The sequence below is a fragment of the Phyllobates terribilis genome, unplaced genomic scaffold (assembly GCF_046119375.1).
Source record: "Phyllobates terribilis strain yellow unplaced genomic scaffold, ASM4611937v1 Scaffold_11__3_contigs__length_659146591, whole genome shotgun sequence".
Classification (NCBI taxonomy): Eukaryota; Metazoa; Chordata; class Amphibia; order Anura; family Dendrobatidae; genus Phyllobates; species Phyllobates terribilis.
In genome coordinates this window covers 176,694,524-176,766,612 of record NW_027362771.1, presented here as the reverse complement: position 1 = coordinate 176,766,612, position 72,089 = coordinate 176,694,524, and the positions used below count along the sequence as shown (strand labels likewise).

Genomic DNA, 72,089 nt, shown 5'->3' with positions numbered 1-72,089 from the left:
AAGAAATAGACTTTTCAGAGCAGAATCGTTCCACCCTGTTTGAGTAGACCAACGACGGAAATGAGTACAATATTTTTCCACATTACCTGATCCTTGTTTTAAACGTCTCAACTCAGTCTCAGCTGATGCGACACGGTCAGGATCATCATATAAGAGTCCCAAAGCAGAAAAAAAACTATCCACTGATCTGAAGCATGTATCACTAGGTTGCAAAGAAAAGGCCCACTCCTGAGGCTCTTTGCGCAAAAGTGACATTATGAACCCTACGCGCTGGGATTCATCCCCAGAGGACTTAGGTCTCAAACGAAAATACAATAAGCAAGCATTTTTGAATGAAAAAAATTCTCGGTGTTCACCAAAAAATAAATCCGGCAAACATACCTTAGGCTCCAAGAAATGTGCTCCAGGACAGTCACTCACGTGCTGACGGAGCTCGGCCACCTCCAGAGAGAGTCCCTGCAGGCGATGAACCAAATCCTGAACCGACACCATGATGGAACAGAAAAATCTTTCCTTAGAGAATTTTCTGGCTGGACTTACTGTTATGTTCTGCTACCAGAGCTAAGGAAAGAGAGGAGATCTGTCCCTACGATAGAACTCAGCTTAATCCCTACGATGTAACAGGGAACCTGATCCTGCGATCAGACCTGCTAAAGTCCTAAGCTAGTCTGTACGGCGACCTATAGATGTGGGGAAGGAATCCCTACAAGTACTAAGGACTGGGAGGAATATGGGACACCTCCTAACAGAAATAGTAGCAGACAGACGAACAAACAAAATATATAGAACATAGAGGTCAGTAGACCAAGCAAACTAACAGAGCAAGACACAGAGCACAGGCTAGCTAGAAAGTAGATATACAATGAAGTCCAGCAAAGCCAGAAGGGCGGAGCAGGATTAAATAGGCCAACAAGGTCATGTGACCAGCAAAGGAAAAAAAAACCTAAGAGCAAAGTTCTAACATGCACATTGTGACAGAAGGAAAGCGTTGTGCATTGCCATCTGTACAATGTGCACGGCCAGCTTCTTGTACCACACTCTGGCCTTTCTCAAAGCACTGTACGGCTGGAGGACTTGATCAGAGAGATCAAGTCCCCCCATGTACTTGTTGTACCCCACTACACAGTCTGGTTTGACGACCTGTGTAGTGGAACCTCGTACAGTGCTGAGTGTGCTGCCATCACCATGTATGGTGGTCAAGAAAAGGACATCCCTTTTGTCCTTGTACTTGACCATCAACAGGTGGTCGCTACATTGGGCTCTGCTCTCACCCCTTCTGAGCAGCAGCCCAATTAGCGTCTTTGGGAGGCCTTTCTGATTTTTGCGGACAGTACCGCAGGCTGCAGTACGTCGTGCAGAGAGGGACTTGAAGAGCGGGATACTTGTATAAAAGTTATCCACGTAGAGGTGATAACCTTTATCAAGCAGTGGGTGCACCAAGTCCCACACAATTTTCCCACTCACTCCCAGAACAGGGGGGCATTCAGGGGGTTCAATCCGGGAGTCCTTCCCTTCATAAACTCTAAACTTGTGAGTGTATCCTGAGGTACTCTCACAAAGTTTATACAGCTTGATCCCATACCTTGCCCTCTTACTGGGCAGGTACTGCCGGAATCCAAGCCGCCCCTTAAAAGAAATTAAGGACTCATCCACACAGATGTCCCTTTGGGGCACGTACACTTCACCAAACTTGTTGTTGAAGTGTTCGATGACCGGCCGAACTTTGAAAAGACAATCAAAGTTCGGGTCATCGCGTGCAGGACACCTTGCATTATCTTGGTAATGCAAGAACTTGTAGATGGCCTGAAAGCGTGTCCGGGGCATGACCATTCGGAACACTGGAGTGTTATACAAAACGTCAACACTCCAGTATTGCCGAAGCTCGGGCTTCTTCAAGATCCCCATAAGAAGGACCAGGCCCCAAAACTTCATCATTTCTACTGCGTCTACAGGAGACCAGTTAGAAAATGATGAAGAGGGGTTTTGTTCTAAAAATTGATGAGCGTATAAATTAGTTTGGCCCACCATGAGGTTTATAAAATCCTCAGAGAAAAAGACTTTGAAAAAGTCTATTTCTGTGAGGCAGGTGGTGTCAAACTTGATTCCTGATTCCGCCACGAAATCAGGAATCAGCGGCTCATAATTTTCGGGGGGCGAAGTCCATATAGGCTCAGTAGTGGGGGGCGCTGGAACATCTCTCCTGCGACGACGGCGGGGCGGGCCAGCAGAACCTGAGGAAGAGGAGGAAGAAGAGAAGGAGGAAGACGACGAGAAGTCGGAAAAACAAAGAAATGTGGGATCCTCACCCTCGCTGTCAGTGTCGGAGGCAAGAATAGCGTATGCCTCCTCCACTGAATACTGAGTTTGGGATGAGCTGGACATTGTTTGTTATGTATGTGGTGCATGTGTGTCAATACTTTATTGAGAGTGTGTGTGTGTGCCAGTGTGTGGAAAAAGGAAATATTGTATGTGGTGCAAACAGCGAGCACGAGTGTGGATTGGTGAACTACGTCACCGATCAATACTCGGCGGCTGCTGGATGTGCGCACAGATGTGTGGGGAGTGGGAAGAGGGGAATTGGGTTGGATGAGGGGAGATCAGAGATTACTTACCAAAGTCCTCTCTGTTCTTCTTTCAGGACCGGGAGCCCGGAGCAGGAGCCCGGCGCTGGTGTCCGGGAGCCTGGCGCTGGTGACCGGGAGCCCGGAGCAGGAGACCGGGAGCCCGGAGCAGGAGACCAGGAGCCCAGAGCAGGTGACCAGGAGCCCGGAGCAGGAGCCTGGAGCAGGAGACCAGGAGCCCGGCGCTGGTGACCGGGAGCCCGGCGCAGGAGCCCGGGAGCCTGGAGCAGGAGACCGGGAGCCCGGAGCAGGAGACCGGGAGCCCGGAGCAGGAGCCCGGAGCAGGAGACCGGGAGCCCGGAGCAGGAGACCAGGAGCCCGGAGAAGAAGACCGGTACTGGAGCTGGAGATCAGAACCAAAAGAATTAACAGGGACACTGGGGTGAGGCAGATTGGGGTGGGAAGGGGGTAAAAAGACAGGGGAGTGGGAAGAGGGGTAAAAAGACAGGGGAGTGGGAAGAGGGGGATTGGGGTGGATGAGGGGAGATCAGAGATGGACTTACCAAAGGGTCAGCAGGACTAGAACAGAAGACCCAGAGCAGGAGACCGGAGCTGGTGACCAGGAGCCCGAAGCTGGTGACCAGGAGCCTGAAGCTGGTGACCGGGAGCGGAGCTGGAGACTCGGACCAGAGCTGGAGACCGCTGCAGGACGCAGAAAAAAAGGTAAGGGGGGGGTAAAAAGAGGGGGGAGGGGGGATTGGGGTGGATGAGGGGAGAACAGACTTACCAAAGTCTTCTCTGCAGGATCAGCAGCAGGCTCTGGAGCAGGAACCACAGCAGGTCAGGAGCAGAAGATCCAGGACGCTGAAGCAGAAGATCCAGGACACTGGAGCAGAAGATCCAGGAGCAGCGGCAGCAGCAGCAGCGACTGGAATGGGTGAGAAGATGGTCTTGTGGTGTCACAGAATATTCTGTGGCACTACAAGGCCCAGCACAGACACATCAGATGTGACCGCTCTGTAGAAATCCTCACCAAGTGTGAGGGTCTGCAGGGCGGTCACAGGGTGATGATGGGGTGGTGACAGGTGGAGGTAATCTGATTGGAGCAATCATTGATGACATTGATTGCTCCAATCAGAGTACCTGAATACAGGTGACCAGGCGGTCACAGGGAGGTGTCACCTCTCTGTGACCCCCTGTGGTGCATGCTGTGCCCCAGCCATCTGATTGGTGACACTGATTGCACCAATCAGACATAGCTGGAGCAGAGCACGCACCACAGGGGGTCACAAACAGGTGACACTTTCCTGTGACCGCCGGTCACCTGTATTCAGGTACTCTGATTGGAGCGATCGATGTCATCATCGATCGCTCCAATCACAGCAGTCTGGGGGCTTGAATCACATTACAGGGGGTCATGGGGCGGTGACAGGCAGGTCACAAGCCGGTCACCGCCCCATGACCGCCCTGTCACCGTGCGGTCTCGCTACGATCGGTGCGATCGATGTGATCGGCGATCGCACCGATCATAGCAGTCTGGGGCCAGGGCTGGGGTGTCCTAGCAACAGCCTAGGATCGGTGCTCTTAGGAGCACCGATCCTAGGCTGCAGATCACTGTTTCCGGCAATCACATTGCCGGAAACAGTGAGAAATGCTGTGATTGGCTGTTCAGATTTGAACAGCCAATCACAGCAATCGCTGGTGCGGGGGGGCGGCGACACCCCCCGGGATGATGACGCCATCTACCCAGAGGTAAGATGGCACCGTAACTTTAATGCTGTCACCGCGACTTAAGTCGCGGTGCCGCATTAAAGATATGACGTACTAATACGGGTCTGGCTCTTAAGTCCCAGGGCACAGACGCGTATTAGTACGTCTAATGTTGTTAAGGGGTTAAAGAGGTTGTCCATAACTATTTAAAATGCCCCCAATGTACACTGCTCAAAAAAATGAAGGGAACACTTAAACAACAGAATATAACTTTATTGGATTTCATGGAATCGCTGAATAATAATAACATAAATATCCATATCACCTATACTTGGCATAAAGATGTTATTAATTTCTTAGATGTGTCCCTGAGTAGAGATAAAAATAATTCTATTCAGACTAGTATATATAGGAAGGATACTTCTACAAATACGTTGCTACATGCAACATCCTCACATCCTTCATACATGATTGAGTCTGTGCCTACTGGTCAGTTCCTACGCCTACGGAGAATTTGCTCCGATGATAAAGATTTTGAGAAACAGGCTGATGACCTTAAATCAAGATTCTACGATAGAGGATACAGTAAACTTATGCTGAAGAGAGCTTACCATCGGGAAAACACTCCATTCGTCATGATCTTGTATATAAAAATAAAAAACCTAAGATAGACAATAAAACTAGGTTTATTACAGGGTATCACGGACAATTCGGACGGATGAGGGAGTGCTTAAGTAGGGCATGGCCAATATTGCTAACGGACCCTACCTTGGCTAAAATTCTTTCTGATCGACCTTGTATCACCATACGTCGGTCAAATAATTTACGGGATCACCTCGTGCGAAGCCACTACCAGGGAGAATCAAAAAACACATTTTTGGATAGGAGCGGTCCTGAGCCTGGCAGTGTACCATGCGGTCGTTGTGTCGCATGCCCAAATATGGAGCGAACAAACACATTTTTAAATGCATCAGGCTCTAAAATATATAAGATCAGAAATCGGATTACATGTACTTCAAGGTATGTGATTTACTATGCCACATGTCCGTGTGGACTAATATATGTTGGCCTAACTACTCGCCAACTGAAAGTTAGGATTAGAGAACATGTGTTGGGCATTCTTGCAGCCATCGACTGTACGGACACCTCCACGCTCAGGACAATACCCCGGCACTTTAAGTTAGTGCACGGTTGTGACACTTCTGGATTTAGAGTGAGGGGTATAGACTCACTGGCAATTGGGATCCCTGGTGGCAAGCTGAGCCAACGTTTGGCTCAGCTTGAGACCCGATGGATTTGGAGGTTGAATACCGTACAACCTAATGGACTAAATGAAAATTTGAGCTTTGCTCCCTTTCTTTGATCGCTCTCTGTCTGGCACATACAGGTGCATTGTTTTTATTTTTTTAATTATGATTTTAACATTCACAGCTCATCGCATATATATTTGTTTTGGTGGATCTTCATGGAAATGTGGAACTTATATGGAATGGACATGGGTGCATTTAGAGACTATCGAGGGATATTGGACTTTCTATCAGCATATGAAGGACCGTGGCATTTGGCGTGACAGAAGTGCATGGAATTCGGATCCTGTGAACTCTGTTGATAACAGTATATGATTGTGACTATTAGTGTCTTTCTTTTTTCTGATGTAATTATGGGTTTACATGATCTGTGATTCTATGTGCTTTCTTTTGATATATTTTTTAATTTGATATGCGGTGGCTATGAGGCACGTTTTGGGTATGCATGTTTTCTTAATATGATGTGCTCTGTGGTCTCCCTGGGCCCTTTCCCGTATCATGGTCTGCCACCCTCAGGGCTCGCCATGGGGGTAGTAGCGTGAGTCGGGTGGTGGGCTATGGAGCTTATGGGGGTTGGCATCGCCCGCCCTCTTGTGGATGTACATTCATGGGATCCTTGATTGTGTACAGTGCATTTTTAGACTATGTTTACATATTTTTGTGTGACATATGGACGATCTGTGCATTCCATACAATCAGTGAGAGATCCCTGATGATACATGCATCCTATGATATAAGATTTACATTTAGTAAGGCCTCTCATGATATATGTGCTCTATGAGATAAGACTCAAATTAAATAGAAAAATTGAGTGTGGCTTTGTGCTATAGCATTATATAATCTGATGCTTCGGGCCAATATGTGATTAATGGCTATTTATATTATCACATGTTGAATAATATAACTGACAATCATTGTCAGTTTATGCATAAGATTGATTTTCTATAGCCATGTGTTGTTAAACATCCAATGTGGGTAACAAATGGTTTTAAGCTCTCTATGCCACCGTATGTATCTATCTGTGTATGTATTTATATATACAGTATGGAATGAAAAATATGTCCAATGATAAAATATATGTGCTAATAATCCGAAATGTACCTTTCTGTGCAGCATATTACAATCACAACTAATAGGACCTGAACGCATGCGCTGTACGACTCCAGCACGCGATCTCTGTCTCTCTGAGTCTTCCTGCAAGGACCTGCGTGGTCACATGGGCCCATGTGACCATCACGTGGGCCCATGTGACCATCACGTGATCCTTGTTTGACGCCGACGTCACTGATCGTCCTGGTAACCGTGACGCGACATGCGTCGATTGGCCCTCCCCTGCACAGTGATTGGCCAGAACCATGTTTAAAGACACACACCTAACAGTTTGGTCCACGCCCCCTGAGGAAGGCAGCGCCGAAACGCGCGTTGGGGTGGGAGCAGGACCCACGTTGGAAGCCTAACATAGCAGCGGTTTGGTGTCTAGGTATTAATTTTGACACATGTTGATATATATACCAAGTGATATTGTCATCATATACGGAACCACTATGTAAAATACCAATGTATTGTAGGTTTACATACTGTTATCACATATATATACTGTTACTATATGCATAGAGATACACACATGGCGGTTTGATATAGGTATAACATGATCCTGTGACGTGTACCAACATTATTTATTTCTCTGGGACCTTATAATGTTTCAGGATATGAGCCTTTTTCTTAATAATGAGATCATCTAGTATATGAACCGTCTTCATTAGTCAGATTATATTGGCTTATGTACAAACACCATGCTATTTGGATGATTATTTAATAACTATTAGGCAGTACAACCTGGGTCCTGCGTGTCCCATATTGCGGTGGAATTTTTTGCACACTGTGTGTTGTTTTGCACCATTTTTTGTACCGACTATCTGTATATGACAAAAAAAAAATTATGAAATGGAATATTTAATAAAATTAATTTTAATGATGTATATTGGCTTTTTTATCGTGGTTGCTTTGGTTGTGTATATCTATCTTACGATTTTGCCACTATATGGTCTATAGTTGCCACTCACCATATTATAATATATCTATGAGTATACCATGAAGTGGCACTGTTTGGAAATTATATTAGAATATAACTCCAAGTAGATCAAACTTCTGTGAAATCAAACTGTCCACTTAGGAAGCAACACTGATTGACAATCAATTTCACATGCTGTTGTGCAAATGGAATAGACAGTAGATGGAAATTATTGGCAATTATCAAGACACACTCAAAGGAGTGATTTTGCAGGTGGGGACCACAGACCACATCTCAGTACCAATGCTTTCTCGTGGTAGCATGAGACGGACTCTACAACCCATAGAGGCGCTACCAGGAGACAGGCCAGTACTCCAGGAGACATGGAGGGGGCCGAAGGAGGGCAACAACCCAGCAGCAGCACCACTACCTCTGCCTTTGTGCAAGGAGGAACAGGAGGAGCACTGCCAGAGCCCTGCAAAATGACCTCCAGCAGGCCACAAATGTGCATGTGCATGTGTCTGCACAAACGGTTAGAAACCGACTCCATGAGGGTGGTATGAGGGCCCGACGTCCACAGATGGGGGTTGTGCTCACAGCCCAACACCATGAAGGACGCTTGGCATTTGCCACAGAACACCAGGATTGGCAAAGTTGCCACTGGCGCCCTGTGCTCTTCACAGATGAAAGCAGGGTCACACTGAGCACATGTGACAGACGTGACAGAGTCTGGAGACGCAATGGAGAGCGATCTGCTGCCTGCAACATCCTTCAGAATGACCGATTTGGCAGTGAGTCAGTAATGGTGTGGGGTGGCATTTCTTTGGAGGGCCGCACAGCCCTCCATGTGCTCGCCAGAGGTAGCCTGACTGCCATTAGGTACCGAGATGAGATCCTCAGACCCCTTGTGAGACCATATGCTGGTGCGGTTGGCGGTTCCTCCTAATGCAGGACAATGCCAGACCTCATGTGGCTGGAGTGTGTCAGCAGTTCCTGCAAGATGAAGGCATTGAAGCTATGGACTGGCCCGCCCGTTCCCCAGACCTGAATCCGATTGAGCACATCTGGGACATCATGTCTCGCTCTATCCACCAACATCACATTGCACCACAGACTGTCCAGGAGTTGGCGGATTTTAGTCCAGGTCTGGGAGGAGAGCCCACAGGAGACCATCCGCAACCTAATCAGGAGCATGCCCAGGCGTTGTAGGGAGGTCATACAGGCACATGGAGGCCACACACAATACTGAGCCTCATTTTGACTTGTTTTAAGGATATTACATCAAAGTTGGATCAGCCTGTAGTGTGTTTTTCCACTTTAATTTTGGGGGTGACTCCAAATCCAGGCCTCCATTGGTTAATAAATTTGATTTCCATTGATGATTTTTGTGTGATTTTGTTGTCAGCACATTCAACTTTGTACAGAACAAAGTATTCAATGAGAATATTTCATTCATTCAGATCTAGGATGTGTTATTTGAGTGTTCCCTTTATTTTTTTGAGCAGTGTATTTAAACTGTGGAGAGAAGTTTTCTTCTAATTACCCTTTGTATTCTTTATTGCCTGTGAGTGGCGCTATCGCTGACCGCTCACAGGCATCACACAACCCCCAGCCGGCTCTGGCATCCGCATACATCACGTCAAGTTGGGCGTGAACCAGTGACGCGCTCCCCGCTGATTGATGGGCTGTGGGAGCACATTACAGCCCAGCATTCACTGCGCGCTTTCCCTCTCCTCCATTCATTGAGAAAGCGCGCGGTGGATGCTGGGCTGCGCCCTGACACGTGGGGAAACCCCACCCACAGCCCATCACTCACCGGGGAACGAGTCACTGGCTCACTCCCGACTTGACGTGACGTATGCAGATGCCAGAGCCGGCTGCAGCCGGGGGTCAAGTGATGCCTGTGAGCGGCCAACGATAGCGCCACTCACAGCCAATAAAGAACACACAAGGTAATTAGAAAAAAAACTTCTCTCCACAGTTTAAATACATTGGGGGCATTTTAACTACACTGTGTGCAGAATTATTAGGCAAATGAGTATTTTGATCACATGATACTTTTTATACATGTTGTCCTACTCCAAGCTGCATAGGCTTGAGAGCCAACTACCAATTAAGTGAATCTGGTGATGTGCATCTCTGTAATGAGGAGGGGTGTTGACTAATGACATCAACACCCTATATAAGGTGTGCTTAATTATTAGGCAACTTCCTTTCCTTTGGCAAAATGGGTCAGAAGAGAGATTTGACGGGCTCTGAAAAGTCCAAAATTATGAGATGTCTTGCTGAGGGATGCAGCAGTCTTGAAATTTCTAAACTTTTGAAGCATGATCACTGAATAATCAAGCGTTTCATGGCAAATAGCCAACAGCGTGTTGGCGCAAAATTACTGCCCATGAATTGAGGAAAATCAAGCGTGAAGCTGCCAAGATGCCATTCGCCACCAGTTTTGCCATATTTCAGAGCTGCAACGTTACTGGAGTATCAAAAAGCACAAGGTGTGCGATACTCAGGGACATGGCCAAGGTAAGGAAGGCTGAAAAACGACCACCTTTGAACAAGAAACATAAGATAAACCGTCAAGAATGGGCCAAGAAATATCTTAAGACTGATTTTTCAAAGGTTTTATGGACTGATGAAATGAGAGTGACTCTTGATGGGCCAGCGGCTGGATCAATAAAGGGCAGAGAGCTCCACTCCGACTCAGGCGCCAGCAAGGTGGAGGTGGGGTACTGGTATGGGCTGGTATCATCAAAGATGAACTTGTGGGACCTTTTCGGGTTGAGGATGGAGTGAAGCTCAACTTCCAGACCTACTGCCAGTTTCTGGAAGACAACTTCTTCAAGCAGTGGTACAGGAAGAAGACGGTATCGTTCAAGAAAAACATGATTTTCATGCAGGACAATGCTCCATCACATGCATCCAACTACTCCACAACGTGGCTGGCCAGTAAAGGTCTAAAAGAAGAAAAAATAATGACATGGCCCCCTTGTTCACCTGATCTGAACCCCATAGAGAACCTGTGGTCCATTATAAAATGTGAGATCTACAGGGAGAGAAAACAGTACACCTCTCGGAACAGTGTCTGGGAGGCTGTGGTGGCTGCTGCATGCAATGTTGATGGAAAACAGATCAAGCAACTGACAGAATCTATGGATGGAAGGCTGTTGAGTGTCATCATAAAGAAAGGTGGCTATATTGATCACTAATTTTTTTTGTTTTTGCATGTCAGAAATGTTTATTTCTAAATTTTGTGCACTGATATTGGTTTACCTGGTGAAAATAAACAAGTGAGGTGGGATTATATTTGGTTTTTATTAAGTTGCCTAATAATTCTGCACAGTAATAGTTACCTGCACAAACAGATATCCTCCTAAGATAGCCAAATCCAAAAATACTAAGCTTGGATATTTACTGTATGTGTCTTTTGGGTTGATTGAGAACATAGTTGTTGATCAATAATAAAAATAATCCTCTAAAATACAACTTGCCTAATAATTCTGCACACAGTGTAGTAGTGGACAACCTCTTGAAGATGAGTACTGCAGGTCAATTTATGCAATGGCAAAAAAAAAGCAACATGTACATGAGACTTTACAAATCTCATTTACTTCACTGGCATTTTATTTTGCTGTTTGTTTTTTTTCTCCTCACAAAAAAAAAACTCAGGAAAAAAAAAAAATAGCACTGTGTGCAATAACCCTAAATTTCAATGGGATCCATCATGGCTCCTGTTCTAGTCACACTAGCATTAAAGCACACACATCAAACTCCGGCTTATGGGCCAAATCTGGCCCACAGTGTGATTATATTTGGCCCACGACACCAGAACCACCACCCCTATGTGGAGCTCATTACTCTGTATGGAGGAATATGTGGGACCCATTACTCTGTATGGAGGACCATGTGGGCCCATTATACTGTATACTGGTTGGCCCGGGACTTTGTCCAAGTTTTTTATTTTGGCCCTTGATGTGTTTGCGTTTAACATACTGTACCTGCACTAGAGGGAACCTGCAGCCCAATGTGTAGCATGTATCAGGTACTGGATGTATGAACTCAGCCAGGTATATCTGATTCTAAAATGCTGTGACATTACAGAGAAATACATACTTTAAAAGGATGGACGAGGGAAACTAGTTTGATACAGACCGTATAGGCAGGGCAGTCTCCAGCACTGCTCGGACCCCAGCCGTTCTTAAGGTATGTTTTTCTCTGAAGCAACGTTTCAGAGTTAAGACTACCTGGCTGACTTCATGCAGCCAGTGCCTAAAACCTGCTACCCGTGGATTGAACAGCATGCATCAACTCTCAGGTTCATTTTATTGCAAGTGTTCATCTGCAATAGACGCTCTATGCCCCCCCCCCCAATTAACAGAACAAGTGAGTCAATGGAGCCCACTGTAAGCTGATGCGTCTGTCTTATCTCACATCTGTCCCCTATACAAGTGCTTGTCCAGATACAGTTGGTCCATGTGCAACCATGTTATCATTTTTTGCATACAGACTGCATATACAAAAAAATAAGAATCACAGCATACACTTCTTTGATCCGTGTTTCGGATCAGACTTACCCCTTATGAGTCAATGGGTGAGCAAAAAAAAATGGATCATATACAGGTTACCACTTATTTGTCACATTTTTCATGGACCAAGTGTATTAACATTATGAAACTATATTCAGCCTTTTATTAAAGAGGTTGTACACTACTTTTACATTAATGTCCTTTCCTTAGGATAAGTCATCAATGTCAGGTTGGCCAGGATCTGACACAAGTCATCCCCTCCGATCAGCTGTTATCTGTGTTGGCGGCCAAGCTGCTTCATCTACTTGTAGTTGCTGCCTCAGGAGTCTTGGAAGAAACCCAAACAAACATGGGGAGAACATACAAACTCCTTGCAGATGTTGTCCTTGGTGGGATTTGAACCCAGGACTCCAGCGCTGCAAGGCTGCAGTGCTAATGTGGCACCCCAGGGGTCTGGTTTCCACAGTAACGGCAATGTTATGTCTGAGAGCAGGTGGGAGGTCTCCTGGTCAGGGATCCTGTGCATGCCACACCTCCTGCCCAGTCCTGGGAGGGGAAGAACTTCCCCTATATAAACCTAGGGCTGAGGCAGGGTTAGTGAGTAGAGAAGAAGTAGAGACAGAGAAGAGAAGCAGATATAGGAAAGAACATCAGGAGCTCTGTGGGAGCAGTGCTACAAGGAGTCAGGGGCTGGCAGCTGCAGAGCTCGCCCTGACTGAGAAGTTATCACCGGACCCGGAGTCCGAGGCTGTGGGGACTAACTCCTATCCAGCAGCAGAAACCGACCGGCAGGGGATTGCAGGTCCTCTGGCCCAGAAACCCGAAGGCACGGTCACACGCGTGGGACCAGCACCGCCGTCGTGGAGCGGAAGCTACTAGAAGGCCCCGAGTCACCGGCCATACGGGTGAGCACCACACGGTACACTCAGGGACGTGGGCTACTTATACCCGCTTCTAGCAAGGTAGCCAGAAGAGTATCGTTAGTTTTGGGAGGCCTACAACTCCGCCTGGCCAGGGGAGATCCCATCTGCTCAAGGACTGACCAGGCCCCAATCGCTAGCCAGTACTCCGGGAGGGTCTATCGTTGTCACCAGTAAAGACCCTGAACTACACCGTACCGTCTCTGAGTGGTTCCTGCTACCCCCATCATCCACGTCGGCTGCCCTGAGGCCATACCCCTCCCGTTGGGGGTTATACTATCACGCTGCACAATCCTACCACCGGCCTCAGCGGTCTGCCCTGCAGCAGCAGCTCCTTAGCTGTACTCAACGGGTGGCGTAGTCGTCCAACATCTACCGCTAATACAGCGCCAATTAGTCTGACTCCCTGGGCACGGACCGGATCACCGCCACGAGACTACAACCCTCAAGAGATCCGGCTCCGGGTAAGCTCCCGCATGCGCAACGCAGCGCGACACAGGCCCAGGGGCGCGTCAACTTTTGGCGTAGTCGGCAGGATTTCGTGCCCGCAACCACCGGGTACTGCGTGCCTGAAAAAGACTGTTCAAACTTACCTGTGGTGAAGATTCCCGCCATCCGGCGCCATCTTCCGCTTCCTTCCAGCCATCGGTGGAGTTTTCCCGCCATCCGGCGCCATCTTCGGCCTTCTTCCCGCCATACGTGGAGTTTTCCCGCCATTGGACGCCATCTTGAGGACGCCGCGCGGGAAGAAGAGGGGCGTGGACTCCGAAAGCGCGCGAGAACTGAAGCCCCGCCTCACGTCAAGACGTTGCGTAAGGTCCTGGAAGGAGCCCAGCAGACGCCGACGTCACAGGAGCGCGACGGAAGGTCCTCAACCCTGACGATCCACTGCGGAGCCGCGGCCTACGGAAGAGGATCATCGCAAGGTAGGCCACGGTCCACTAGGGGGGAGAAGGATGTCGGATACGGAGGAGAGCTTCACCGCTTCAACCCCCGCCAGCGCCACCGCTGTTGCGGTCATGCCTTTCACCATGCCCTATATCCCGGGGGCAGCCTGGCTACCCCAGTACTCAGGGGAGTCACATACCCTGCATGACTTTAGAGAAAAGCTGGATAGCCTCTTCCAGGTGTACCCCCTCACAGAGGAGCAAAAAGTGAGCATCCTGGTGGCCCAATTAACCGGAGCAGCCCAAAGGGAGGTAAAGTCCTGGCCACCTGGGGGGAGGACTGTCGCAGGGATACTAACCCGGCTGAGGGACACCTTTGATACCCGCACCTCAGCCGAGATCAAGCTTAGATTCTACGGGTGCAAACAGCGGGCACATGAGAGTATAAGGGACTATGCCCTGAACCTACAAGAGGCCCTGAGAGCCATTAAGCAGACCGACCCTGACGGCGTGGGAGACGAGGACAGGCTGTTGACTGAACAATTTATAGAGGGTTTATATTGCAATGCCCACCGAACCCAGTTGCGGGCAATGGCCTTACAGGACCCTCATCTGGGATTTGCACAGTTCAAGGACAGAGCCATCCGGGTGCTTCGAGAACCGGCACCAGGTGGCGTTGTGACCCCCAGACGCCCCACTACCACTTACCACCAGGAGGCGGCGCCCTTGTCGGCAGGGCCTGTGGGAGCTGATGCGCAGGCTTTGAACAATGACCCGGCTCCAGACCTGCACCATCAGGTCCAAGAGCTAGCTAAAAGCGTTGCTGCGCTAACCCGAACTGTGCAGTCTTTACAGGTTTCCACTCCAGGGAAGATCCAGCTGGCATCCGGACCGGAGGACATCCCGTGGCGTCGACCAAGGAGGACCCCACCGGCCAGAGGAAGACCCAGCGACCGATACAACGAGGACGGACGACCCATCTGCCGCTGCTGCAATCAACCCGGACATATGGCAAGGTACTGTCCTTTAAACTGGCACAACCTGGGGTAGAGGGCCAACCCCCAGGAAAAAGATCACCAGGCCCATCGAACTGGCGCGACAAATATGTGGGAGGACGTCCAGTCTTACCCGTGGTACTGGATGGCATTCCTATGAGTGCCCTACTGGACACCGGGTCACAGGTCACCACCATCCCGTACGTGCTCTTCAAGCAGTACTGGAATGACTCGGATATCACCCGCTACCCTGACGACGACTTGAGTATCATCGCCAGCAATGGTCAACCCGTGCCACAGATTGGATTTAAAGAGGTGACCATTAAAATCGGTAGAGTCGAACTGGCAGCACAGGGACTGATCATTGTAGACATTGACAAACACGAGAGTCACCCAAAGATAACTCTAGGAACTAATGTAATTGAAAATTGTCTTGCAGAGGTGATTTTCCTTTTACAGCAGGTTGCCAAGAACGCCAGCTCCGGCCAGCAGCGAGTGCTCCAGAAAGAGATCCGGGCACTGATGCGACGGCAACAGCTAGAACTCTCCGGTGGTGAGATTGGTAGCGTGCGAATGTGTGACCCTTTCCCTATTGCCATGCCCCCGAAAAGTGAAATGATGATTTGGTGCCGGGCAGCTATTGGTCTGAGAGGTAGAGATTACCAGGCAATGGTAGAACCAGTTTACTCAGACAGTAGGCCCACCATTTTGACAGCACGGGGGGTGGTCAATGTACGCCATGGGAGGGTGCCCGTTCGCATAATAAATATCGGGAAGAGGGAAGTGTACCTGCCCCGGTATGCCACGCTAGCCAAATTGTATACCATCAATCAAGATTCCATACAGTCCGTAGAACCCTTGCCTCCATCTTCCCCGGAGGAAGGTAACGGCTCTCAGAAAACAATGGAGGACTGGTGTCAGCAACTACATTTGGGTACTGACTCCACTCCCTCACACCAGAAACAGGGAGTCTATCGGGTGGTGCAAGAGTACGAGAGAGTGTTTAGTAAACACCCGTTAGACTTCGGGCGAGTCAAGGGGGTAGAACACCACATCCCCACGGGAGACCATCCTCCCATAAAAGAGAGGTATCGACCCGTACCCCCTGCACACTACCAACACGCCAAGGGGATGCTTAGAGACATGAAGGAGGCTGGGGTGATCAGGGATAGCTGTAGCCCCTGGGCAGCTCCACTAGTCTTAGTCAAAAAGAAAGACAACACCATGAGGATGTGTGTAGATTACCGGAAAATCAACCGTATCACACACAAGGATGCGTACCCCTTACCAAGGATAGAGGAGTCTTTGGCTGCTTTAAGATCTGCTAACTTCTTCTCTACCTTGGATCTCACTAGTGGGTACTGGCAGGTTCCTGTAGCAGAGGCGGACCGGGAGAAGACCGCATTCACCACCCCGATGGGACTTAGCGAGTTTACCTGCATGCCGTTCGGACTCTGCAATGCACCAGGAACCTTCCAACGATTAATGGAGTGTTGTCTGGGCCACAGAAACTTTGAGACGGTCCTGTTGTATCTGGACGATGTCATCGTATATTCCAAGACGTATGAGGACCACCTGAAACACCTGGCGGAAGTGTTCGAAGCTCTAGCAAGCTACGGCCTAAAGGTGAAACCCTCCAAGTGTCACCTCCTGAAACCAAAGGTGCAGTACCTGGGACACGTGGTGAGCGCTGATGGAGTGGCTCCCGACCCTGATAAGATCACCGCAATTAAGGAATGGCCAAGTCCCTCCAGTGTAAAGGAAGTGCGGCAGTTCCTCGGGCTGGTAGGCTATTACCGCAGATTCATCCCCGGTTTCACCAAAAAGGCAGCTCCTATGCAGGACCTCCTGATAGGCCAGTCCCGGAAGGCCAAGAACCAGAAGCCACCCTTCAGATGGGAGAAGTTAGAAGAAGAGTCCTTCCGCCAGCTGAAGATGGCCCTCACGGGGGATGAAATCCTGGCGTACCCTGATTACAGCCAGCCCTTTATCCTCTACACCGACGCAAGTAACATCGGGCTAGGAGCCGTGCTGTCCCAGATCCAGCAGGGGAAAGAACGAGTAATCGCTTACGCCAGCCGAAAACTGCGACCCACCGAAAGAAACCCTGAGAATTATAGCTCATTTAAGCTAGAGTTCCTGGCAGTGGTGTGGGCAGTCACCGAACGCTTTAAGCACTACCTCGCTTCTTCCCGGTTCACCGTGTACATGGATAACAACCCGTTGACACACCTGGACACTGCAAGACTCGGTGCCCTAGAGCAGGGTTCCCCAACTCCAGTCCTCAAGGCCCACCAACAGGTCATGTTTTCAGGATTTCCTTAGTATTACACAGGTGATAATTGCATCACCTGCACAGGCAATAATTCCATCACCTGTGCAATACTAAGGAAATCCTGAAAACATGACCTGTTGGTGGGCCTTGAGGACTGGAGTTGGGGAACCCTGCCCTAGAGCAGAGATGGATGGCCCGTCTGTCCAACTATGAGTTCACAATCAAATACCGGGCAGGACGCTCCAATACCAACGCGGACGCCCTGTCCAGGATGCCAAACCTACCGGACGTAGGAGAAGATCCAGAGGGACTGGAAGAAGTCGAACTCCCCGCGTTCCAACGTCATGGGACTATCCAGTATTCCCATCGGGTAAGGAGTAAGCAAGCCGCTACGTTTAACCCCTTGCCTCACTACAACTGGGAGGAAACGCAAGACAGTGACCCTGCCGTCCGGCTGGTGAAGGAGATGCTGACTCGGCCAGAGGCTCGCCTTGACCCAGACGCTCCGGAGGAAGCCAAGCAACTGTGGGCTGAGAAGAGTCGACTGTTCCTTTACAAGGGGAAGTTGTGCCGCAGAATGGTTAACTCCCGGACGCATGAACTAATCTGGCAAGTAGTGGTGCCACGGAGAGACGCAGCCATGGTGATGGAAGCATACCACGACGGGGCTGGACACTTCGGATGGAAGAAGCTGGAGTTCCTGCTGCGTGGGCGGTTCCACTGGGTAGGCATGAGAGGAACCATCGAGAGGTGGTGCAGAGACTGTGGCCCGTGCAACCTAAGAAGGAAGGACCGTGCCAGCCAGAAGACTCCCCTGCAGTCCATCGTCACCCGGCAGCCGTTGGAACTGGTAGCCTTGGATCATGTAAAACTGACCCCAAGCAGAAGTGGCTACGTCTACGCGTTAACCATTGTGGATCATTACTCCCGGTTCTTGGTTGTCGTCCCCGTTAAGGACTTAACGGCTCAAACAGCAGCTAGAGCCTTCCAGCAGCACTTCTGCCGTCCGCACGGGTACCCGGACCAAGTGCTGACGGACCAGGGACCTGCCTTTGAAGCGGAGGTCTTCCGGGAATTCTGCAATCTGTATGGCTGCCGGAAGATAAGGACGACACCCTATCATCCGCAAACTAATGGACTTTGTGAGAAAATGAACCAGGTGGTAATGGATCTCCTGAAAACGTTGCCCCTGGAAGAACGCAGTCTGTGGCCTGAGAAGCTGCCCGATCTAGTGGACCTATACAACCACATCCCGGTAGGTTCCACCAACTGTACCCCGGCTTACCTAATGAGGGCGAGACCTGGTAAGTTACCTGTTGACCTGGAAATGGGAGTCCTGACACCCGAGGACACTTCACCAGAAGCAGACTGGGACACAGAGAGGCAGCAGCAGTACCGGAAAGTACAGGAGAGCGTGGAGCGAAGTCTCTGTCAGGCTAGGGAAAGACAAGAGAAAACTTACAACCAGTATGCTCCCGCTGTTCCCCTGGTACCCGGAGAGCAGGTCTTGAAGAGGAAAAGACGGCTCCACAAGTTGGACGACCAGTGGGAGAAGGACCCGTACACCGTACTGCCCTCAAGCCACGAGAACCCGAAAGTCTGTACCATCAGTAAAGACGGAGGGGAGACCATAGCCATTGTATCCCGGGATCACCTGAAGAAGTGTCCTGAACAGCTACGGAACCCTGAAGAGGAACAAGAAGACCATCGACCCGTAGAGGAAAGGGAAGATATGGTTAGTACTGTGCTCGGAGACTTCCCTCGGTCCTGGACTCAAGTCAATGGTGCAGTTGTGGTACCCGTCCTCACGTTCCTCCAACCAGCATCCCAAGTGCCTACGGAGCAACAGGAAGAGCTGGAAGAGCAGCCGGTCCAGGAGGCAGAAGACTCCACACAAGCAGAACAGGAGGATCAACCCTCTGCTTATAGTGAGCCTGCCGTACCCCTAGTGAGTCAAAGAGCCGGTAGACAGCTGCCCAGTTTACCCTTGACAGCTCCTACACCCTGTAGTTCAGGGCTAGACAGTCAGCTCCGTAGGTCCACTAGGGCCACTAGAGGCCAGTTACCCGCACGTTGGAGGATTTGAAGTGTATAAATTGTTTTATTTGTGGTTACCTGTTTTTCTTGTTGCTTGTGTATAATTATGTGTTTCTAGTTATTTATAGGAGTCCTTGGTGGATTTACCGGGAATCCTTTGTGTATAGTTGGAGCGTAACCCAGGACGGACTAAAGACTGTTAAGGACTCGGGGCAGGACAGACCCCTACCTGGTTACGTCTCCCTGTTTTGGTGAAATGGACACCTTGCTTTTCTTCAAAGACTGCACCCGGTTGCGGACACGCCGTAACCATCTTTATGTGTTTTTCTTATTGTATTATAAATGTTTATACCTTGTTATGTTTTTCTAAAAATATGTTTAGTCCCGGAGTACTAAATTTCACTAGGGGGGAATGTGGCACCCCAGGGGTCTGGTTTCCACAGTAACGGCAATGTTATGTCTGAGAGCAGGTGGGAGGTCTCCTGGTCAGGGATCCTGTGCATGCCACACCTCCTGCCCAGTCCTGGGAGGGGAAGAACTTCCCCTATATAAACCTAGGGCTGAGGCAGGGTTAGTGAGTAGAGAAGAAGTAGAGACAGAGAAGAGAAGCAGATATAGGAAAGAACATCAGGAGCTCTGTGGGAGCAGTGCTACAAGGAGTCAGGGGCTGGCAGCTGCAGAGCTCGCCCTGACTGAGAAGTTATCACCGGACCCGGAGTCCGAGGCTGTGGGGACTAACTCCTATCCAGCAGCAGAAACCAACCGGCAGGGGATTGCAGGTCCTCTGGCCCAGAAACCCGAAGGCACGGTCACACGCGTGGGACCAGCACCGCCGTCGTGGAGCGGAAGCTACTAGAAGGCCCCGAGTCACCGGCCATACGGGTGAGCACCACACGGTACACTCAGGGACGTGGGCTACTTATACCCGCTTCTAGCAAGGTAGCCAGAAGAGTATCGTTAGTTTTGGGAGGCCTACAACTCCGCCTGGCCAGGGGAGATCCCATCTGCTCAAGGACTGACCAGGCCCCAATCGCTAGCCAGTACTCCGGGAGGGTCTATCGTTGTCTCCAGTAAAGACCCTGAACTACACCGTACCGTCTCTGAGTGGTTCCTGCTACCCCCATCATCCACGTCGGCTGCCCTGAGGCCATACCCCTCCCGTTGGGGGTTATACTATCACGCTGCACAATCCTACCACCGGCCTCAGCGGTCTGCCCTGCAGCAGCAGCTCCTTAGCTGTACTCAACGGGTGGCGTAGTCGTCCAACATCTACCGCTAATACAGCGCCACTTAGTCTGACTCCCTGGGCACGGACCGGATCACCGCCACGAGACTACAACCCTCAAGAGATCCGGCTCCGGGTAAGCTCCCGAATCCGCAACGCAGCGCGACACAGTCCCAGGGGCGCGTCACTAACCACTGAGCCACCGTGCTGCTCGCAGAATAATAGGAGGTGGATGTGCAGTAACAAGCCCCGGTCACGACAAGTAGACAGAGCAGCTTCGCAAGTGAGTACTTCTGGCCCACGGCCACCGATACCAGTAGCAGATGATCGGCAGGGGTGCCGGGTGTCGGATCCCGACCAACCAGATATTGATGACTTATCCTAAGGATAGGTCTCCAATGTAAAAGTAGTGGACAACCTCTAAGTAGTTAATGTAGAAACATGACATATGGATATCATATACATGTGAGAAACAGCCATACGGATGGTACATGGATGAAATAAAAAAGGACTTTTTTTGTTGTTGCATACACTCAGCTAAATCTAGTGTATGGCTGGACTCAAACATGCATGATACACAGCCGGAATATAGACCATGATAACCAGCTGTGGATCACCTGACCAGAACTCACCAGATGTATGGGTATACGGAGGTCGGGTGAGTAGACTTGTGGTTGGTCTGGACATGGTGGTCCGTACTCAGACCATCTGATACAAACAAAATGAGTATATAAATAGCAATAGTGCATGGAAATATAAAATACTTAGTTAACAGAATTTTGATTAAAAAAAAAAAATGTAATAGGTGATCCAACCACGTCACGGCAACCTTATTTGAGAGGTTCCTAACCTCTAGTATTAAAGCCTTACCGTATGTCAATGGACGTAAATGCAAATAAGGGCCAAGCAGGACCAGGGCCCGAATAATGGACACCCAGCCATGGTGCTTGCTTTGAAGAGTTTGTTGTTGTTTTTTTAAAAAAAAAAAAACACACCATGTGAATGAGGTTTTAGGTATTGCATTTATTTTGCTGATACTGTAAACTGCTAAATTATTTTCCACATGAAAAACCAAAGCAAAAAAAGACTACATGTGAAGTGAATCGGCCTTACAGCTTTTATGCCAAACTTTGGCAAGGTCGCGCTTCCTAAGTAGCCAATAACCAGCTCTAGTGGCCCTGGAGGCAAATGCTGGCACATATGCCTAGTTCAGTGCTGCAGTCCTCTCATCCATCCAGGAAACACACCAGAGCGTCTATAGCACGGAGCAGGCATCACTGGCTGCGAGCCCACAGCCATTACCTGACCGCCAGGATTAGCCAGGCATGTAATTAAGTAGCCCACTTTGGCGGGGTCTCTCAGTAAACATCTCCCCCTACAATAATGAATAACAAAGCAGCGGCGCGTCCAGCACTCCCCGCTCCAGCACTGCGCCCGCGTCCAGGTGTAGGAAGGCGGGAGCGGGACAGCACAGCGCGCTAACTGTAAGTGCCGGGGGAGGGGCTGTGGGCGGGGCCACAGCTGGGCGCTACTTGGGCACACATGACTATGGGCGCCGCTGATTGGCTGATTGGAAATGTCACGTCTCGGGGCGCCAGAATAGAAGTTGCAGCGGGATGTGTAAAGAAGTGAGAACGTTCCATTACACAGTCAGTCCTATCAGTGCTGGTGTACGCGAGCAGCGGCCAATGCCACTGCAGTCCGGCCGGCCACGATCGGGTGGGTTATAGCAGATCGCGAGTGCTGAGACCTCCAGCGTCTTCCACCCCTTATCCTGTGTGATATAACGTGGACGAGGTAAGTCACTCCTCAGCCTCCCGTGTACCTGCAGCTGTGCGCCCTGCCTGTGCTAAGTGTATGTTCAGAGTGTGCGCCTTTTTAGCCTAGACATAGGAGCGGGCTCAGAGGATTTTTCGCACTTGTTGCTGAGTCCTGTTAACTGCTTACGTGCTGGCCTCGGTTTTCCCTCCATTCGCGGGGCAGCAGGTTCCTCCCTGTGCGCGGCACGGAGAGGGTTAACGCTGCTTGCAGGACGTGCTGGCTCTCCAGGGTATCAGGTTACACTCACTTAACTCGCCTTCCCGGGATCTGGCCATTTCCTTTGCGCCAAAATTACCAGCCCCAAAGTTCGGGCGCCCACTGTGTCCTGCCCATGTCCTCCACAACTGGATGGCCAGCGCCGTGCTGGGCGGCGAGTCCACGCTCCCTGACGAGTGGGGCTGCCAGCGCCGTGCTGGGCGGCGAGTCCACGCTCCCTGACGAGTGGGGCTGCCAGCGCCGTGCTGGGCGGCGAGTCCACGCTCCCTGACGAGTGGGGCTGCCACCGCTGTGCTGGGTGGCGCGTCCGTGAGCGGCGCTATCTGTGGCCGCTCACAGGCATCACGTGACCCCGCTCTGACATCAGGATGACATCAGGACAAGTGAGGCGTGACTCAGCGCTGGTGTCCCCGCGGTGGCTGCTGGGTTGTGGGCAGGGTTTCCACCTGCGTCACACCCAGCATCCACCGTGCGCTTTCCCAATGAATGGGGAGAGGCAGAGCGCGCGGTGGATGCCGGGTGTGACGTGGGGGGTAACCCCACCCACAGCCTGGCATCTACCGTGGAACACAGAAGACAGACCCCCAGCTGCTGCCAGCACTTGTCGTGACGTCAGCGGGGGTCAATAGGCAGCAGCCGGGGGTCATGTGGTGCCTGTGATCGGCCAGTGATAGCGCCGCTCACAGGCGTTATCTTCAACGGAAGCTAATAACAAAAATCCTTAGGGGCCTTGGGGGGGGGGGGGACAATCTAAAGTACTGGACAACCCCTTTAAACATGAGCCATGTATGAGGGAGTCAGTGTCATGGAAATTGAGGAATCGCAGTCGGAGGTTTGGCTTACCGACTCCACAGCCCTGCTGCCACCAATGTGCCATGTGTGCTTCATTCCTACAGATGGAGACAACAGGCTGCCTGTCACTGAAGGACCTGATCAATGCCAAGAAGAATGAGAAGGATGCCAGGAGCGCCCAGAAGGTAAGAGCTCACTGTGTGCCACCCGTGCACTCCTTGTATTGTCACCATATTGGGGGATATCTGCAGGATTGTGGCGGGACTTGGTGCTAAGTACAGTCAGAGGATAGACATCCCGTGGTGATCTACTATTTACCCTATCTGTTGTAAATATTTATTATTAATGCTACATACATTACCCCACTAGGACTGGGAAAACACTTGCCATCTCCATGAGATCTTCTATTGTTTTTAACAATTTTGCTGTCCTGTCTCTCCCCACCCCCTCCCAAAAAAATAAAAAATCTATAATATAATTTTGGGAGAGAGGGATTTTTATGGATTAGTCATGGTTAGCACTGCAGGTTTGCTGTGCTGGGCGCCAAGCACAACATCTGGAAGGATTTTGTATGTTCTCCCCGTGTTTGCGTGGGCTTCCTCCAGTTTCATCCCACACTCCAAAGACATACTGATAGGGAATGTAGATTGAGAGCTCCAATGGGGACAATGATGATGATGTCTGTAAAGTGCTGTGGAATTAATAGTGCTATACAAGAGTGTAATCTAAATTTATGACTGCCATAAAGTGATAACTTATTTTTGGGTCATGTGGTTATTAAAGGGGTTGTCTGGGATTAACATATTGATGGTGGTTCAACACACAGCACCCTCTCATGCCCGTTCCTGCAGCCGATGGCAGCAGAACACCACAGCTCCGTACGTTGTATATAGAGAGGCTGTCAGCTAATTCATGCTGCTCAATCAACAAGCACCTTAAATCAGAGGTCAGCTCCATTACTGCAGACATGTAGGTATTACTCTGGAAAACTTCAGTATTTCTGAGAGAACCTACTCTAAGGCCTCCTTCTCACGTCCTTATATTTCCAGTACTGGAAAAACCAGTATCGGAGATGTCCGTGTTTTGTACGGCAACCGCGTGCCACATCAGTATCACACGTACCGGCGCCTGAGAAAAGCCAGCACAGTTCGTGCTGTTCCCAGGCGCCACGTGCTGTGTGCAGCTCACATCATTGTCCCCTGCTAGTGCTGAGTTCAACGCGAGCAGGGGACAATGTTGAGCGTTGTATTCAGCCCCCGCTGTCTACATCGAGTGTAAAATGACGAATAAAATAAAAAACACATTATACTCGCCTTTAGAGCGCACTTGTCAGCAGGATTGTGCTTAGTAAACCATGTACACTGTCAGGTGAAATCCATCCAGTGGTTCTTTTATAATCTTTATTTTCAGTTCTACTGTAATGAGATGCTCGTGCTCTGGGGCGGGACTTCAGGGAGTGGCTGTAACAGGTGCTCTCATTATATATGCCCATCTCTGGCCTCTGACAGGTCACTGTGCTCTGTGACCTGCCTACTATTTTAAATATTGCATTGTAATTTCTCTGCCAATTTCAAACTTACATCCCCCAAATGGCCGCCGCAGCATGCGCAGTAGCATCTTTCGGGTGAGGAGACATGCTAGTGCGGGCGCCATTTTGATTTTGGGGGAAACAAAAATTTGGGTGCAGCAATATGTCGCATGCGCACTAGCATCTTGGCATTGGTGAATTGCTACTGCGCAGGCGGGGGCCCTATTGCTGCAGGCAAGTTTCTTTTTCCTGTAGCAAAATGGCGCCCACGCAGTAGCATCTATTGCTTGCCAATGCTACTGCGCACACGCGGGCACCATTTTGCTACAGGAGAAAGAAACTTGCCTGCAGCAATATGGCCACTTGCGCAGTAGCATTTCTCGATTGTCTATAGATGCTACTGCGCATGCGCGGCGCCATATTGCTGCACCCAAATTCTTTTTCCAAAAGCAAAATGGCGTGTGTGCAGTAGGTTCTCGGCAACCTGAAAGATGCTACTGCACAGGCCACGGTGGCCATTTTGGGGGTGTAAATTTCAAATTTAAAATAGCATGCAGATAACTGAAAGCACCGTGACCTGTCAGAGGCCAGAGATAGGCATATATAATGAGGGCACCAGTTACAGTCCCTCCTCAGAGCACGAGCATATCATTATGGCAGAACTGAAAATAAAGATTATAAAAGAACCACTGGATGGATTTCATCAACAAAGGTATCATTTTACTCAGTGTAATGACGCCCATCTGACAGTGTATGTGGTTTACTAAGCACAATCCTGCTGACAGGTGCGCTTTAACACCTAATCCCTTGTAATAACATCAAAAATAAAAAACAACAATATCCCTCACCTGTTCAAAATTGAAAGAATCCATAGTGTCCCACGCTGTAATCCATCTGTGCGACATTTGCTCATCAGCATGAGCCGTGGCTTGAGGTGACCGCTCACGCTGAGGAGAATGACTTGATGCAGCGAGAGCGGGGCCCTGAACTGCGGTGAGTTCACTGTGAGAAATTTCACTTAGTTTAGCGCAGTTCATGGCCCCTCACTCGCTGCATCATTCTCCCCTGCTCTTCAGCGTGAACGGTTGCCTCAAGCCACTGCTCATTCCAATGATCAAATGCCGCACAAATGGATTACCGCGTGGGACACTATGGATTCTTTCAATTTTGAACAGGTGAGGGATACTATTTTTTTATTTTTGTTATTTGCTGGGCACAATGGCTTCAGGGGGTTAGATGTTAGGCCATGGCCCCACTATCAGTATTTTTTTTCTCAGGAGTGGGAGCCAAAACCAGGTGAGAAATAATCAGAAAAATTGTATAATAGAAACAAGTCACCAATTCTGCATTTATCACCCACTCCTGATTTTGGCTCCCACTCCTGAGAAAAAAATACTGATAGTGGGGCCGTGGCCTTAAGGTGAGCATAATGTTTTGTTTTTTTTTTAATTCTTGATTTTACACTCGCTGTAGACAGCCGGGGCTAAATACAACTCTCAACATTGTCCCTTGCTATCGCTGATCTCAGTGCTAGCAAGAAACAATGATGAGAGATGCATCAGGCGGCGTGGATCAGCACGGACTGTACTGCTGATTCCCAGTAGCCGTTAGGTGTCACATGGATGTCATCAGTGTGCACGTGTGTGGGACTTTTTGTGGCCCGTGCTGCTTGCAAAAACCATGTCGGCGTGTTTTGTACATGGTCAGTGGAAACACCCTGACATGTGCACAGATCTACCCGTGTGTTTCCAGTATGTGTGAAAACTGTAACCACACGTACTGGAGACATGGACGTGTGAAGGGGGGCCTTAAACTGCAGCCAGAGATGAGGTAGCTAGTATGATTAGTCCAAGAGGCCGGTTCTTGGAGGCTTCTCCCAGCCTGTCCTGCAATGTGTATGTGAGGGTGGGGAGAACTGGTGGAGACTTGCACCTGTGACTTTCTACCTCGTTCCCGGGTGGGGTTTTCACATATGTCAAGTCTGATGCACTGCAACATTTGAGTTAGGCTGGGTGCCCACTATGCGTTTTTGCCGTGGAATTTCCTCAGCAAAAAAGCTTAAACGCTTGGTAATACGTGCCCCATGGTCCCCAATGATAATCCGCATGTGCTGTGCACATGCTGCGGATTATCATTGCGGAAAAATCCGCAGCATAACCATTAATTTTGCGGACACGTAGTGTAATTGCCACCATTGAATCGCTTAATATCCGCATGACTACATGTGCACATGCGGATGGTACCTGGGTCTGGAGAAGAGGAGACTCTCATCCAGACCTGGGTACCATAGTACCTGTAAAAAAATACACTATACACTCACCTTCCGATGTCCTCCGGTCTCCAGTACGATGCGTCCTGGCTCCCCTACGGCTCGCGATGGCGTAAAAGGACCTTCCATGACGTCATTTAGTCATGTGACAGGTCACTCGACCGCCGACGTCAGCGTTTGCGTGACCTGTCACATGACTTAATGACGTCATGGAAGGCCCTTTTACACCACCGCGAGCCGTACAAGAGACCGGACGCACCAGAGAGGTGACCGGGGGCCATCAGAAGGTGAGTATAATGTTGTTGTTGTGCGTTTTGTTTTGTTTTTTAAACTATTACTTGGCCACACTATATAAATCCATGCCGGTTGCATGGATTTATATAGTGTGACCAAGTTGTCAAGCACTTTTCCAAGTGATGCTAAAATCGCTTGATAACCCGCATGCGGAAATGCCTGTGAAGAATGTTTCACATCCACTTGTCTCTGGCAGGAAAAACGCATGTACAATCCACATGCGTTTTTCCTGCCAGGGAGATGCAGAAAAAATATGCAGCATTTCTGCATTTCTTAGCCTAAAATCTAATTGTCTGCAATAACTGATCTAATTGTCTGCAATAACCGGTCTCTGATTCATACTGCTCGTGGTTGGGCAGCATGAATCCGCTGACAGGTTCACTTTAGTCACTGCTGTTATAGTGTAGTGATCAGCAGCGACTCATAAATAGAGCTGAGCAAAAAGATTCACAGAACGCTGGTCCTGCAGATCATTGTTAGTCCATGACCACCAGAGCACTGCGAACCTCCTACTGCCTGTAGCATCCCTGGCACTTCTTCTGATGGCACCCACAATGACAGGTGATTTGTCCTGGGACTAATAATCAAAAGCAGCACTGGGTATACCGCGGGCATTAGATGGCTCACAGCGCTCTGGCACAGTGACCACAGACTACCATCATAGCCACTGGATTACCGTTCTGTAAAGCTCTATTTGTGGCTGCCATTGAGTACTGTAATACTACAGCAAGCTACCGGACCAGAGTCCTGTGAATCTTTTTGCTCTCCACTAAACAAATGTATAGAGCATGGTATTTTACTCTGTTCATTGCTTCCAGAGTAGATATCGACTGTCTGTCGGGGTACCATGTGTCCGATACCCACCAATCTCCTATTGATGACCTATCTTATGAAAAGGCCATCAATATTTTTCCCAGATAACGCCTTTCCATTGACATATTTCATTGTCTCCTGGAAATATCTGATCTTCATATTAGCACCTGCTATATCTGAGTCATCATTGGCATGTATGAGTCACCAAACTGACTGATCTTAAAGGACTTAGTTTTTAGGCCCATAAAGAAACAAGCACATAGTTGTTACCTGCCTGTTGTGCCCGGTGCCTATCTCTGGTGGCACAGACAACTCCTACTTAACGTTGAGCAGTTGAATTGGCAGCAGGATCGGTTGGTCACCGCTCTGTTCCGGCCCCGGGTAGAATAGGCAGTTAGCAACTACCTGCTTGTTAGTTTTTAGGTCCATAGTAAAAAATAGTCCCGGAAACCCCTTTTTAATAGATGAAACACATTCATATATAAAAAATGTACAACAATTATCTAATCTTTTTTTTTTTCTTTTTTTTTTTTTTTTTAAGGAGAATATGTGTGATCGATTCAGGATAAGCCCCAAGGTGCCATTAAAATGGGAACCTATTGATTTATCAAAACAAAAAGGCCTCACCCCTGAAAGAATTCCAATCACCCCTGTAAAAGTTGATAGACCTCCTTCTGATCCATGGACCCCCACTGCCAATCTGAAGATGCTTAGTAGCGTTGCTAGCCCAGAAATCCGGGACAGAGAGAAGAAGAAAGAGCTATTCCGGCCTATTGAAAACAATGCGCAAGATGAATCCGGACTTGATGCTCAACAGGTATGGGGGAGGAGTGCCTGCATGACGAGACAATTCTGTCCGGCCATAACAGAGAACCTCCATTAGAAATTCCCTACGTTATACTGTTTGTACATCTTCACCTTCATGTACTGTATCATTTAGGGGCAGGGAGAAAAGCTAAAATGTGCTGTTACCAGAGTGTGTCCAATACAGGCGGGATGGCATTTAACTGTATGTGCCAATACTAGAAGAGGAGGCCGTTGATCAATGACTCTTCTTGGTGACGACAGCACTGGAGATGTTGGCAGGTGGATCTGTTGTCTAGCTATAGCACTTGCTGACAAAATGCACCTAGATGCCAGCAACGTTCTGTATATTCAGAATGTGTCTATGGTGACTCGTGCTTATATGCAAACTGACCTCTTATCTGACACCCATGGTGACGGCAAAGTTTGCCTGGTCTTGTTTACCAGTGCCAGATATGCCATCACTCTTACATTAAAGTTTTTACATTTGAATCTGATTTTACATGTCTTCATAGGAGCCTACTACACTAGCATAGGCATTCCTTCTACTATGCGGAAATATTTTACTATATATTCAGCAGCAGTCCTCACCACAATGCAACATAAATGCTTGGTCACATTTCTAATACCCAAAGTAAATTTAAAATTTTCTTCTTTCCTTCCAGTTTGAAAATGTAGATGATATGGATGACTTGGAAAAGAGACCAAGCAGAAAGCAAAAAAGTTTGGGCCTTCTATGTCAAAAGTTTTTAGCCAGATATCCTAGCTATCCTTTATCAGCTGAAAAAACAACCATTTCCTTGGATGAAGCTGCTTCAAGTCTGGGTAAGCATTAAGCCCACCATACACGTTAGATGACTGTCGGACGAATAATTGTACAGCCGATCGTTTGGCTGGCAGCCATCTTAACCGCCTCTCCCATACACAGAAGTGCTTATTTGGTCAAGCGCTCCTGTGTTCTCTACGAGAACTGTTTCCAAACATGTTGCTTTAGGAGAACAATGCCATCAGCAGTCCAAAATCAGACATACCTGATTGACGTCTCTCCCAACAATCCGTTTTCCAGGGCCCCCATTAGACTTCGCCGAACCCATCGATACTGGCGGGTTTGGGCTACATTAATGTGTATGGGGACCTTTACCTGAAGTAGATATTTAGATATCGGCTGTATTTGTAATTTAGAATATTTCACAATAGACTTTTTATATTTTGTCAAACAGGGGTGGAGCGTAGACGTATCTACGACATTGTGAATGTTCTGGAATCACTACATTTAGTGAGCCGTGTGGCAAAGAATCAGTACTGCTGGCATGGCCAGCACAACCTAAATGAAACTTTAAAAAGCCTGCTGCGAGAAGGAGAGAGACAAAACTACAGTGCACAGATAGCTTACTTTCAGCATAAAGACTGTGGAATGGAGCAGAGAAAAGACCATTCCATCATCAACCAGCCTCCCCTATCGATGGAACAGGACTGCCCATCTGGTAAGGGATCAAATGATAGAGGTTCCTAAAGCCCCCGTCTCAGATAGCGAGATCGCTGCTGTGTCACGTTTTTGGTGACGCAACAGCGACCTCACCAGCGATGTCGCTATGTGTGACACTTTGCAGCGATCAGGCCCCTGCTGTGAGATCGCTGCAAAGTGTCCTGGACCATTTTTTTGGTCGTCGCTCTCCCGCTGGTCGGCACACATCGCTGTGTGTGACCAGCGGGAGCAGCGATCAGGCTGGTAACCATGATAAACATCGGGTTACTAGGGGCACACGCGCACCTAGTAACCTGTTGTTTATCATGGTTACAAGCCTGCTAAAGTGAGCGGTAACCTCCCGCTCACTGTAGCAGAGTGGTAACCATGATAAACAACGGGTTACTAGGTGCGCGTGTGCCCCTAGTAACCCGATGTTTACCATAGTTACCAGCCTGCTCCTGCTTCAGCAGGCTGTAACCTGGAGCAGGACATCGTGGAAAGATTCTTTCCACGATGTCGCTGCTCCCCTGATCGTTGGTGAGCCTGCCTGTTTGACAGCTCACCAGCAACCACATAGCGACGCAACAACGATCCCTGACAGGTCGCATCGTTGTCGGGATCGTTGCAGCGTCGCTAAGAGTGACGGGGCCTTAAGACATGTTGTTTTTCTATAGGTTTGTTTTCCTGAAATTAAACACCTTTTTGTGTTGGCAATATATAAATTCAACCTTTTTTGCCTTGTTCTAGCTTCAGCAAGCAGCCGCAAGGACAAATCGCTGAGGATCATGAGCCAGAAATTTGTCATGCTGTTCCTCGTGTCCACAACCAAAATAATCACTCTTGAGATCGCTGCCAAAATCCTGATTGAAGAGAGCCAAGATCTTTCTGATCACAGCAAGTTTAAAAGTAAGCGTGATTGTACCAACATTCTTGTAAGATGTGATTGTATATGTATTCCCAATGTAGACACCAAGCCTCCCATGGTTTTCCTGCATTAAACTAGGATCACCATCAGGGCTGTGGAGTCGGTATAAAATGGACCGACTCCTGAAATTGGTACAGTAATTCAATGCAGTTTGTGGGGAATATTTTTTTTTTCATAAGAATTTGGGAAAGTTATGGAATGCCCTATAAATGTCTGTCCTATTCCTGATCTAAGGGTCTAGACTTTTAGCTGAGATGAATCTGTGCTACAGTAAATTTATCACTTAAACATGAGCCATGTATAAGGGAGTCGGTGTCATGGAAATTGAGGAGTCGGAGGTTTGGCTTGCTGACTCCACAGCCCTGATCACCATAGGGTTATGTGGGGATTTAGTTTTTTGTTTAGTAGAGAAGCTAAAATGCAGCCACATGAACTGGAATTGGTCAGATTTGTGGTAGCCATATTAACTTTAATGGATAAAGTGAAGGTGAACCTGAGACTTCCATACAATTCAGGAACTATAACATTACCATAATATAAATCTGAGGTGGACACCTGGCCATACACCTCAAATAGCTGACAGCCAAAAAAAAACCTTCAGCTGACAGCTATTTAACTAAACTCTGGCCTAAATACACATGATTAGCAGGACATTCATGTTTCGTTGGACGAGGAGACTGGTTCTGTGTATGGCCAGCTTTACCTTTTGTGCAAGAATTCCTCGATGTTTTATGCTCCGTCCCCCACATAACTACATTTCTTCCTCATATAGCCAAGGTACGACGCCTATATGACATCGCTAATGTTCTGACCAGTCTTGGCCTCATCAAAAAGGTCCACGTTACCGAAGAACGTGGACGAAAACCTGCATTCAAATGGATCGGACCTGTTGATTTCAGGAATGAAAGTGGTAAGTTAATTTCCTTTAAAATAATGCATAATAAGGCTAGACTGGCTATGTAAATAACATTTACTATTTAGAATTATGTTGTATGTGCTTGTGTCTTTTAGATTATCACTTTTATTTTTAGCATTGCACTGATCTAGGCCCTTGATATTTATAAGAGGATTGTATTTTCCTTTCCAGACCAACAGATGGAAGTCTCAGCCATCACTTCATCACCAGGTTTGAAAAGAGATGCAACATCTGATAGCAGCAAGCAGCAGAGATGGCTCCGTCACTCGTCATTTAGTCATGTTCAGTCCATTAATACTGTGAAGAGGAAAGTCTGTTCTGAGCCCAGTAGTCCACAAAAAGCACAGGAAGGTAACGTGAATTTATATATTAAAGTTTTGCTCTTCATATGCAAGTGGAAAACATTAGTCTCGCATGAAATAAAGAAATATAAATTATATAAAAATATTTATAATTATACACCCCTCCTTGTATAGGTATTACTGAGGCAAGTAAACCGTGTTCTGCTAGTTAGACAAGGTTGATTTGAGAAGTAGTTCTAGCCGCCTGATCTGACGGGCATACAGCAGCAGTCCGTGAGGGGATGTGAATGCACCTGCTCACACTGACACTGTATGTGTTCATGGCCCCTGCAGTGTCAGTATGTGCAGGGTTGTGGGATTTAGGTCAGGCAGCACTCCAAAGCGAGTGCTGTCAATCACCATAAGGAGAGGGGTAGATGATGGTAATTGAAACGTGTGTGAGTCCTTGGCCATGCCAAGGGTGCACCAAAGCTGCCTCATTTACATATCTAATAAAACTTGTTTTATATAAATTAAATGGTTCCATTTTGGTGATGACTGACATTACCTTTAACTCAGCAGTGCACATTCTTAGGATTAGTAGGTGTTCTGAAGGTGCTGATCATGAAATATCCTGATGTTACTTTGAGAAGTTTTTACTTCTCTGGTAGGGAATAATTGTATTTAAGTAATTAGACCATATAGGTTTGTTGCACCACAATAGTGAAATGATTTACCTTTTGTGAGTGTGTGGTGTTGTGAGTTTGTTTTTATTTATTTTTTGTTAAGTTAACTTTTTTTTTTTTTTCCCTCCCAAAGATCTGTTGGAACATGATGACTACTCATCGAAGATGTCACACTTAGCAGCTATTTGCAGACAGAAGATTGAAGAAGATTCCAAGTGAGTTCAAACACATATGAATTGTTGGCGATACAACAGATTTAGACAAAGTGTGCAAACAATCAGGCCTTAGGGGTATGTGCACGCAACTTATTTTTCAGGTAGAATCCACCTGAAAAAGCGCCCGTAAAATTAACCTAGTGCACAGCAATATCAAAACAACATTGCTGTGCACCTGTTCCATCTTATGTCACTTCTTTTAAGGCTTAAGAAATCCTGAAGCAGTTGAAAAAAGCGACGTGTTCATTCTTCTATGAACACGCCTGCTCTGTATACTTGAAATCATAGAGCAAAAGATGCTGGTGGCGGAGTCACTGCGAAAATGATGGCAAGACTTCCAGTGAAGTTGCTTTAGGGAAGTGCCCACCTTTGTCTTCCTGAAGTGGCTTCGTCTGGGAAAACTCGGCAGCTACAACAGCTTCTAATAGGTGACCTGTTCACATGGTCTTAGCAATTTGGCTAAGACCAAGTCTGTTTTCATGCTTCCGAGATTCACAGTACAAGTGCAGACTGGTGGTTCTCCTGCCCTGAACTCAGCAGCCACGTATATGCCTTTTTAAGGCTGAGCTCTGGTCTGGACGTCGCGGTCCATACTTGGAACATGATTGTCAGAAGTGCGAAGCTGGCTTAAAGGACATGTTTGGGCACTTGACATAATATGTTAAGGCTGCGTGCCCACTATGCATTTTTTTTAAGCTTTTTTGATGCGGAATTTCCGCAGCGTAAACACTTGCAAAACGCTTGGTAATCCGTGCCCCATGATTTCCCCCCCCCCCCAATGAAATTCTGCATGTTCTGTGCCCATGCTGCGGAATTTTCCACAGCGGAAAAATCCGCAGCATGTCCATTATTTGTGCGTTTCTGCATGCGGATTTGAGGTCCCAATGCATTTGAAAAACGCATGTAAAATCCGCAAGCTTTTTTACTGCCAAGAACATGCAGAAATGCTGCGGAAATTTTCTGCATCGTGGGCACATAGCCTAACGGTGTCTTTTTGGTTGTTCTGTTTAGACTGAGCACATCAAGTTTGGATTTAGAGACCCGTTACTCTATTGAATATGCTAATGATTAAAATGTTTTGTTTTTGTTTTTTTTCGAAAAATGTCCATCCTATCCCTTCTAAACCGTATATAACGAAAAAAAATTGATCCCACATAGGCAAAATGGGGGACAAAGATCAGATTAGTGAAAGTTGCGAAGCATAGATCTACAGTATTCCTTCCCTAACTCTGTTTTCTTCCGTTTCAGGTGTTCCAAATCTGCAACAAATAATCCAGCCCCTGGAAATGTAGGCCAGCTACCCTTTTCTTTTGTAGTGCCTGTCCCAGTTGATCCAGATTATTGCAACCGAGATTCTGACCACCAAAATCTATCTGCATCTCCAAATAAGCTAAATGTTATGGTTTCCTCGAACGCAGAATATAATAAACCTGGCTTTCTGCCTAATCAACCTTATATGTATGTGCCATCAACATCTATGTTATCCATCATGCTGTGTGGAAACCCTGGCAAAGAAACATCTGTGGATGTACTACATAGAGCTGGCAGCTCTTCTCCTTCATATCAAAAGACCCTTCAAGATGATGAACGACCAGCTAAGCGACAGAGGCTTGGCAGTAGTGATGACGCTCCACTTCCTTTGGTGGTGCCAAAGGTACGTTTTTAATTAGTCTAAACAATGACCCACTGAACAATGTTGGGAGATTTAATAACTGAAATATAAGTAGTGTTTTTTTTTTGTTTGTTTTTTTTTCTCTCAACTTTAGGCTTGTTCATCTGAGAGAAATTTGTGTTCTGCAAGTGTACCACGAAAGTCACCAGAGCCCTGTAAAGAAGAGAGGCTGCACTTGGACCCCTCACCTGTCTGCCAAGAAGAAACCACAGAGACAATGGTGACCAAACGGCAAGAATTACAAGAGCGCGTTGCATCAGCTACACTTCCCCAATATCTATATGTTCCCTCCTCCACTGGTGAGTAGAGAAATATCCTGATATTCTGCATGGATTTACCCCATCATCTATTTATGAATGAACTCTCTTCATTACTCTTACTAATTTCCCTTTAAACAGGAAAGCTTTTAAGAATTGACCACTTAGGTTCTTAATTTTCGTCAATGCTCAGTGAATTTGATTACCTCGTTTTGAAGCCTTGGTAGTAGTCATTTCTTTTATGGGTATTTTATCTTTTCTCTTTCCCTCTAGGAATAAATGGCTTCAATTTCTTTTTGCCTGCCAGTCAAGCTACGGGAGCTCTGAGCATTTCTCAAAATCCTTTATCACATCTTAATGTACCATATGTGATGGTACCATCTTCAGCCTTGGCTGCTTTTCCATTTATATGCTCCCCTGCAGTTAGCAGCTCAGTTTCTGCTGCCTCCAGTGACCACACCTTGGGTAATGGAAGCATGAATTACAACTTGCCACCTGGCTTGAACACACCACCACCTCATATCATGTTCGGAATGCCTTCAGTAGTATCTTCCTCAATACGTGCATCCTCTCCAGACCTGCAGCCAAACGGTACCCCACAGACTGCTAGTCCTGCGACAGCTGACTCCTCCATTTGTTCCGTTCACCCACTTCCTGCTAAAAATCATAAGGTAAAGATCAAAATATCATATTAAAAAATTATATTTGGTCTCCATTTTGAAAAAAAAAAAAAGGGTTAATTTAAACAAAAAAAAACCTTGCTTAGGCCGCATTCTCTATTACCATACCAAGCAGGAACTTTGAGGGCATCGGTTGGACCTTCCTGCTCCATTCACTAATCGCATTCTCTAGCCACAGGGATGTCAAAGTAAAATACACAGTGGGCCAAAATTAAAAACTTGGACAAAGTCGCGGCCAACCTAGATGTTGCTTTAAAAAATGTGTACCACTGAGGACGTTTTTCCTTTTTGCCATCTAATATGGATACAAACTTAATACAAAATACATTTTAATAAGTCTTAAGAGACAGACAACATGACCAAAGCATTAGGTATTTCCTCGCTGGCAGGGGCGTACTAACTGGGCCCCGCCCCACTCCCAAAAGGAAAAACTTAATATTCGGTGGGGTCACATAAGAGCATATCTCACAACTTGGCAGCCCTTACAAAAATAATTTTCCTCCTATTGAAGCCCCTAGATTGCCCATTCATTGCCCCCATAAAGTATGATGTCAAGCAAAGTGCCCCCCACCCCTTCCTTCAATGAACAGTGAATTCCTCCACAGGCAAGGTATGGTGCCCAAACTGTGATTCCCCACATAGTCCTCCGTACAGAATAATTGCTCCAGATAGTCCTCCATATGGCGTCGGGGGGCCAAATATAATCACCCTGAGGGCCAAATTTGGCCTGCGGGTCATAGTTTGACATGTAATCAGCTGAAAGTAACAATTCTGTATAAGTATAATGATGAGTGTGGGATAATGCATGGATAGATCACTGGATACATCTCTATTTGGATCTGTGATAACCTATTGCAGCTGTATAATCTTTTAATTAGGCAGGTTGTATTACATTCCAGCAGTTTTAAGTTTCTGCAATATTGTAAAACTATTTATTTGGTTTGACATTAACAATCTTTCCTTTTTTTTTTTTTTTTTTTTTCTCCTTTTCTAGTCTCCTACTCCATTAACACCAAAGAGCATTCATCCAGTTCACAAAGACACATTCTTTAAGACACCTGGCAATTTAGCAGTTTCTCCAGCTCTCCGGAAAAACGAAAGATCCCGTGCTAGACATTCCAGCACTGCACAGAGAAGACTGGACATTTGCAGTACCACTGATGACTGACTTCATGAATGACTTTGATATTGTAGGCTCTTTTGGCAAGACTTATTTTTGGCTACATTCCTTAGATCTAAGCAAATTAATAGGATATATATATATATATATATTTTTTTTTTCTTTGGAGGGGTTGTCAAGTCTAAATCTACGTAAAATGTAGATGGCCTATGCTGACGTCTAAACCATAATCCTAATGGCCTAGGATTTTTTGGATCAAATGTAACATACCATTTTGGTGGAATGAAATGTGAACAAATACAACCTAGCACTTAGAGTTTGCCTTGTTCAGCTGTCATCCATACTGCTCCTTACATATTTGAATGGGAGCTTATTCCAAAATCAACTGAAATCCCAAGACACTAAATGACTTCTAGTCTAACCTGTCCCAAGTACTGTTCATGAGCACACGATCTTGTACAACCTTGAATTACTACTTGAAGATTATTTGCATACTAAAGAGAAACCGGAAAATCCTCAGTATCTTAAAGTAAAAGAATGTATTCTGCGTATGACCACACAACTTCACTGTGAATCTTGTTACCAGCACCCCCATGGGTTTGGAAATCTGTATATAAAATGTCTTGTTTTATATGTTTACATGGAGGGTCTTTGTTTTTTTAATTTTTTTTTATTTTAAGATTTTTACTTTGTACAAGTAAGCTTACAATGTTGGTGGTAAATGCTCGTTAAGTAGATGTATGTCATGAGATTAGTACATAGGTACCAGATGGCCTACCCTTTGACTATTTAATACTGTTATCTATTTGTATAGAGCGGTTTTGTCTCTTTAGTGTCAGAAGGATCAGTAAAACTTGAGCAGGATAGTATGAACATAAGTTATATGTTTGATAGGTGCTAACACTACAATGGTAGTTATTGTCATTACCAATTTATTATTGCCTTGAATAGTATTTCTAGGGATATATTCACTTTGAATATTTTAATCTACATTTGATTACCCTTCCTTTTTAAAGGAAACTCTTCACCCTTTAGCATACGCTAAAGCTTGCGTAATGTATGTTAGTTACAGATGCACAAAAAGTGGATATGCTTGCACCCTATATAATAGCGATCACACTGTCCTCTTCAAGGTGATGCTTATTTGCACTGACTAAATTGCTGGATGGTCACCAGACCATCTCCCTTTATAGGTTTAGTGTTACCAGGACTGTCAATACTTGAATATTTTACCAAGTTTACATTAATCACATGGTGCTATTTCCACTTCTTCATGGTTCTTATTTTTTCATATTCAGCGCTGCTTAGTGTGATACTTTTATTGCACTGCTAGTTTTATCAATTTTCTATCCAATATCATCATCTTCTATGCCCCTTTTAGCTATGTTCCTCATAGCTCTAAACTTCTGTACATGGTTTTTATGCATCACTTATTAAATGTAATTATAAATGACCAATAAAATAATGAATGTAAAATGTGTCAGAGCTTCACTATTGCATCACAGAAAGGGTTTCGCTCACATCTGCGTATAAATCTGGCGAGTGCAATGCGAGATAAAAAATCGCATTTCACTTGAACCAATGTTATTCAGTGCGGCAGTGTTCATCTGTGAGTTTCTCCTCACCTGGAATTGGGCTGAAGAAAAAAATGTCAGCATATGGCTGAGAGTCACCAATGCAAGTCAATGAGTGCAAGAGAAAAATTGCGTATGCCGTTATATAGTTTTTGTTTTTACGCAAACCTCTAAAAGGGAACTTGACATTTTATCAGCCAAGTACAGTAAATTTACAGCCCAAACCGTCAGAATAGAATAAATAGATACAAATGTCAGTGAAATATATAATTTAGTGTTTTGCTTGTTTAGTTTTCTGTGCTTGTATTTAGTAAATGGGGGGGGGGGGGGGGGGCATGGGGTGGAGTCCCCCCTATTTTTAATAACCAGCTAAGGGAAGCTGTGAGCTGGTCTTATTAGTCTGGGAAGAGGCCAGTATCCATGGAGCTTCCTAGCCTATTAATATCAGCTGTCTGCTTAGCCTTTACTGGTTATCAAGGGGGGGGGGCAGAAAAAAAAGACATGGGATTTCCCCCGTCCCCCTAATTTTCATAACCAGCAAAGGCTAAGCAGACAGCTGCAGGCTGATATTAATAGGCTGTAACAGTCAATGGATATTGGCCCCTTCCCAGTATGGGCGCAACGGGGGCCACCAGAGTTTGTGTAAGGCCGGAATAAAGGTGGAAAGAACAAGCTCGGAGAATCAATACAGTACACGCACACAAGTGGTCGTCAGCATAAGATTCCACTTTAAGTGCGGGAGGGGTTGATAAACCCCCTTGGTTTGAAAGGACTTTATTCCAACAAGCAAGAACTGGTTTGTGGGATTCAGAAATATTTTATGTCTGGTTCGATCCAGAATCTCAGGGACTTGGAATGTGTATGGGGAAGGTTTCTGTGTAAAAGTTTTGTGTGATAGATTTTAGAGCATAAAATGGGAGCTGAGAAGACCAAATGGATCCTGATTTCCCACTCCAGCCTAATAAGAGCAACCCTTAGCCTTCCCAGAAATGGCGCATCCATTAGATTCATGGGCGTGGAGAAGGGTGAATATGCATTCTCTAGTAGCGGGCACAGAGGATCACTAAGCCGCAGCGGTAGCTGCAGCGCTGCTGACACTGCGCACGCTATTAAAGAAATGAATATTCACTCCTCTCCACTCCCATGGGTGTGGAGAAGGGTGAATATAGCAGGGGGCACATGTGGTGGCTGCAGCTGCCGGCTACTGCGTGTGCCACGCTCCTACGCCGCCGCAACCCCCTCCACTCCCCTCCCACTATCCACCACCGGACTATGTATATACCCGAGTATAAGCCGAGGAGGGGGGGGGGGCTTTTACAGCCTTAAAAATGGGCTGAAAAAGTCAGCTTATACTCGAGTGTATACGGTACCAATACAAACAAAGGAAATAAAAATGAGTATAACAAAACATGTGTAATTGCAATCATTTTCTGGAAGAAATACTTCATTTGCTGAAACAATTTCAAGTGTGCCAATAAATTTGGTCATGACTGTATATATGCCGTATTTTTCGGACTATAAGACGCACCAGACCATAAGACACACCTAGGTTTTAGAGGAGGAAAATAGAAAAAAATTTAAGCAAAAAATGGGGGAGGGGGTCTGCTGCTGACACTGTTATAGGGGTAATGTCCCCCAATTCTGCTAATATCACCCATCCTGGTATATGTGGCCCCATCCTAGTATGCATGGCACCCCTCATTCACATCCTGGTATGCATGGCACCCCAATCCCCCATCCTGGTATGCATGGCACCCCTCATTCACATCCTAGTATGCACGGCACCCCAATCCCCCATCCTGGAATGCATGGCACCCCTCATTCACATCCTGGTATGCATGGCACCCTCTGATCCCCATCCTCGTATGCATGGTCCCCCTCATCCTGGTATGCATGCCACCCCTAAATCATTGTATACATGGCACCCCTCATCCCTCACCCTGGTATGCATGGCACCCCTCAATCCCGGTATGCATGGCATCCCTCATCCCTCTTCCTGGTATGCATGGCCCCCTCATCCCTCTTCCTGGTATGCTTGGCACCCCCCCCCACCCCAATCCTGTTATGCATGGTACCTCTATCCCCATTATTGCACACAAAAAAATAAACAATTATACTCCCCTTTCTTCCCTCTGATCCAGCGCTGCATCCTGCTCTGCTGCTGGCACCCATCTCACAGTGTGAGGAGCGCATGACGTCACTGCCATGCACCCTTACACTGTGAGATGATCTGCCGGAATAGTCACTGCTCTCCATACTGGGACTACGAGCGTGGGGAGTAGTGACTATTCACTCTCCTGCTGTGGCTCGGCAGTCACGTGTGCCCGCTATTAAAGAGCATGAATATTCACTACGCCCCAAGCTCATGCGAGTGCATTTTAGTGAATATTCATGGTCTTTAATAGCACGCACACGTGACCGGGCGTTGGGAGCAATGAATATTCATTTATTTTAGTAGCAGGCTCAGTGTAGGCTGCAGCAGGCTGTGCCCCGCTGCAGCAGACTGTGCCCCGCTCCTCCTCTTCTGCTGCCGCTCCCCCCCACACCCTCCATCATCCACAGTATGTATATATACAGTACAGACCAAAAGTTTGGACACACCTTCTCATTTAAAGATTTTTCTGTATTTTCATAAGTATGAAAATTGTACATTCACACTGAAGGCATCAAAACTATGAATTAACACATGTGGAATTATATACTTAACAAAAAAGTGTGAAACAACTGAAAATGTCATATATTCTAGGTTCTTCAAAGTAGCCACCTTTTGCTTTGATGACTGTGTAGCGCCCCAAGGGTTCGGTTGCTACAGGGGTATTGCACCTCAACCAGAGGTGTGATATTCCACTCCCAGGTAAGGATGGAGTATGGACCAGGGCTCAGTTAACTGCATACACACTCCCCTCATTTCCAGGGGACAGCTCTACGGTGCTCCCATTTATATATATATATATATATATATATATATATATGCAGGCACATCTGACCATGTCCCTGGCTGGAGTGGGGAGGGGGGAGAGAACCCAGTGATGTAGGAGCAGAAGGGGACGGTTTCTGGAGCATAGGAAGGAGCTCATTGGTTGCAGGTCACCTGAGCTCAGACACAGTGAAGCAGATAAGGTGGGGGCCATCTTAGGAGGGAGTTCAGTGTTCTGTGAGAGGAGAAGGCAGGGAGCAGAGCTGCTGCATGGGCTCTGCTCCCTGGGCAGGCCTAGCACAGAGGCCGGAGCCTGAGAGAAGAGGAGAAGGAGAAGGAAGGAAGAAAGGTGGAGAGAAAGAGGAGTAGAAAGACTCCAGAAACAAGAAGGCAGAAGGGACCCGAAGCACCCACGAGATTATCCCTCAGCCAAAGACCGGAGGTCGTGATCATCTATTGGTGCGACCCCCTGCTACACCCACTAGGAAGGCACCACATAGGGTCAGGGAAACCGTTTCACCAAGAGAAGGCCCGAGGCAGCTGGACAGAAGTGTGGTCACTGGTGGGGCACGAGAGGCCAGAGAAAGGACAGAAGGGGGTCCTGTGCCATACTGCTGAATTGCCAGGGGGTTGACCGAGCTCCTCACCTGGTGGACGCAGCACGGCTTGGGCAGTCATTCCCTGCAGAAGTGACTCGGATAACAACTGTGAGTAAAAGACCCTGGACTGCGACACGTTGTCTCTGTGTTTCTTACCGCACCAGCACTAACGGTACTGGGATGCCCTGCACCACAACCCCCACCATCTATGCTCACTGCCCTGAGGCTACACTCCTCCCGTGGGGAGTTATACTATTCCCTGCTGCACCCACAACACCAGCCTCAGTGGTCTGCTCTGCAGCGGCGGTTCACTCTGACCGCAATCCACGGGTGGCGTAGTCGGACATTGCAAACCATATAAATAGACTGCCACAATTTGGTCTGACCACCCTGAGCCACGGGATCGGGTTGCCACTACTAGCCCCATCAGCACCGTACACTAGAAGGCCTGGTTCCGAGTACCCCACGGTCCAGGGGGCGAGTCAACTGCTTTGCACACTCTTGGCATTCTCTTGATGAGCTTCAAGAGGTAGTCACCGGAAATGGTCTTCCAACAATCTTGAAGGAGTTCCCAGAGATGCATAGCACTTGTTGGCCCTTTCGCCTTCACTCTGCGGTCCAGCTCACCCCAAACCATCTCGATTGGGTTCAGGTCTGGTGACTGTGGAGGCCAGGTCATCTGGCGTAGCACCCCATCACTCTCCTTCTTGGTCAAATAGCCCTTATACAGCCTGGAGGTGTGTATGGGGTCATTGTCCTGTTGAAAAATAAATGAGGGTCCAACTAAACGCAAACCGGATGGAATAGCATGCCGCTGCAAGATGCTGTGGTAGCCATGCTGGTTCAGTATGCCTTCAATTTTGAATAAATCCTCAACAGTGTCACCAGCAAAGCACCCCCACACAATCACACCTCCTCCTCCATGCTTCACGGTGGGAACCAGGCATGTAGAGTCCATCCGTTCACCTTTTCTGTGTCCCACAAAGACATGGTGGTTGGAACCAAAGCACATATTTCCACTGGTCTAATGTCCATTCCTTGTGTTCTTTAGCCCAAACAAGTCTCTTCTGCTTGTTGCCTGTCCTTAGCAGTGGTTTCCTAGCAGCTATTTTACCATGAAGGCCTGCTGCATAAAGTCTCCTCTTAACAGTTGTTGAAGAGATGTGTCTGCTGTTAGAACTCTGTGTGGCATTGACCTGGTCTCTAATCTGAGCTGCTGTTAACCTGCGATTTCTGAGGCTGGTGACTCGGATACACTTATCCTCAGAAGCAGAGGTGACTCTTAGTGTTCCTTTCCTGGGGCGGTCCTCATGTGAGCCAGTTTCTTTGTAGCGCTTGATGGTTTTTGCAACTGCACTTGGGGACACTTTCAAAGTTTTCCCAATTTTTCGCACTGACTGACCTTCATTTCTTAAAGTAATGATGGCCACTCATTTTTCTTTTCTTAGCTGCTTTTTTCTTGCCATAATACAAATTCTAACAGTCTATTCAGTAGGACTATCAGCTGTGTATCCACCAGACTTCTGCACAACACAACTGATGGTCCCAACCACATTTATAAGGCAAGAAATCCCACTTATTAAACCTGACAGGGCACACCTATGAAGTGAAAACTATTTCCGGTGACTACCTCTTGAAGCTCATCAAGAGAATGCCAAGAGTGTGCAAAGCAGTCATCAAAGCAAAAGGTGGCTACTTTGAAGAACCTAGAATATAAGACATATTTTCAGTTGTTTAACACTTTCTTGTTAAGTATATAATTCCAAATGTGTTAATTCATAGTTTTGATGCCTTCAGTGTGAATGTGCAATTTTCATAGTCATGAAAATACAGAAAAATCTTTAAATGAGAAGGTGTGTCCAAACTTTTGGTCTGTACTGTATATATGTATCTACATATATATATATATATATATACATATATATATATATATATATATATATATATATCATAGAATCATAGAATGTAGAGTTGGAAGGGACCTCCTGGGTCATCTGGTCCAACCCCCTGCTCAAAGCAGGATTCACTAAATGTAAATATATATATACACTGCTCAAATAAATAAAGGGAACACTAAAACACCACATCCTAGATATCAATGAATGAAATGTTCCAGTTGTAAATCTTTATTCATTACATAGTGGAATGTGTTGAGAACAATAAAACATAACAATTATCAATTAAATCGAAATTAATGTCCCATGTAGGTCTGGATTTGGAATGATACTCAAAATCAAAGTGAAAAATCAAATTACAGGCTGATCCAGCTTCAGTGTAAATGCCTCAAGACAAGGAAATGATGCTCAGTAGTGTGTGACCTAAACGTGCCTGTATAACCTCCCTACAATGCCTGCGCATGCTTCTGGTGAGGCGGCGGATGTTCTCCTGAGGGATCTCCTCCCAGACCTGGACTAAAGCAGCAGTCAACTCCTGGACAACCTGTGGTGCAATATGGCGTTGGTGGATGGAACAAGACATGATGTCCCAGATGTACTCGATTGGATTCAGGTCTGGGGAACAAGCAGGCCAATCCAAAGCATCAATGCCTTCATCATGCAGGAACTGCTGACACACTTCAGCCACATGAGGTCTAGCATTATCATGCATCAGAAGGAACCCACGGCCCACTGCACCTGCATATTGTCTCAGAATGGGTCTGAGGATCACGGTACCTAATGGCAGTGAGGGTACCTCTGGATAGAACATGGAGGGCTGAGCGGCCCTCCAAAGAAAAGCCTTCCCACACTGTTACTGACCCACTGCCAAACCGGTCATGCTGCAGGTAGGAGAACTTTCTCCACAGCGTCTCCAGACTCTGTCACATGTGCTCAGTGTGAACCTGCTCTCATCCGTGAAAAGTACAGGGCGCGAATGTCGAATCTGACAATCTTGGTGTTCTCTGGCAAATGCCTATGGCCCTGCATGGTGTTGGGCTCTAAGCACAACACCCATTTGTAATGTTGGGCCTCATACCGCCTTCATGGAGTCTGTTTCTGACAGTTTGAGAACACACATGGATGTTAGTGGCCTGCTGGAGGTCATTTTGCAGGGCTCTGGCACTGCTCCTCCTGTTCCTCCTTGCACAAGGGAGGTAGCGGTCCTGCTGCTTGGTTGTTGCCCTCCTACAGTCACCTCCACGTCTCCTGGTGTACTAGCCTGTCCAAAGAAGAAGCAGCCGACAGCACTCAACAAAATGGACGCCTGTTGACGCCAAGGAACCAACTTGGAAAAATTGCAGCATATAAATGGAAAAACAGCATCCAATCCAGGGTGTTTAAGATAAATCTTGATAAAGACCGCCAAACGGTCGAAATGTTGTAATCTGGCGGAATAAACTACAATTTTGATATCTTGAACACCCTGGATTGGACGCTGTTTTTCCTTTTATATGCTGGTGTACTGGCTGGTGTACTGGTACAGTATCTGCTCCATGCTCTGGCACTGCTGACAGACACACCTACCCTTCTTGCCACAGCTCGCATTGATGCGCCATCCTGGAGGAGCTGCCATGCCTGAGCAATTTCTGTGTGTTGTAGACACCGCCTCATGCTACTGTACCTCTACGGGTGAGAACAATGACAAAATGCAAAACTGACCAACACAACAGCCAAAAAGGATGAGAACATAGAAATGGTCTGAGGTCACCACCTGCAGAACCAATCCTCCATGCAAACCAAATGGATTGAATGTGGAATTCAATACTACAGTGATAACTTAGAATTCAACCCAACAATTCAGTAGTGTCTGTTTCTTTTAGAGGTTTTTAAATGATGAAATCAGCTAACGTTTTTTTAAATTACATTTTGTTCCCTTTCTTGTAGATCAACACCTCCATGAATAAGGCTATGTGCCCACGTTGCATTTATGAAGCAGAAAATTTCTGCAACATTTCTGCATGTCCCTTGCCAGAAAATCGCGTGCGTTTTTTGGTCGCGTTTTTGACGCGTTTTTGTATGCGGATTTTACATGCGTTTTTGTAAGCTTATTTCATGCGTTTTTGAGCACAAATAAAGTTATTGAAAAAAAAAAAAAAAAGATGGAAATCCTGATGTCATTTCCTAGTTCAACCCCTCTTCACCATTTTGTTTTTTGCAAAAGACAGTATGCCACAGGAATTGCAGCCCCTGCGGGTCAGCAGATCATGCCTAAACCTTCTGCTAATGACTTGCTTAAATCTCCAGCACTACAACGTTGATCAGGTAATATAAACTAAGTTTTTTTGGGGTACATTATTTTTATGTAGTGTGTGTACTAACCTATTATTGTTCTATAGGAGCGTTTAAGGAGGAGAAGACGACCAAAAAAAATTTGGGTGCACCCTATCTTGCAGGAGCGGACGGACAAGGGCCACTTTAATGTTCTCTACCAGGATTTAAGGAGGTAAGATATATGTGAAGAAAGTATAATGTCATCCGTCTATGCTGTTTTTTTAAGGTTTTGTTTGTATACTATGTTCCAAAATTATCTTTTAATATTTTTTTTTTCTCTGTTTACTATAGTTTTCCTGAAAAATTTAAACAGTTCTGCCGTCTGAACATTATTGCATTTGATCGGCTGCTAAGCCTTATGTCTCCTGACCTGGACTTCCAAGACACTGTAATGCGAAGGGCTATCTCTGCTGAGGAAAGGCTGCTCATCACCTTGCGGTAAGTTGAATGTTGATTTATATGTACCTGGTTTTGTTCGCCACCCTGCGGTGATGGCTGGTGTACCTGGTTTTGTTACCCTGTGGTGATGGCTCCACTGTGTCTGTCTTTGTGTACATATTTTTGGCTTGACCATGAGATCACCATGCACAGAGATCAGATTGAAAAGGTCACTGATGTGTAAACTCTAGAGCAAACATCGTAGGCAAACACAGACACAAAGTCAAAACACATTATAAATTGATATGTGTGAACTCAAGAGAAAACAAAAGATGACCAAAAAAGATTGAAAATGTGGAGCCCCCCCCCCCCCCCAAAAAAAAAGAGCCCATTGTTGGAATAGTTTTTTGTAATAAAGACCTTAATTTTTTAAAAGATGAATTAATAATGGATAATTACTGTTGGCTTGTATTTCTTTTTATGGCTTTTCTAATTATCTATTTTTCCTTTTCAGATTTTTGGCCACAGGAGAGAGCTATACATCACTGCACCTCCAATTTAGGGTTGGTAAATCCACCATTTCCAGAATTGTGAGGTGCACATGTACCGTCATCTGGCAGAAGTTGCAGCCCATCGTGAGGCCTTCTCCAACCGAGGAGACTTGGCTGCAGGTCGCAGCAGGCTTTCAAACTGTGGCCAATTTCCCAAACTGCATTGGTGCTGTCGATGGCAAACATGTGAGAGTTCAGCAGCCACCACGATCAGGATCACGCTTCTTTAATTATAAGAAATTTTTTTCTGTGGTCCTGATGGCGGTTGCTGATGCACATTTCAAATTTGTTGCCATTGACGTTGGTGCTTATGGCAGTACTGGGGACTCTCGGGTGTTTAGATCATCACAGATTGGGCTGCAAATTCTTCAAGATGGCGTAACGCTCCCAGCCCCAAGACCTTTGCCGGGTTCCACACATCCAGTTCCTTTTGTGATGGTATCGGATGAGGCATTTCCCTTACAGACCAACCTGCTGCGCCCATACCCACGAAGGGCACTGAATGCCCGGCGGAGGATTTTCAATTATCGGCTGAGTCGTGCACGCAGATATGTGGAATGCACCTTCGGAATCATGTGTAGTCAGTGGAGGATCTTTCACACTGCCATCCAGTTGGATACGGAGACCGTTGACACTGTAATTAAGGCATGCTGTGTACTCCACAACTATGCTCGTGAGTACAGCACCGAGCAAGATGAGGAGTCACAGCTATCTGAATTAATTCCAGTTGTCAACTCCGGTCAGGGAAGGCCATCCAACTCTGGTGCCAGGGTGCGAGAAACCTTCGCTGACTACTTCATGAGTCCTGAAGGTGCCGTGCACTGGCAATACTCCTGTGCTGGTGTTGAGCAGCCTGACCAGCAGAGAAGATCTGATGAACAATAAAAGAAGAACTTCCTCCTTTTTTTTTAAAATAAAAATGTAAAAAAAAATGTTTTTAAAAAAAATAAATTTTGGTTAAACTTAAATTTGTCTAAAATATTTCTTGAATTGCAACCTTCTACATTTTTTTTTTCGACAATACGTCAACGCAAAAGTGAACAACCCACAAAGACCAGAGCCTGTAAATTGGCATTACTACCTAGAGCGCTATTCCCAAGTACTGTCTGCTAAAGTCAACCCTCACCATTGTTATTTGCTTGCGCTAAGAACAGAACTAGCAAATAACAGTGTTGAGAGTAGTACTCATCCAAAAAATAGTTGTGGTCCAAAATATCAAAGTATATTTCTAATTTAAAAACCACTGTATACAGCCGACCACATACGTAGATTAGTTTGAACAAATTTCAAAAATGTAGAGTTCCTCTGACCTGCGCTATGGTGAGCGCAGATCAGGGGAACACTTTTTCATTACAACCCAATCCAACCACATATACACTTGAAAAGAAAAATTAACAGATAGTTTAAATAATTTTTTTAATACGTAATATAGAATAACTGTAAAAAACTTTTTAAAAACACAAAACAACAAACTTCTAGAAAATTTAATCGGACAAACATTGCCCATAACTTGGGAAAAAATTACACACTGTGTACAGCACACCTGTCCTCTAATCAGTTTTGGGCCCTAAAATACGGGCAGCACCTGTAGGTTGTTTAATTATATCAAAAGAAAGACCTTTTCTTACAGTCCCCTACGCCTGATGCCTGGTATAGGTGACCATAAGAAAAGGTCTTTGTTAATTGTCTGATTCTCTAAAACATTGTGTATCTATCGACCTACAGGTGCTGTCTGTATTTGCTAGGGTCCAAAAATGCTGACAGGGAGGGGTAAAATTTTTTAACTACAAGTTTTGAAGGTCTTCTTCAAAGCTGTACCCAGGAAACATTTCTGGAGAAAAAGTAGAGTTGGGGGATGGTCCTCTGATAAATGATGATGCACCATGAGCCATTTGCCGACCATAACTTGGTTGCATATCTTCTGGACGGTATGCTGCAGCAACCTGCCCAAAACGCTGGGTTGCAGCTGCTGGTCGTGGTGGAGGCACACTGGGTTTGAAACAATTAAATATTCCGCATACTACGGCTGGGGGCGAGGGCATAACTGCTGCCTCTTCAATTGCCATGACCATAGCGCCTGCTGCAGTCATGTACATGTTCTGCCTATCTCGTGGCAGAGATCTGATGCGGGCAGCTTGGGCTGAGCAAAATTTATCGATGGCATCTTCCTGGGATGCCCTTTCCACAAGGCTGAGGGTTCGATTTGTGAGTGCTTCAAGCACAATAGTCCCACCCCCGTGGCTTTTGGCCTTTTTTTTGCCCGCCCTTCTCGATGCCACGAGATGAGCAGAACCAGACCCCCTCCCAGTGGGCCTCAACACATCACCAGCAGAGCTTCCAGCGTCACTTGGAGCAGGAGCAGGAGAATCAGTCACCAAACCCGTCCCGATGTCCGCTGGATTGGACAAAGAATGTGAGGGACAACCAGATGCTGAAGATGCCGAAGCAGATGGATCCGGTGAGGAAAGCTGGAAAAAGTCCTCGGATTCCTCCTCTGCTTGCTCTGTGTTTGTGTCCTCTTCTGCTGTTGGGGCCATGATGTTTCCTTCAGTTCTGTATATAATAAAAGGTAAATCCCAATGTAAATACAACATTTTTGGAAACATTTCAATTAATACGTTTTGGGAATTTACCTCCGCAAACTCCTACTGGTTAGTATGAAGGCCAGCTCGTCCGCAAAAGGAAATTTTCTTTTTTTGGGTGATGAGCCACTTTGCACCGACTGGTGATACTTCACCAGCCGGTCGGTGACCGATCTCCACCGATTTTTAATATCATACACTGCAATGACACAACCAAAACAATTTATGAACTGCTTTCACACCAAAAAGTGCAATTATAAATAGATATAAAAATAAGTGTAAAAATCAAAACTTACTAATTTCCTCTTGGGCATCACGTTCAGCATTCACCCACTGGGGATACATTTGGCTCAACACAGAGGCCCAGGCGTCTTTTTTCTTCTGCTTGTCTTTGTAGTCAGGACTAGCTCGGTCCCATATTTCGGGATATTTTTCAATCTACAGTGAATAATAACGTGTGTGAATATTATTTTAAAAACAAAATGGAGGAATAAAAGATTAACCCCAAAAAAAAAATTAAATAAACATATGGAGATATGTACGCACACACACCAACACTAACCCCTCACCTATATTGTACGGTTCTTTCACACGTCAATCTCCGGGACGAGTGTTGATGCCATTTTCCACACACAGCGGAGACCCACACACAGACCCATTGCAAAGCATGCTCGGTCACACTTATCTGTACTAACGTGGATATGTGGACGTGAGAAATCAACCTTACAGCGTATGCAGGAGCTTTCAGTGAATGAACCTACATACACTGTACAATAATCTTTCACTTTAATAAAATCTTTTAACCAAAAAAAATAAGTGGGCTCACGCATAGCTTTAATAAATAGCAAAGGGAAAGCAGACGGTTGTTGGCTGATGTTATAGTCTGTGAAGTAGCCAATAACCATGGACCCTTCCTTTGCTATTAATACCAGGCCGCAGCAGTTAGCTTAGCCTTTACTGGCTACTATATAGGAAGCCCCCCACCAAAAAAAAGTGACATGGGGTCCCCCTATAAATTGTAGCCAGCAAAGGCTAGCCACTTTGCCTTTTCTGGCTACTATTTATGAAGACCCCCCCAAAAAAAATTACATGGGGTCCCCCTATAAATTGTAGCCAGCAAAGGCTAGCCACTTTGCCTTTTCTGGCTACTATTTATGAAGACCCCCCCAAAAAAAATGACATGGGGTCCCCCTATAAATTGTAGCCAGCAAAGGCTAGCCGCTTTGCCTTTTCTGGCTACTATTTATGAAGACCCCCCCAAAAAAAATGACATGGGGTCCCCCTATAAATTGTAGCCAGCAAAGGCTAGCCGCTTTGCCTTTTCTGGCCACTATATAAGAAGACCCCACCAAAAAAAATTACATGGGGTCCCCCTATAAATTGTAGCCAGCAAAGGCTAGCCGCTTTGCCTTTTCTGGCCACTATATAAGAAGACCCCACCAAAAAAAATTACATGGGGTCCCCCTATAAATTGTAGCCAGCAAAGGCTAGCCACTTTGCCTTTTCTGGCTACTATTTATGAAGACCCCCCCAAAAAAAATGACATGGGGTCCCCCTATAAATTGTAGCCAGCAAAGGCTAGCCGCTTTGCCTTTTCTGGCTACTATTTATGAAGACCCCCCCAAAAAAAATGACATGGGGTCCCCCTATAAATTGTAGCCAGCAAAGGCTAGCCGCTTTGCCTTTTCTGGCCACTATATAAGAAGACCCCCCCAAAAAAAATTACATGGGGTCCCCCTATAAATTGTAGCCAGCAAAGGCTAGCCACTTTGCCTTTTCTGGCTACTATTTATGAAGACCCCCCCAAAAAAAATGACATGGGGTCCCCCTATAAATTGTAGCCAGCAAAGGCTAGCCACTTTGCCTTTTCTGGCTACTATTTATGAAGACCCCCCCCAAAAAAATGACATGGGTCCCCCTATAAATTGTAGCCAGCAAAGGCTAGGCGGACAGCTGCGACCTGATATTAATAGCCTTGAAAGGGGCCATGGTTATAGGCCCCCTCCCAGGCTATAATATCAGCCCTCAGCTGCCCCAGATTTGGCGCATCATATTTGTGCGCCAAATCTGGCACTTAGCCTCGCTCTTCCACGCTGCCCTGGTGCGGTGGCAGGGGGTAATAGTGGTGGGGTTCATGTCAGCGCCAGCTGACATGAAGCCCAGGTTAGTAATGATGGGCGTCAATAAGACACCCCCATTACTAACCTACAAAGTGTTAAAAAGAAAAAAGACAAACACCCAGAAAAAAATAATTTATTTGAAATAAAACACAATTTTATTTAATTCTAATTTTACTAAAAAAAAAAAAAATAGTTACCTGTCCACGTTCCTGCGCTGATCTCCCATGCACAGCTGTCACATCTGGAGATGTGACAGCTGTCATGGCTGCTGTAAGCTCACACTGCCGGGAACACGTCCGCTCCCAGCAGCATGAGCCCCTGACTGAGGTCACCGGAGTGCATTCAGTCAGCGCTGCTCCGGTGACCTCCTTTACAGCCCTGTTGTACCGTGGGAATTTCTCACGATACAGCGGGGCCGTAAAGCAGATCACCGGAGCAGCGCTGCCTGAACTCCGGCGAACCCGTTCATTCTAGCGGCGGCAGCGGTTCAGAGCGGTCACATTCTATGTGGCTGCTCTGAACTGGAGATCTTCGTGGGACACTCGTGGACTGCTACGGAGGGGTAAGGATAAGGTTGTGGTTTATTATTTTATATTTTATTACAGGAGATCGATGGCTTCGGGGAATTAGGTGTCTTGGTGAGTATAGGTGTATTTTTTTATTTTTTACTTTATTTTAGGGGCGATCGGCGGGGACAGGTAATGTATGAACTAATTTATTTAAGGTAACCACTGGCCACCAATGAAAAAAAAGGGGGCAGTAGATGACATATTATTGGGGCAAATAAAAAAAAAACTTTAATAATGATAGCACCCCCCCCCAAAAAAAAAAAAATAGGGGGGGGGGGGATAGGGTCAATAATATATGGAGGCACATATGGGGGCTATTAAATTTAATTTTGGGGCACATTTTACAGCAGGATCAGTGTGATGGGAACTACTGCTCCCATCGAGCTGATCCTGCTGGCAGGAGTGGACGGGGGACAGACATAGGCCGATGGGAGTAGTAGTGTCACATCGGCCTATGTCTGCCTGCTGACACCCGCGCACACAGACCCCACACAGACCCCACACAGACACATACAGACACATACAGACCCCACACAGACACATACAGACCACATACACACCACACAGACACATACAGACACTTACCACACTGATCATGAATCCCACGTTGACATTCATCCGCTTGTACCATCCCACGTTAGCAGCCATGATCGTGAGAGACGGGAATATTATGGGATTCTCGTCTTCCTGGATTATGGGATGCTCATGGGATGGATGGATGGAACGCCCAATTGTGACGTCACTTCCTATTTGCTGCGGTTTTGAGGTACAAGACCGCAGCAAAGGCGCTTCACTTCCGCAATTATTTTTACATATTTGCGGATTTGAAGCGGCCCAATGCAAGTCAATGGCGGCGATTACGCCGCACTTCCGCAAAATTAAATGACATGCTGCGGATTTTTCCGCGGAGCATAAACGCAGCGGAAAAAACCGCAGCGTGGGCATTGACAGTGCGGCTTCTCATTGAGGACCATGGGGGGCGGATTACCAAGCATTTTTGGAGCGTTTATGCTGCGGAAATTCCGCAGCATATACGCTTGAAAAATGCTACGTGGGCACACAGCCTAAAGATGGTGAAATGGACATGATTAATGATATTCTTTATGAAGGTGTAATGTGAAAATGATTTCATTCATGGATATGTTAATATATTTAATGGAGGTCCCAGAATGATTATCCTTGCTACGTTAAGGGAGGTGGAATTACATATAGTGAGCCAATATATACATTTTTTTAGGCTAAGGAAAGAGGATGGGGCTTTCACAAAGCTCTGACTCTGACCTGGTGCCTGGCTTCCTAGGACGTACCCGGAAATGGGGAAATTCCTGGATATAAAATGTGGGCCTTAATATAGATCCCTTAAAAAAGTAGCAGTATAGAATTAATAAGACCAGCCATGTGCTCTATAAATATATAAAAGGCATTGGTAATGCTAAAAAGCAGTAAACTGAAGTGCTGGCACTCTGGGACACATTTTCCATATTTCAAGATGGCGACCATGATTTCAGAATGCGTGGGTGTGACGCCGTCGGAGGATGATTTTCTATTGGTTTCTGTATGGATGACAGAGCGGACTTGCGCAGTTGGTATCACAGAACTCCAAGGACAATGCGGTGCAGCATGCCTTATTCTTATGTTTATGAGTGTTGCTGGGTGAGTCACCCTAATATAATTATGGAATGCACCTGGTGTTGAACTAAACAATTATGAGCACAAAGCACTTTATATTATGAAATGTTTACATGTTTCTAAAGCGGTTTTGCACATGGATTTGCATAATGAAATGTTAATGTACAGTGCCTACAAGTAGTATTCAACCCCCTGCAGATTTAGCTGGTTGACACATGCGGAATTAACTTGGCATTGTGACATTTGTACTGTAGATCAGCCTGGAAGTGGGAAATGCACTGCAGCAAATTTTGTTTTTGTTTTTTTTTTTTGCTTTTTTTAAAACGTTAAAAGTTAATTCAGAGTGTCATTTATTATTCAACCCCTCAAACCACAAGAATTCTGTTTGGTCCCCCTAAAGTATTAAGAAGTAGTTCAGGCACCAAGAATAATGAGCTTCACATGTGTGGATTAAAGATCTCTTTTGCCAGCCTTTTCTGACTATTTAAGACCCTCCCCAAACTTGTGAACAGCACTCAGACATAGTCAACATGGGAAAGACAAAGGAGTATTCCAAGGCCATCAGAGACAAGATCGTGGAGGGTCACAAGGCTGGCAAGGGGTACAAAACCCTTTCCAAGGAGTTGGGCCTACCTGTCTCCACTGTTGGGAGCATCATCCGTAAGTGGAAGGCTTATGGAACTACTGTTAGCCTTCCACGGCCTGGACAGCCTTTGAAAGTGTCCTCCCGTGCCGAGGCCAGGCTTGTCCGAAGAGTCAAGGCTAACCCAAGGACAACAAGGAAGGAGCTCCGGGAAGATCTCATGGCAGTGGGGACATTGGTTTCAGTCAATACCATAAGTAACGTACTCCACCGCAATGGTCTCCGTTCCAGACGAGCCTGTATGGTACCTTTACTTTCAAAGCGTCATGTCAAGGCTCGTCTACAGTTTGCTCATGATCACTTGGAGGACTCTGAGACAGACTGGTTCAAGGTTCTATGGTCTGATGAGACCAAGATCGAGATCTTTGGTGCCAACCACACACGTGACGTTTGGAGACTGGATGGCACTGCATACGACCCCAAGAATACCATCCCTACAGTCAAGCATGGTGGTGGCAGCATCATGCTGTGGGGCTGTTTGTCAGCCAAGGGGCCTGGCCATCTGGTCCGCATCCATGGGAAGATGGATAGCACGGCCTACCTGGAGATTTTGGCCAAGAACCTCCGCTCCTCCATCAAGGATCTTAAGATGGGTCGTAATTTCATCTTCCAACAAGACAACGATCCAAAGCACACAGCCAAGAAAACCAAGGCCTGGTTCAAGAGGGAAAAAGTCAAGGTGTTGGAGTGGCCTAGTCAGTCTCCTGACCTTAACCCAATTGAAAACTTGTGGAAGGAGCTCAAGAATAAAGTCCACATGAGACACCCAAAGAACCTAGATAACTTGGAGAAGATCTGCATGGAGGAGTGGGCCAAGATAACTCCACAGACCTGTGCCGGCCTGATCAGGTCTTATAAAAGACGATTATTAGCTGTAATTGCAAACAAGGGTTATTCCACAAAATATTAAACATAGGGGTTGTATAATAATTGACCCACACTTTTATGTTTAAAATTTAATAAAATTCAACTGAGCAACATAACTTTTTGGTTTGTAAGATTTATGCTTCTGTTCATAAAACCTACTGTCGTTTGCAGTTTGAAGGCTCTAACTTATTTGCATCTTATCAAACCAGCTAAATCTGCAGGGGGTTGAATACTACTTGTAGGCACTGTATGTTAAAAATCACTTGTAAATATCATGGTTGTAATGATCTGTAAAAATGTAATTATACTTAATGAAATGGGATTATGTTGATTGTAACTCAAGGTATATGTGGCACCCCTGCGGGTTCAGTCAGTCGCCGCAGAGGTATTGCATCTCACCCAGAAGTATGGTATCTCACTCTCAGGTAAGGATAGAGTGCTGCCCGGAACCTCAACACCTGCATCCAACACTACACTACTCCAGACCAGCAGGAGGGGCAAGATGCATTGCTGCGCTGCTGAGCCCTGTCCCTGGCTGAAGTGGGGGGAACCAAGAGAGGGGGAACCATGTAGAGGGTGTGGGTAGAGGAAGAAGATCAGGGGAGCACTGAAAGGATGATATAAAAAGAGAAGCCATCTTGTGAGTCCAGTCCTGTCTGAGGGGAACAGTCAGTCAGTCAGAACAGTCTGAGTGTTCAGGAGGAGGGCATAGTGAGAGAGGCCCAGGACAGACTGAAGAGAGGAGAGGAGCAGGACGGAAGGCTCCAGTAAGACAGAAAGGATCCTTGGGGCACGGGCAGTGCGGATGCCACCCGTGCGCCCGAGTCTGCAGAAACGTGGAAGGATCAGGCAGCAGAGAGGGGACCAGCCCCTAAACTATCAGAGTTATTCAAGTCTCAACTAGATAACGAGAGGGTGCAGCATTTCAGGTGCTGCAGCCAAAAGCCACATCTAACTCGCCAAAAAGGTGGCCATAGAGGACCCAGGGGACAGAGAAGCCGTTGCCCGACAAGGTCCGTGGTCACTGGCTTGGGACACTGGGTGTGAGGTGCAGGGAGACGGCCAGACGGAACACACAGAAGGGGGTCCCGTTATGTACTCCGGAGGTACCTGGGAGTTTGCTGAACCCCTCCCTGAGTAAACACAGGACGGAGTGGGAAGTTACCCTGGCCCTGGTAACTTGGAGTCTAAAAATCGTGAGTAAAACCCTGAAGACTGCACCCCACTGTCTCTGCGAATTATTACTGCAGCATCATCCCCTGCACAACCTTACACACCTACTTCATCTATAACATCACTGCAAAGCCCTGGAGCTAAGCTCTACCTGTAGAGCGCTAAACCAACCCTGCTGCACTAACATCAGCTCCCGAGGACCTGCTCCACAGTGGCTGCTCCCTTTTGCCGCATACCACAGGTGGAGTCACGAACATTATATAAAAACTATAAAATCCCTTTTTATTGAACGTCCTGGGTCACGGACCGGGTCACTGCCACTGTGACATCCCCTGCACCGACAGGCCCGGCACCGAGTACCCCACGGCCCAGGGGGGCGCGTCATATATACTGTGTTCCAAATTATTATGCAAATAATATTTTCTCAGATTTTCCCAAATTACCTATATGAATTGCAGTCATTGTAATTTTCCAGTCAAATAACTATTAGAGTACAATTGAAAGGTTTTTGTACAAACTGCCTATGATAACAGTATATTTTTTAAAAAATAAAAAAGTCAAACTGCACTCAAAATGCATATTCCAAATTATTATGCACAGCAGAGTTTTCAACCTTTTCATTTTAATAAAGAACAAAAAAATGGTTATTTTTGAAATTATAAGCATTAGCAGGTTATTACAAACTGAAATCAAACGGTTTTCAGCTCAAAACTTTATTCTAGGTGATGTTACATTTGCACATAGGACCCCTTGTTCGAAAGGAGCTTCTGAACTCTCTCGTCCATTGAATTTGTCAGGTTTTGGATGGTTTCTGCTTCCAGTTGTTTTGCATGAGGACAGAATACCCTCCCAGAGCTGTTGCTTAGATGTGAACTGCCTCCCGCCATCATAGACACTCCTTTTGATGATGCTCCAGAGGTTCTCAATGGGGTTGAGGTCAGGGGAGCATGGGGGTCACACCATAAGTTTGTCCCCTTTTATGCCCATATCAGCCAGAGATGCAGATGTGTTATGTGCAGCATGAGACGGTGCATTATCATGCATGAAATGATCTCGATGGTCCAGATGGATGGACTGCTGAATGCCCCTCATTACCAGCACCCCTCTGACAACGCCTTCTGCCAGGGGAGAAAGAAATGGTAAATGGGCGTGGATTGGGGTGTGACCAAGGGCGTGGCCACAATTTGCCGCAGCGCGCTGTACGCGCCACATGATCTGTCCCTCTTTCTCTTCTTTAAAAGTTGAGAGGTATGGTGACAGCACTGGACCCAAAAAGAGTAAGAAAAGATCAGTTTGCTATTTTATGCATCATTAAGCTTGTGGGGTAAACATAGTTATAATTAACTTTCACTGTATCTAGGGGGCCTAAGCTAACCCCTGCAAAAACAACTGCATATCATTGTCCCTCCTCCACAAATCTTTACAGATGACACAATACAGTTAGTATTCTCCTGGAATTCACATTAAACCCAGACTCCAAATCCTCCAGCCTGCCAAATATAGAAGCATGATTCGTCACTCCACAGCACACATTTCCCTAGCTCCAGAGTCCAGTGGCGGTATGCTTTATACCACTCCATCTGACACTTGGCATTGTGCTTCCATACAGCTGCACACCCATGCCATGAAGCTCACAATGCCCATCTCTTGTGCTTGTATTTATGACAGAGGGAGTTCAGAACCTGCAGTAGAGCATTATCCACTTTTATGCACTATGTGCAGACTGATCTGTGATCTGCACCAGCAGCAATAATGATGCCATTCTACCAGACATAGGAGCACTGCAGCTTGTGATAGGCCGCAGCAGTCAGGTAACCTGAAGTGCATGTGTAGCGCCCCGAGGGCTCGGTTGCTACAGGGGTATTGCACCTCAACCAGAGGTGTGATATTCCACTCCCAGGTAAGGATGGAGTGTGGACCAGGGCTCAGTTAGCTGCACACACACACACACACACTCCCCATTTCCGGGGGACAGCTCGACGGTGCTCCCAGCTGTGGGCACAACTGACCATGTCCCTGGCTGGAGTGGGAAGGGGGAAGAGAACCCAGTAGTGTGGGAGCAGATAGGGGGCGGTTTCTGGAGCACAGGAAGGAGCTCATTGGGTGCAGGTCACCTGAGCTCAGCACAGAGAAGCAGATAAAAGGTGGGAGACATCTTGAGAAGCAGAGCAGAAGTAGAGTAGTAGCTCAGTCAGAGCAGAAGGGAGAGAGAGCTGCAGGGAGCAGCGGCTCAGGCTGTGCTCAGCTCCACGAGGCAGGCCTAGACAGAAGGCCGGGGCCAGAGAGAAGAAGAGGAGAAAGAGAAGGAAGGAAGGAGAAGAGACAGAGGAGTGGAAGGGCTCCAGAAACAAGAAGGCAGAAGGGACCCTAAGAGAGCAGAACGGCCAGCAACCATTGCATACCCCATTATACTGGGTGGAAGGGTCAGGCTGTGAAAAGGTACCGGATTCCTAAGTTGGTGGAGGTGAATCTACCCTCAGCCAAGAACCGGAGGTTGTGACCATTTATTGGTGTGACCCCCCGCTAAACCTGCTAGGAAGGCACCATATAGGATAGCGGGAAGTGAAGGCCAACGCTTACCCGACACGGTCCGCGGTAGCTGGACAGAAGTCAGGACACTGGTGGGGCACGAGAGGCCAGAGAAAGGACAGAAGGGGGTCCTGTGCCATACTCCTGAATTGCCTGGGGGTTGACCGAGCTCCTCACCTGGTGGACGCAGCACGGCTCGGGCAGTCCTTGCTGACAGAAGTGACTTGGATAACAAGTGTGAGTAAAAGACCCTGGACTGCACCATTGGACTCTGTGTGATTTCTGCTGCGCCTGCACCATCACCCCCAGCATCCACTTACACTGACCTGAGGCTACACTCTTCCCTTGGGGAGTTATCCTACCCCTGTGTTGCACACTAACACCAGCCTCAGCGGTCTGCCTTGCAGCGGCGGTTATCTCTGACCGCAATCCACGGGTGGCGTAGTCGGACATTCACAAATCTATAAATAGACTGCCACAGTATTTGGTCTGACCACCCTGAGCCACGGGATCGGGTTGCCACTACTACCCCCATCAGCACCGTACACTAGAAGGTCCGGTTCCGGGCACCCCACGGCCTAGGGGGCGAGTCACATGCATCACAAGCTGCAGCAGTCGTGTGTCTCATAGAACTGTCTGTTCTTGTAGAACACAATTAATGTTGGTGCAGACCATAGGGCGGAGTCCAGGAGGGGGACAGCAGCTGAGTATGATTTATTTTGTTATTTTTACAGATGCTGGCCTCTCGGTAATGAGGCCCTTTTGCTTGAACAATCCCTTTAATAAACGTATAGATATTCATCTTCCTTACTCTTGGCAGCTTTAGTGTCACATTCCCTGATGCTTCTGTTTACAATGGCTGCAGACGTCTCAGCCTGGATGCCCCATGTGACATCTCCATCCAATCACTGGCTTCATGGTCTTGAGCCGTATACAACTGACAAGCTACAAAAGCCACTTAGGGCGTCCAGCTTGTGCCATCTGTAGCCCATGTAACTAGAAGCATCAGAGACATGGCACTGGAGATCTGCTAACTATAAGGGGGAGTATATATTGCTGCCCGTGTGCATCATTTTCATTATTTCGGACAACCCCATTATAGTTTTTTTGTACACAATGTACTTTTAGGGCTATAAGACACAATTTTTAGCAAGAAAAATATTGTTTAAAAGTGTGCGCCTAAGGGTATATGCCCGCGATCAGGAATAGTAGCGTTTTGGACGCAGTGTATTTTTGCTGCGTCCAAAAAGCTGCGTTCTAATCATGCACTTAAATCCGCATGTGTTTTGGAAACTATGCAGATTTACCGCATCTAATGACTGGCTATGGGTGAAACTATGCAGCGGAGACTAGCGTCTTTGCTACATAAAATAAAACATGCTGTGGCCCATAAACACCTCTGATTATCATATGTGCCTGTGAGCGGCGCTATCGCTGCTGGCTCAGTCCGCACTGTATGACCCTGTCTGCAGCCGCCGCTGATGTCCCTTGATGTCACGTCAACTTCCAGATTTCCTTGATTCACCCAGGCATGACCCAGTCACACGCACCCCCCCGATTGACTGGACTGTGTGACGCCTTGACCCAGCCTACTCCACCGAGAGGAAAGGGGAGCCCATTTATGACTTTTGCTATGGGGCCCCATGGTTTCTATGTACGACCCTGGAAACAGACAATGTGCCTAGAAATATGATGCTGACGGTTAACTTTTTGGGTTATTCTCTACTGAACTTCATGGAAAATATTGGGGTTGTCCAACTGGCAACCCAAAATCTGAAGTCATTTGTCTACCCCCTCACTATGGATTTCATTCTTAATGAGTACTTCAAATGGTGAGAAATGCAGAAGTCAACATTACAATGAAAAGTAATGCCATACACTTATCTCATCATGCTCTGCATATGTAAAAATAACTTCTATATATGTATACTTTGAATAACCAATAAGCACATAGTAAAAAGAATAAAGTATCATTATTGCTAATATTATGTAATTATAAGTGGCATAGAGATTAATCATACAGTACAATGTATGGGATCTAAGGTAAACCCAAATTTCACTATCAGCCCATCACTATGAAAAAGAAATAACTGACTTTCTCATACCACTGATTTCTACCTCTTGTCTGACAGGAGCTTGTACTTCTTGGGATGGAGTATGTCACCTGTGGCGAATTCCACCATCTCCTGATGAGGAAGGGGTGTCTTGACATCCCCAGTGCACGGTACAGTAGTAGTCTATGTAATACAGCTATGTATTTTATAAATCAGACTGACTAGACTGATTAGATTGTTAGCACTAAGATTCAGGTACATTCATATGTTCCATTCACAGGGATGTTATTAGTTAAACACTCCTTTTTTTCCCCAAAAATACACTGTAATAGTAGCAATTGTGTAACCTATAGACAAGAAGAACTATCATTAACATATAACCATGCACAAATCTATTCTATCGCTTACCATTATTAATACAGGGAACTCAGGTGTGAATAATATGGGATGTCTTTTACTTATAGTGTGATCTCTAATTATACTACAAACTACACACCCATAAGCCAGGATGTTCTCCATCAGAAACACCTAAAAATGAATTAGATAATTTAAAAAAAAAGTCTATATAATTCAAGAAGATTAAAAAAGTGATTGGTGGATATGTTACACTAAATATGTATCTGCATCTAATAAAAAGTATATATTTTAACTTATTTTAGTTTTAAGAGCAGTTTTTTTTCCTATACAATTATTGGGATTGTCCATTAAATATGAACACAAAATTTACCTTTGTTCCTAGTAGTCAGATGAACAGGTCCAGGTCAACCTGTACTATAATCAGTAAGCTAAGGGTGACTGCTCTACTGGACCATAATAATAATAATAATATATTTAAATATCTGCATATAACAAAACATAAATATAAAACCCTGAACAGTTCTGCCTGTCTAATTGATTGAGCAGTGTGTAGTTCTGAGTTCTTGAGTGTTTTCTCACTAAACACTATTCTCTCCTCATTCTGCCTGATTCTACGCCGCACAACTTGCGTATGGAATTCAACATCTGCATTCTAAGGGTATCATCCACCGGTAACTAGAAATACATCTAATCCTCCAACACCAGTGATGCCTATAACTATACACAGCATTACTGATAATTATAGAGCGGACACTGATAAGAATCCATTGGTCTTCTTCTTCACAGAGATCTCAAGCCATCTAACATCTTGGTGGCTGCGACGGGACATATAAAGATTGCTGACTTTGGTCTGGCACTTGAGAGCATCTATGGAGACCGGACAGCCACCAAAAACTCTGGGACACCAAGTTTCATTGCCCCTGCCCCCGACGAAGCAAAACACCAAATGCGCGTAGGGGTATGAAGGCAGTGTGGTTCAGCACTATGGCACATAGTCTGTATCTTCTGGTTCATTATTACTAACCTTTTTCGGTGGTTGCCCTGATGATATAGGGGTACTGATGTTCTACTGGGCAACCTCCTCTATGACTGCATTATTATACCTTTTTGTGGCACTAATGGTTGTGTAACCATGGATATGTAAATACAGTATATGAAATTTTCAGAATTCTTGTTAGTCTAATTATAATATTTATCATTATGTAATTGTGATCAACCTTTTCTGGAGACAATCATGTACTATATCACAAATCATGTCTGCCATTAATTATCTGGATGCCATTTATATTATTGATTATTGATGCCATATAAATATTGTCATCTGGAACCAAACTGCCCAATTATTTTAAATTGGGTTTTTTAGGGGCTGTTTTATAGGGTTTCTGTTTTGTGTGTTTTTTTAAATAATAAACTTTATAATACCTTTAACAAATACTATATGACAATTTTGTATAGTCTGTGACAGAGTCACTAGCAGGTTACTGGAGAGAGAGATGTGTAGCACTGATATTGATAGCTGCAGTGATTGTGCATAGTGAAAAGGTTCCAGCACACAAGTAGGTTAAACTACCATCTTAGACCTAGGGTGATTAAAGCATCTGTACAAAGGGAGGAACTGGGTATATAGAAACACACAGCCTTGCAGAGCATTTGGGTGTGTGGTGAGCTGGAGGTGAGATCTCTGAGCTGTTTGTGGCAGATGTTAGAACCCTCCTGTTTGTTTTTTCCATCTTGTGTTTTGCGGTCACGTGACCATCTGCCTTTATATTCCAGCTCCGCCCTTTTGGCTGTGCTGGACTTCAGTGTTTGACTGTTTCTTTAGCCAGGTGCTTCGGTGCCTTTCTCTGTCAGTTCGCTTGGTCCTTCTGGGACCACGAGTACCTTTTTGTCAGTTTGTCTTTTTGTGTTCTGCAACAACTTCTCTGTTTAGGAGGTGTCCCATTTTTGTCCCAGTCCTTAGTTCTTTTAGGGACCCCTCCCCTTATGCTATAGGTCTTCGTTCAGACTAGCCGAGGACTAAGGCGGGTCTGTTCGCTAGGAACAGTCAGCCCACTACATCGTAGGGATTCAGCTTAGTCTTACTGTAGGGTGTAACGGGTCTGGTAGGCGGAACCTCTGAGCTACTATACAAGGGGGCGGTCCTTGTAAGGGAGCGGGTGGCGACCAGGGAAGATGGGCAGGCAGTCACAGCAGGTGACCGGGACAGTCTCTGGGTGAACGGGCTGGAGGTCACGGCAAGTGACCGGGGCAGTCTCTGGATGAACGGGCAGGAGGTCACGGCAAGTGACCGGGGCAGTCTCTGGATGAACGAGCAGGAGGTCACGGCAAGTGACCGGGGCAGTCTCTGGATGAACGGGCAGGAGGTCACGGCAAGTGACCGGGGCAGTCTCTGGATGAACGGGCAGGAGGTCACGGCAAGTGACCGGGGCAGTCTCTGGGTAAAGGGTAGGTACGACCTGTGATGGCAGAGCCTCCAGGTAGGCTAGCAGGTAGATGGTTGATGTGTGCTCCCAGGTGAGCAAGCGAGAGTCTCTGGAATGGCAGGTGGTCACAGCACGTGACGGCGGAGCCTCCAGGTAGGCTAGCAGGCAGGTAACAGGTGTGCGCTCCCAGGTGAGCGGGCAGGAGTCTCTGGAATGGCAGGTGGTCACAGCACGTGACGGAGGAGCCTCCAGGTAGGCTAGCAGGCAGGTAGCAGATGTGCGCTCCCAGGTGAGCGGGCAAGCTGGTCCATAGACAGACTGACAGGAGTTGGAGGGCAGACCGTCGGACCTCAGGCTAGCAGGCAGGTAGCAGAGGAGCGCTCCCAGGTGAGCGGGCAAGCTGGTCCATAGACAGACTGACAGGAGTAGGAAGGCAGACCGTCGGACCTCAGGCTAGCAAGCAGGTAGCAGGAATATCTGGCAGGAAACAGACAGCAAACTGGCAGGACTCTGGCAGGAATCAGGCAGGTAACTGGCAACGGGACCTGAGGGCTGAAGCAGAGTAGTGAACAGTGCAACAACATTGCTCGGGCACCTCCATTTTGGAGGAGGTGCCTTATATATGGTGAAGTCCTCTGGCCATTGGCCGGGGACTCCTTAAGACGGCGCGCGCGGCCCCTTTAAGAGGGAGGGAGCGCGCGCGCCCTAAGCACAGTGGCCGGGAAGGAGCGCGCGCTGCCAGCAGAGCAGGAGGAGGACGCCGGGCTAGGAGCAGAGAGGTGAGGGGAACAGCGTCCCTGCCTAGCAGAGGGCAGGGACGCCGGCGCTACATAGGGTCAGCTTTCCCCTATCTTTCCTTAGTACTTGTTGCAGATCATAACAGCAGAAATACTGGAAATATGGAGATTGCAGGTCTCCTGGAGTGAATTGCTTTGCTAAAGGACATGGACGCTGAAGTTTAAGCCAGGTGGACTAAACAGCACTATTGTATGGACTTGTTATTAAATGTTTTACCTTCTGCTGGACAAAGGCTGTATTTACGTTTTCTGGTGATGTGATTTATGAGGACTGCAATAAATCAGCCATACTTTAAACAGAAATAGTTTCTATGACTGCCTCTTTAAGAAGCCGAGTGTGTCGATCTGCTAGAGTTGGTGTTAGAAGTGCGGGCAAGATCCCCAGGAAGCAAGTGTGATGGCTGTAGACAGACTGCATGTCCTGGGTGAAGGCGGCTATGAGCATTGAACAGAGTTCAGACAAAATGGAGGAGCTGGTCAAGCACCTGGGCCAAAGCCAACACCAGCAGCACCATCAACACCTGCAACAGCTGCAGCAGCATCGGAAGCAGCAACAGGAGACAAGTAAGCTGCTTATGCAACAGCTGCAGCAGCAGCAACACCAGCAGCAGCTCCAACAGCAGCAGCAGTATCAGCAGCAGAGTTGACAACAGAAGCAGCAGATTGATTTACTCACAGAGGCGGTTCGTGGCACTGCAGCTGCTCCGACTCCAATGTCAGCTGATGATTTCTCTGTCCAGAAGGCGGTGAGAAGAGCCTTGCAGAAAATGACCCCGGTGATGACATAGAGGCCTTTTTAACCGTTTTTGAAAGGGTTGCCGATAGAGAGAAACCCCCTCAAGAGCAGTGGGCGGAAGTCCTGGCGCCATACTTAACGGGGGAGACACAAAAGGCCTACTATGATTTGGCTTTACAGGATGCCAAAGAATATGCAAAATTGAAAACAGAAATTGTGGCGCGCTTGGGGGTGACAATGTCTGTTAGGGCACAACGGGTCCATCGCTGGGCATATCACCGTGACAAACCCCCCTCACTCTCAAATGTTTGATCTGCTGCACCTTGTCTAAAAGTGGCAGCAGCCGGAGTCCTCGACCCCAGTGCAGATGGTGGAGTGAGTTGTAATGGACCACTTTGTGCACTCTCTTCCAAGCCCGATGGAGATCTGGGTTGCCCAGGGAGATCCCCGGAACGCCGATGACTTAGATGGACTGGTCGAAAGGTATCAGGGTGTTGAAGGGTCCGTGGGGAGACAACCCATTCCATACTGGGGGGGCGGAGGTTAAAAAAGGGGTGGTGCATCAAAAATCCAAGGGGGCGACAGAGGTCATGCCAAGACCCTCATCGGGGTATGTAATTTGCTGGAGATGTCACGGTCCAGGTCATATAGCAGCCCATTGTCCCCTGACTACCAAGCAAATGGACTGTAGCATGGGACGCCGATGTTCCTTCTACACATATCCAGCTTGCAGTGTGGACTGTTCACCCAGCAAGGGGCCCCAAGCTTGTCCTGTAACAGTGAATTACCTGCAAATTACTGTGCTACTGAAATCAGGAAGTTTGGTGACCCTCGTGAGGGACACACTCCCTCTCTAATTGGTCCCTGGGAAGAAGGTTGGCGTCCGCTGCATTCGCGGGGATGCTAAAGACTATCTGGTGGCCTGAGTGGTCATTGAGACTGACCGAGGAACTGAGTCCCATGAGGTTGGCGTAGTCCCAGATTTGTTGCACCCAATCATCATAGGACGGGACTTTGTGTTGTTTTGGGACTTGTGGGGGAGGGGCAGAAACCTGGATTACTCAGGTAAGAAACGGGTTGGCCCTAAAAAAGTCTCACCAACTCCAGAGTCTGATGGATTTCCTTTCTGTGTAATGGGAAATGAGGAGAAAGTAGTATTCCCTGAGGCAGACATTCCTGAGATAGGAGTGACCAGACAAAAATTGAGGCTCACCCAACATAGAGACCTTTCACTAAAAGAAGAGTTCAATAAGGTAACCGTCGTAAACAGCATAGCACAGGAGTCAGGGGCTGACACCAGGTTTCCCTATTTTATGTTGAGGGACTTATTGTATCGAGTTACTAAGGTGAGGGAGGAGATAGTGGAGCAATTATTGGTACCAGCACCCTATAGACAAAGGGTGTTGGACAGATCCCATTCACATGTTTTGGGTGGTCATCTGGGAGTGGACAAAACTCAACAAAGGGTCATGCAGAGGTACTACTGGCCCAGATGTCATCGTGAAATCCTAAAATATTGCAAGTCCTGTCCCACCTGCCAGTTAAGCACAATCACCTCTCTATTCCAAAATCCTCTCATGCAGCTATCCGTCAAGGCAGAAACCAAGTTGAAACTCCATGTGGGATGGACAGACTAGAAGGTGACATTAATGGCATCCCTGTGGCAGAAGCACTGTGACCAGCCCCGAAACAACAGTGCCGAGAACTTTTTCAGTGGAACCGGGACCTGCTTTCAGAGCTACCAAGACGTACGCAGGTTGGTGAACGGCGAATCCTGATAGAGCCACATGTGCAGGTGAACCAAAAGCCGTATAGAATTCCCGAAGTCGGCCGCAAGGTAATTTCGAAGGAAGGAGCTAAAAATTACGCGTATCCGATACCATGCGACGAAGAACTCAGATCGAAGCTAGGTTCAGCCAGGTACATCACCTCCCTGGACCTGACGAAGGGTTGGTGGCAAATCATAGAGCCAAGAAGAAGACAACCTCATTGTCACCTGATGGTTGTTTCAAGTATACCAGAAGCCCATTGAGCCTGCAAAGAGACCCAGCTACCTTCCGGAGGGCTATAGACTGGATCTTAGCCCCTCACAAAAAGTATGCCGCAGCTTACCTCGACGATATTGTGATATTCAGCCTGGATTGGGGAAGTCATCTGCAAAAGGTCCAGGCTGTGCTGGATGCGCTGAGGAAAGTGGGGTTTACCATAAACCCAAAGAAGAGTACCATCGGGAAAAAGAAGGAAAAATTTCATATTTCATGTGAACACAGGCCTGGGTAGATGCATAGTAATGCAAATGCCAGTTATACTCCCCTGTTTGGTGACTGAAGGTGCCAAAACCAATGGCTTTGGGCAGAGTGGGGGGGATATGTGACAGGGTCACTAGCAGGTTACTGGAGAGATGTATAGCACTGATATTGATAGCTGCAGTCATTGTGCATAGTGAAAAGGTAACATCAGAGCCCATAGGTTTTTCCAGCGTATTGACTGGGACTTGGTGGAATCCCTTAGAATGTGTCCCCCACACATTCCTCTGCCAGTAAGTATTAGAGGAGATATTATATACGGACTCCTATTATAATAGCTTCACATAGCTTTAATCTCTTTTTCTAAATTCATAACGTTACTAATAAGAGTGAAGGTGGCTGGTCTGAGCCTCCCTACTGTGCTGGGATGAGGCTTAGACCACTAATATTTCCTTCATGAAGGTAATGAATCTGGGGTCACATTTGTCATTGGAGAGATGGGAACCTCCCATACATGTTAAATGATTGGAAGATCGAGACAAAATAGGGGGTTTTATTGACATTATAATGTGTAGGGGGCTTCTAGTTTTCCTGAACTTTACCATCTACTATTCTCATGGAAACACCTCCTCCTGCTTTCTTTTTCTCTTATAGCCAAGCAATATCCAGCGCAGCTCCAGACCATTCAGTCTCCAAATACTGGGAGCAGCAGAGGCTAACATATCAGCCCTCTAAGCAGACCACCAGACCTTATTCACGGGGTTTACATTTACCAATATCAGCTGAAAAACCCCAAACCATCCATGAGCTCTTTAATACCATCAGAGCAAGCTGCCTTCCTAAGCCACAAGAAGAACATCAAAAATAAGAAGATCCGGATGGACAAGCAGGACCTGGGCAAGCAGGAAAGAAACAAGCCAGGACCCAAGCCAAGGTCAGGACCCCAACAGAACACCAAAGATATCCCTGTTCAAAAGGTTGGCCGAAAAGATGGATGAGGTAAGGGAGGTAAATGCCCAGTAGGGACTTTTCTGTGTGGCATTATGATGCGCCTGGAAATACTATGCACACTACATGCCCCTAGAGAAGAAGATTGGCGTGCACTCTGTTTGGTTAAAGCGAGGTGCTGGTGAAGTGGGATGAACCCCCCCCCCTTCCCCGCAACTAGTAGATAGAAATTCACCGCACCCTCTTTTTTTTAATTTGCAAACAATTTATTTTCAAAAATAGTGAGCAAGACTTTAGCATTGACATAAAAAGATGCAGGAAAATAGTGACAAAAAAGACACACATGGTGAAGGAGACGCATATGATGAAGGCGCAGGTGCGCTCATCCACCATTCAACTTAAACGACAGTATGAATAAGACCCTGGCAGAGTCTAAATTTTTTTATTTTTTTTTTTGTCGCTATTTTCCTGCACATTTTTATATCAGTGCTTAAGTCTTGCTCACTATTTGTGAAAATAAACTGTTTCTAGATTCTAAAAAAGAATGTGCACTACATGGCCCTGACAATCACAACCTTATGATACTAAATGTCTAGTATTACGCTATATATATACAGTGGGGATAAAAGTATTTAATCAGCCACCAATTGTGCAAGTTCTCCCACTTAAAAAGGTGAGAGAGGCATGTAATTGACATCATAGATAGACCTCAACTATGAGAGACAAAATGAGAAAACACATACTGAAGATCACATTATCTGATTTAGAAAGACATTTTTTTAAAATTTTGGTGGAAAACTGACACGGATTATATGCGTCTCAATGCAAGTCAATGGCAGCAAAATTAATGGACATGTTGCGGATTTTTGAGCGCAGCATAAAAGCTGCGGAAAAATCCACAGCATGGGCATTGACAGTGCAGCTTGTCATTGGGTACCATGGGGGGCGGATTACCAAGCGTTTTTCAAGCGTTTACGCTGCGGAAATTCCGCAGCATAAACGCGTGAAAAACGCATCGTGGGCACACAGCCTAAGAGATAAGAAACATTCTAGTTATATTTACCGGCACCTTTCCACCCTCCTCCATAACAACTCATTAAGGTGTCTTGGGGGACGGGGAAATAAGGTGTGTGATGGCTGGCTATTAAGGGTGGAGGAGGCCAGATTTTTTTTTTTTTTTAGTTTTTGAATCACATCGTTTAAAGCTATATTGCTTTGCTATATAAAATATTTAGATTTACCGGTGACTATAGTTACACTTTTTCACCTCCTTCATAACAACTGATTGAGGTGTCCTATGGGATGGGGAAATAAGGTGTGTAATGGATGGCTATTAAGGGGTGGAGGAGACGAGTTTTTTATTTTATTTTTAAAATCAGAACATTTTAAGCTACTGCATATTGCTTTGTTACATAAAATAATTATATTTACAAGTGGCTATAATTACACTTTTTCCCACTCTTCTATAACAACTCATTGAGCTATCCTGGGCGACAGGGAAATAAGTTGTTGAGGAGACCATTTATTTTTTATAATTTTTAAATCATAGCATATAGAGCTATATTGCTTGTATTGTACTCAATGTAAAGCAGCAGCTGCAAAATCAATCAAGATTTTAGGATGTATGAAAAAAAGAGATAAAATTCTGTGATCCCAATATATTATATTACACTTCTATAAATTAGTCGTAATGCCACAGTTCAATGGTGACCAACCAAATTATCACATGAGATGGAAGGCCTCGCCTATGATGAGAGTTTGGCTTGTTTAGGTTAGAAAAAAAGACGCCCCAAAAAAGATCTCATTTATATGTATAAATACATGTGTTGTCAATAAAAAAGACTGGCACAAGACTTATTCCTTCCAAAGACCTTACAAAGGACCAAGGTGCACTCATTACGTCTGGAGGGAAAGCAATTCCAATAGCTAAATAGGAAAGGGTTCTTTACAGTTTGAGCATTAAGACTGTGGTGTCTACCATTACTACAAGAGGTAGTAATGGCAGACACTATAACGGCTTTTAAAAAAGGGCTGTATGCTTTTCTCATAACAAATGGCATTGTGGCTTATAAATAATCTAGAGATTGAGAATGTATAACTGGTGAAGAAAAGTTGAACTTGATGGACCCCTGTCTTTTTTCAACCAATAGAACTAAGTAACTATGTATATAAAATAATTATATTTACTAGTGACTACTAATGATTAGAATTACACTTTTCTCCTTCTTTCGTAACAACTCATTGAGCTGTTCTAGGTGAAGGGAAAATAAGGTATGTGATGGCTGGCTATATTAAGGGGTTAAGGAGGCCAGTTATTTATCATTTTTAAATCATAGCATTTAAAGCTATATTGATTTGCTATATAATATAAAATATTTACTATTGACTACCGATGACTATACTTACACATTTCCCCCTCCTCTATAACAACTCATTGAGAAATCATGGGCGATAGGGAAATAAGGTATGTGATGGCCCGCTGTTGAGGGATGGAAGAGGCTAGATTTTTAAAAAATAAATAATAGCATTTAAAACTATATTGCTTTAACCCCTTTAAAGCCCATGCTGTATTAGTACGCACATTAGCGTACTGCCCGTTCAGTGAGGGCTGCTGCGCTGAGCCCTCACTGAACCGAGCACATGTCAGCTGATTCTTACAGCTGACATGTGCCCGCAACAGCCGCGGGTGGAATCGCGATCCACCCGCGGCTGTTAACCTGTTAAATGCCGCTGTCAATCTCCGACAGCGGCATTTAACGCGCGCTTCCTGGAAGCGCGTCCTAAGCCCCGCCCACCGGCGACCCCCGTCACGTGATCGTGGGTCGCCGATGGGCGTGTATGACAACCCAGGGTCTGCAGCAGACGCCTGTGGTTGTCATGATCTGGTCGCTATGAGAGCCACCTAGTGGTCGGCGCTCATAGCACAGGACCAATTCTGCTATATGCAGGGGATCTGCTGGTCCCCTGTATGTAGCAGA

The 72,089-nt window shown here is 46.5% G+C and overlaps 2 protein-coding genes and 1 long non-coding RNA gene across 3 annotated transcripts; 2 read left to right on the top strand and 1 right to left on the bottom strand.

Annotated features, from left to right (window-relative positions):
- The first annotated feature begins 22,002 nt into the window (after window positions 1–22,002).
- E2F7 (E2F transcription factor 7) lies at window positions 22,003–38,660 on the top strand. The gene is made up of 13 exons (XM_073650702.1): window positions 22,003–22,251; window positions 23,388–23,468; window positions 28,729–29,004; window positions 29,657–29,816; window positions 30,212–30,475; window positions 31,207–31,365; window positions 32,157–32,294; window positions 32,472–32,651; window positions 33,401–33,482; window positions 34,731–35,136; window positions 35,249–35,453; window positions 35,685–36,082; window positions 37,086–38,660. Exons 2-13 carry the CDS (start codon window positions 23,388–23,390, stop codon window positions 37,257–37,259), a joined length of 2,523 nt encoding a protein of 840 aa, XP_073506803.1. The 5' UTR covers window positions 22,003–22,251; the 3' UTR covers window positions 37,260–38,660.
- Window positions 38,661–46,373: 7,713 nt separating this feature from the next.
- Window positions 46,374–46,941, top strand: LOC141165055 (uncharacterized). Its single transcript, XR_012251042.1, has 3 exons — window positions 46,374–46,500; window positions 46,575–46,681; window positions 46,801–46,941. It is a non-coding gene; the product is annotated as an uncharacterized lncRNA (long non-coding RNA).
- Window positions 46,942–48,487: 1,546 nt separating this feature from the next.
- Window positions 48,488–50,782, bottom strand: LOC141165054 (uncharacterized). Its single transcript, XM_073650701.1, has 3 exons — window positions 50,317–50,782; window positions 50,072–50,219; window positions 48,488–49,991 (listed from the first exon to the last, which is right to left on the bottom strand). Exons 1-3 carry the CDS (start codon window positions 50,363–50,365, stop codon window positions 49,223–49,225), a joined length of 966 nt encoding a protein of 321 aa, XP_073506802.1. The 5' UTR covers window positions 50,366–50,782; the 3' UTR covers window positions 48,488–49,222.
- Window positions 50,783–72,089: the final 21,307 nt, after the last annotated feature.

Bases quoted from the DNA above. Each gene is read 5' to 3' on its own strand.
- E2F7 (XM_073650702.1), top strand. From the start codon at position 23,388: ATGGAGACAACAGGCTGCCTGTCACTGAAGGACCTGATCAATGCCAAG. The intron at 23,469-28,728 runs GTAAGAGCTCAC...TTTTTTTTTAAG, and splicing joins ATGCCAGGAGCGCCCAGAAG to GAGAATATGTGTGATCGATT. The intron at 36,083-37,085 runs GTAAAGATCAAA...CTCCTTTTCTAG, and splicing joins TTCCTGCTAAAAATCATAAG to TCTCCTACTCCATTAACACC.
- LOC141165054 (XM_073650701.1), bottom strand. From the start codon at position 50,365: ATGTATCCCCAGTGGGTGAATGCTGAACGTGATGCCCAAGAGGAAATT. The intron at 50,220-50,316 runs GTAAGTTTTGAT...GTGTCATTGCAG, and splicing joins TGATGCCCAAGAGGAAATTA to TGTATGATATTAAAAATCGG. The intron at 49,992-50,071 runs GTAAATTCCCAA...TATTATATACAG, and splicing joins ACCAGTAGGAGTTTGCGGAG to AACTGAAGGAAACATCATGG.